Source organism: Centropristis striata, chromosome 12, assembly GCF_030273125.1.
Source record: "Centropristis striata isolate RG_2023a ecotype Rhode Island chromosome 12, C.striata_1.0, whole genome shotgun sequence".
Lineage (NCBI taxonomy): Eukaryota > Metazoa > Chordata > Actinopteri > Perciformes > Serranidae > Centropristis > Centropristis striata.
The window spans coordinates 26,314,961-26,365,745 of NC_081528.1; the positions used below are offsets into that span (position 1 = coordinate 26,314,961).

The window sequence follows — 50,785 nt, forward strand, 5'->3', positions numbered from 1 at the left end:
CATGAATCATATCTTTGTCCTGAGGTCAATCATCATTCCTTCACTCTGACCTCCTGATAAGGAAGAGAAAAGCTGAATATAATGTTCTGATGAGTGGGAAAGTTTGTCTGACAGGGTAATGAGTTACTGTGAACTTAGTTTCAAGTAAAAGACAACCCCAAAAATAGCCTCTATGACCGTTAATTAGCTGTTTCCTGACGGTAAAACGTGGCATTACTCCTTTCACTGGAGATTATGACACACGTCAGCACATAGTTCCTGAAAAGAAAAGGTGTCATGTTGCCATAGGTTAATAGATATCTTTGAATGGCCCACCACACCTGGATGACACAATAATTCAACAGAAGTGTATGTCACAGAGTCATTGGTTTTCCCCTTTAATTAAGCTTTTTTTAGCAGGTAAGATCACATATGATGTCATTTACGGATATGGATAAAATTTTGAAAAAGAAGTGGAGATTCCAGAAGGTGCTCTGTGCAGTATATAAACGTTGTCACAGAAGAGATCTCAGTGTCAGTATCCAGGGAGCAGACTCACAGAGAGGAGAAGAAGACTGAACAGCAGACAGGTATGGAGACAATGTAATACTTTATATATAAGGTAAAATAATACTAATACTGACAAGTGTAGTTGCAGGTACACAGGATCACAGATGCTAAAGCACAGTTTTCAGTTTTTGACTTTTTTCCTGAGTGTAATGTTCTATTCCTGAGCTGGTTTAGTCAGCAGTTACATTAAAAAACAAAGAGACCTTGAACATGGACACAGTTCACACGGAAACAGGTGTAGTCAGAAATGTTATATTGGTCTTACAGGACAAAGAATGAGCTCAGTGTGACCAAACTGAATGTGGTAAGATGTTTTTCCCAGCTGGGCGGGACATAGTTAATAGTATATTACTTTAGTCTAAAAACGTAGATGGTAAACACAATGTTATACAGCATACTAACTATATCTAAACTTTACTTTTCCTATCTGTTCCTCCGCCTAGCATCCACCTCAACTACAAACAGTCTCTGCCTTATAAATTTTGGAAGCAGAAGGCCCGAGGCATCAGCAGTGAAACTGTCCAACAGAGATGACTACGTCCACAGCTAAACTGCAGGAGATCTACAACCAGCAGGGCTTCCTCTCAGCGCTGCCTGTGTTGAATGAGACTGAGCTGAGGGAGGCCAAGCATGCCTTTTCTGAGCTGGAGAAGGAATTTGGTAAGTAGCACTGGAATATAAAGGAAGGAGGGATGACGAAGTAAAAAGTTGGTAAGGTAAAGGAGATAGGATGCACAAATAGGTGAAAAAAATTATTAAGACAACATTATCAGGATATCAGGAATGAGGTTTTGTGTATAACAAAGTCTGTAAGTCTACATATTTTTCAAATATAAACTGATAATGTATGTTTGATTTCCATTACTTGTTCAAGGTGTCTAAATCTCATACCGTCCATAAATGGATTACTAAATGAGTACAGGTCAAAGTGTCAGAGCAGGTGACATAATTCCATTATGTTTTTTGTATGTTTCCAGGTAAAGAGTACACCCAGTACAGCCTCCACAATGCTCACCAGCAGTATCCGTGGGTTAGTGGCTTGACCAAGCACCCTCAACTCATACAAGTGGTCAAAGCCATCCTGGGCCCCGACGTCATCCTGCTGGACTCACGCTTCATCTGTAAATATCCAACACTCAAACCTGACAGACAGGAGAATGAAGGAGGAGAAACAGAATCTGTCCTTCCCTACGTGGCCTGGCATCAGGATATGAGGTAGATTCACATACTGAAAATATTACGAGAGATTTTGTTTTCTTCTTTTTGTTTTGTCTAACTGTAATCATTTTGTTTACAGGTATTGGGGTATTGCTGGTGGCCCTGTTCTCTCTGTGTGGCTGGCTTTAGATGACTCACTGGAAGAGAACGGCGCCCTTCAGGTCATCCCAGGTACTCATTTAATTCATTTATGCCTTCAGCCACTCTCCTGGCTAAACAAAAGCAGTATAAACATTTTTCTGACATCAGTGTTGAATAAAACAATCAGCAAGGTATTTCACAGAGTGGAACTTTTTGTCTTTGTGCCCTGTAGGCAGCCACTGTGCTGGCATGCTGCCCCATCGCCAAGCCACCCGGCCTGGAAACATGCTGTCAGTCAACCAGGAGATCCCAGAGGAGCTGGTTCAGGCAGATGAAGCCGTGTTGTGCCCTCTGTTAGCTGGGCAGATGTCTGTGAGTATTTTCTGTCCGACAAGGATGACAGAGTTATGAATGAGATTATCAAAAAATACAAGGTGAATTAATTAGGGATTTGTTTCAATAGATTCATGATGGTCTCCTCGTCCATGCCAGTGATGCCAACATGTCCCAGAGGAGGCGCTGTGGGTTTGTGATCCGTTATGTTCCCACCTGTGCCTATCCAATTCAGGTAAAACAAACCTGAATATAGATTTATTAATATAGTCCAGGCAGATTATATTATATCAGACAGAGTTGCACTGTGTATTGATCCTGAATCTTTTTGTTGTGTTTGTTGCCATTAGGATCCAGATCGTCCCAGGAAATTTGCTGCTACCGAATTGGCTTGTGGGACTGATCAGTTTCATCACTTCAACAAAAGCACATGAATACTATTGTTCCTTCCAACGTGCATGAACAGTTACTTTTACACTTCACTGGAATATTTAATGCTTAGATCAAATGTCTAGAATTCATCATAAATAAGGGCAGATTCTTGTAGTAGGTTGTACTAAATTGCATGATATTAACTGTATATGTAAAATGAAATGTAAATTAATAAAATATTATTTAATATTCAAAATGTGTGGACATTGTATTGTGCCATATATATATATTTCACTTTTCAACTGGTTTAAAATGACGTTTAAGATACCTTAACACTGGTCAGTCAGTGAAACTAAAGGGGAGACACTAAAATAAAAAGAAGTTAGCGTCTGCCTTAAAGTTTTAAGTTGACTGAAGTTTAGAAGACAAATTAAGATAACTTTATTATGATTCAAAACAAATATCACATTTATATATTGTAATTCAAACAGGATAAATGGGGCAGACAAAACAAAAAAAACAACTGACAGTGCAGTCCAATCCAGGAGCCAAACAGTTAAAAGAGTCATAATGTTTGTTTTGATAAAACTGTGTAAGAGATGTGCTTATTTAAATCTGTGGTGAATCCATCTCAATACAGGAGAATTCTTTAAAGAGAACCCAGAAGTGTGTTGAACCCCATAAGCCATACGGTCAAACACACTCAACCTTTGCATGTATGTGTATGTATGTATGTATGTATGTATGTATGTATGTATGTATGTATGTATGTATGTATGTATGTATGTATGTATGTATGCATGTATGTATGTATGTATGTATGTATGTATGTATGTATGTATGTGTTATAACTGAGGCATTGTCTAATGCTAACTTTTGGTACATGTATGAGAAATTAACAGGCACAAATGAACAGAATGTTGTAAAGGAAACAGCTAAATGTATATTTTGGTTGTTTTTATCTACCAGCCCGACATGTTGGTGATAAAAAAGCCCCAAATCTCGAAATTGACCAGAACAAAAACATTTTTGTCCGTAGTGTCTAAATTCTTTGCACCTTTACTAAAGGTAGGGCAATGAAGTATTGATATATGATCCAAAATTTGAGGTATTTCTGTTATTTTGATTTATTACCACAACTTTTTAAAAATCCTCTTTACTTCAGCAATTCAGTCACGTCATGTTTTAGTGTGAAATCTGTAAAATATCTACCTATAAAATCAATAAATGATTCAAGAGTCAAGACTGGATTCAACTTACAAAGTGTCTTCTTACCCAATGCACTGTTCCACTTCAAGCTTGTTTTATTGCATATTTGCTACTTTTGTTTACTACAGCATACTCTTAACTTTAACACTTATCTGCTGTACTCTACTGCCCTTACTTTTTAACTACGCAATGTTTGAGTTGTGCTTTTTATTATTTTATCTATTTTCTTATCCTGCTGTATCTTATTTTTAATTTCTATATCTATTTCCCTGTTTTAATTGACTGTTTTTACTGTTTTCAATTGTGTCTTGCTGTTTTTAATGTTTATGTAAAGCACTTTGAATTACCTTGTGTTGAATTGTGCTATACAAATAAACTTGCCTTACCTTGCCTTGCCTGGCTGCAAATAGGTTGTCAAAAATATAAACACTTATAACACAAAGTTTTTTCTGTTATGTACAACAGTTATTCATTAGTTCTTGTGGATTACACTTCATACAAGAGATTTCCAGAAAGTCGGATATTAAGTCAGATATGTAAATAAGTCATGTAAGGGTTTGGTGGGTTAAAATGTTTATTGATCCTTCACATGCTGCTCACATGTGGGCTTAAAAACACACTCCTGTGTAATATATACCACTCAGTCTCATATGAGTATATGAGATTATTATCCCACACTTATTATGTTGTGTATTTCTTGTGATGTTCACTGTTTTACTCTAATAAGGGAAAAAAATGCAAAACTGTAATTTTTAGTAACTTTTATTGAAAATCTCAAAACAACCCATTGACAATGTAAAATTAATACATTCTCAGAGATAAGTGCTACAACTTTATATTAAACTCCATGCTTGTATAGGAAATCACAATTGGTTTTAAAGTAAATAAATACAAACATTCAGCATGTAATTGCAGACTTCTTAAGCCAGTTTCAGTGTCTCTTTAACCATGACTCCTATTCCATCAAAAATGTTATGAATGGGAGCATTGCACATGAATGCACAGGTGGTGACCAGCTTATTTTTCACATCAACATGAGCTTTCTCCACATCCGTGTTGACGTGTTTGCAGCCCATCTCCTTCACAGCGCCTGCTGTCTGAGCATACGGCCACCTAAAGATGAAAAGACAAAGAATGTTAGAACTGTAGATTGATATATTTTAATGTATTTAAAGATATCAGATGATGATATTTCACACACTTTTCACATTCTTTGTCCTGTCCCACTGTGAGCTCACAGCCGGGCAGGATTTTGGCAGCGAGGATGGGAGAGATGCAGCACATGCCCAGAGGCTTTCCGGCTTTGTGGAAAGCCTTGATGAGCTTCTCTAAATGTGGCTGGATGGTGCAGTCCTTGTTCTTCACGGCCCAGTCACTCAGGTTCTTCGCCACACCAAAGCCCCCTGAATAAGAACACACAGGATTGGTTTAGAATATCACAAAAGTGGAGGTGAAACAACAGAAAAAAACGGGAAAAATTGGTCTCAGCTGCGTTCACTCATGACTGGGTCAACCTTACCTGGGATGATGACAGCGTCAAACGCGGAAACGTCTAGCTTGGCCAGATCGGTCACGTCACCCCTGGCGATGCGAGCGCTTTCCTGCAGGATGTTTCTTTTCTCCTCTGTAGGTTTCCCCTCACAGTGATTTACAACATGCATCTGATCTGCATTTGGAGCAAACATCTGCACCTGAAATAAAGCATGTAAAACAGGTTCATGAGAAAGCTTTTTACTGCTAAATAAATGGACAGAAACTGAACATAAAAACTGTGAAGTCCCTCTTAATGGGACTGGATCCAGAAGTTTGACATAAAACAACATGTAAATAAGCTGTAATGAGTTTAGTTCCTTACTTTTGCTCCAGCCCGACTCAGATGGACGAGGACAGCGGAGGCCTCATGAATCTCTGTGCCATCATAAACTCCACAGCCTGAGAGAATAACTGCAACACGCTTTGCCATGGTTCCTGTAAAAAAACACACACACACATGAAGTACATACATCTGTCTAAGGTGTAAATCCTCTATTTGTTTCCTCCTGAGCCGCCTGCTGCACATGTTTACATAAAAAATTTACAGAGCCAGGTGACAGAGTCACAGGAGGGCTGCTGCTGCCAAGAAACACTGTTGACGCGGGTAAAGAGAAGTAACAGGAAGAGGTTGGAGTTAAAAGCCCTTACAAGTGTGTAAAAAATAGCAGTATTGTAAAATGAGTATGTATCGCATACTTTTTGAGCATCTAACCATTTCATATATGCATTTTGCATTTAATCATAACATTATCATCTGAAATCAACATTTGTGTGTGCCTCAAATATTAGGAGAAAGCATTGGTTCAGTTTAGAAAGCAGAAGTGTAAAAAGTGAAGACAGATCTCACCTTGTATACGTACAGCCGGTGGCCTAGCAGTGAGTGTTGAGCTGTTCAGCAAAAGTGTGCTGGCTGAACTCTGAAGCAGACTCTTTATAGCCATGCCTGCATCTCTGTCTCCTCCCACAACCTCCTGTAGAAAAGGCTGACATCATGCACCTGAAAGGTAACACAACACTGTCTTCAGGGTTAGCTTTGGAGATAAAACGCTGAATCATTCCTCCCAGTTATAAATAAACAAAAAAAGTGATGTCATGAGGAAACACTAAAATGAGCCTACATGAAATGAGTAACCTATCAAACACGTTAACAAAAAATATTTTCATAAATAAATACTAGGCTGTAAATTAATAACTAGACTATATTAATACTGAAAAAAATAATAGGAATAATATGAATGCCAGTCTTATCTAGAAACATATTGCATGAGCTCCATTGTTTTATGGCAAACGTGTTTGGTTGTATTTGTGAATGTTCACAAATAAGTATTAATGTATGGGTGCATTTATTTAGGCCTAACATAGATATTTTCATGATCTTCTTTTATTCAGTTGTTAACTGTGAGCATTAACGCTAATAAACTGAAACTCATGAATCACCAGATAAAAAAATGTACTGGTCAAAATACACATGAAAGTATCCTAGTTGTGTAATACAAAAACAATTTATGTTGTATTAAAGTTGCGTTTAAAACACTAGGTTTCTGCAGGCTACATGGGCGACTTTAATGCCTACATGATATCTCTGTAAGAATAATATATCATAATTTTAAAGTTCCCCATTACCTCACTTCGCAGTCAAACAACTTGCGGGGCTATTTTGGGACAACTTATTTTTCCTGTAATGTGACGTACCTGTCGGAGGTTTTTCCCGGGGAGGCGCAGCTCAGGTTTCTCCTGCGTGCTGACGTCACACGCAGCAGTATAAAGAGCAGCCTCCCGTCTGCAGAAATCACCTCCTGCTACAGTATGGCTCCGATCCGCTCACTGCATGTGTCCGTCGGCATACTGGGCATCTCTGGCGGTAAGCTTTTGTTTACATACGCCAGTGACGTTATTTTTTTATTTTTTTTAGTCATTTCTACAACTTTCTGCTCGTATTTTACCATTAAGCTAACCTATTACGATATAACTGTAAAGGCTGATGAACATTAGTTAGCAACTATTTTGATAACTATTAAGTCAGAAACGAACTTTTCATTGTTCCAACTGCGAAGATGTAAATATTTTCTGTTCAGTAGTTCTAATGCTTTGTTAGTAGTTTTAAGTTTTTGACTGTTGATTAGAGGAAAAAACAGCATTGTGGAGGTGTCACTTTGAGTAATAGATAAATGCACTTTTCATTATATTCATCAGTTTTACAAACCAAACAAGCAATCAATTAATGGAGTCAAAGGGCAGCAGATGAATCCATTGTGAAAATATGAAATACTCCTATACAGTTAAAAATGAGCTCCAGCTCAACCATCAACAGTAAAGTTGTAGTAAACTAAAATCATGCCTTGACATTAATGCATGCATTTATGCATTTAAACATTTAAAAGAAAAAAAAAAAGAAAAAAAAAAAAAAAAATACAAGTAAATATATATATATATTTATATATATATATAAAAAAAAAATATATATATATATATATATATCATCATTATAAATTATATATATATATATATATATGTGTGTGTGTGTGTGTGTGTGTGTGTGTGTGTGTGTGTGTGTGTGTATACATAGGCCATAGTATTACAGTCACAGGGGGCATTTATTCTGCATTGAGCACTCTGAATTATTAATTAACCAGCATGGTGCTTTAGATAATGTTTCTTTTTCTGACTTAAAGGTTCCCTCCTGCTTTTGGTGAACAACTATGCCAGCTCACCTGAAAAAGACTTCATCCCCCATACTGCACTGGGGATTCTGCTCCTCATTATTTCCATCATTTTAGCTTATGCAGGTTGGTTTTGATGAATCACAAGATGTTTTGTATTATTTGTTGATTTATATGTGTGTGTAAAACTCATATGGCTCTGCTGTGTTTACTTTTTGTCTCTCAGGTATCCTCCACAGCCTGTCCCATGCCCAGCTGTTTTCCTCTCTGTGTCTGACTGTCTCTGCTCTGTGGTGTGGTTCAGGTCTGGTGTACATCCTGGTGGGACAGGGGGTGCTGCAGCCCACAGAGCTGAGATCCTCTCTGGTCCCAGGCCTGGCAGCATTTACTTTGGCCCTGCTCATCATAGGCAGCGTAGCAGTCGTAGCAAAGAAAGCCGTTCTGTTTCTTATAGCTGTCGGCATTAGCTTAGCATGTGCACATCAAATCGCCGGTTTGTCAGCTGCAGGTTTTGGTCAGTCTGCCACAGCTGCTAACTACCTCCTGGTCTGTCTGGTGGGTGTTTATTTTGGGTTTGGACGTCTTCTGTCCATCATCACTCACAGTAAAGTGCAGCCTCCAGGAACAGGCCTGAAGAGAAAAACTGATCTGAAAACAGAACAGAACCAGCAGTGTAGTGATGCGGTTTCAGTAGGCGTGGTGATGAACTTGCTATCTGCCTCTGTGTTAGCATGTCCTCTTTTAGGTGTTGTCCCCCAGCTCTCTGTTGGTCACGTCCCCTGGCTGTGGACAGCTGGAGTCTTCCAGCTTGGCATGTGTGTCCTCTTCTACCGAGCCATGGACACACTAGCTGCCACTTTTTATGGCTTCACTGCTCTGCTGAAATTTGCAGAGGGCTACAGCGCTCTGCTATCATTCTACTCAATTCAGCCGGTCTCCCCTGTTCCCTTCCCTGTTGTCTTCTCTGTGCTTTTCTCCATCCTGGCTCTGTTCAGTTGTCAGAAAAGCTTGCTGGAGGGGCTCTACCACTTATTCTTTGCAGCTTATTGTATTGCCATTGCAGCCCAGCCTCAAGGCTTTTTCCAAGGAGGCACACAGGGTGTACAGGGAGCCATATTTGTATTCTCAGCTGGCATGCTTTTAATTACCACATTCAATATGGTCTCCACTACAATGATCCCCACAGGGCAGGGCTATTTCAAGGCCTTAGTAAGCAGAATGAAGGGTCTTACTCTCAGAGCCCATGATAAAGAGCTACATGCACCTCACCTGGGCTACTCCAAGTATGCTGATGCAGAGGTGTTAGGCCACGCCTGCAGTGTGCTGGCAGCTTTTGCCATCACAGCCACAGTTGGTGACAGAAATCCTCTCTCCGTGCTGGTTCTGCCCTGGGTGGTGGTGGCTGGAGGGGTAATCCAGCTGCTGTGCGGCTCAGTAGCTTTTGCTCGGGGTAAAACCTTTGAGAGCACAGTGTTTATCCTGTACGGGGTAATGTGGGCGGTGTGGGGGTTGACACGATACGGCGGCCTGTACGGTGAAACCAGAAGCTTTAATGTGGCTGTCGGGATTATTAGCTTCATGCTGTTTAACGGTTTAGTGACAGCTGCAGCACTGTTTCTAAACGTCGCCTGGTTCCTCTACGCCCTCACCTTCCAGCTCATCCTTATCAGCTTCCTGCTGGATGCAGTCGGTGCGCTGCCTTATGGTTATGACATCGGAGTCACCATCATCTTTGGTCTTGTAAGTTTTTATTGTTTCCTTGCGCACATTTTTAACAGCACCTTCCAGTCCCCCCAGATCCCCTTAGGAAAACCTTTAGTGAAGCTGAGTGGGGTTGGGGGAGGGGCTGATATCTGTCCACATGTACCAGCCCGCAAGGCCTCGTCTGTGCAGCAGATTGCAGGTGAGAATCTGTAAAAAGAAAAAAAAAAATGTTGATAAAAAAAATTTGTTTACATACTTAATGTTATTTCACCTCTTCTTCCATCTGCAGAAATCATGAAAAACGGTGGCATATGTGGAATGCCTACTGACACCGTCTATGTGCTGGTGGCAGCTTGCAACAGGCCCGACGCAGTCGTCAAAGCTTACAAGTCGGTTCCTGTTTTCAGTGTGCATTTATCTGCATTCATTTGTCGATTCGGCCTCATTACTCTGTAATTGTTTGACTTCAGGGTGAAGAAGCAGGCGCAGGACCGGCCCATGTCCCTGTGGATCTCCTCCATCAAGCAGCTGGAGCCGGTACGACACCTGCTGAACCCTCTGCTCCTCGACTTCATGGAGGCTGCGTGGCCCTCCTCTATCAGCATGGTTATACCCAGAGGTAGGTGTGCATAACATTGTGTGTGTGTGTGTGTGTGTGTGTGTGTGTGTGTGTGTGTGTGTGTGTGTGTGTGCCTGTGTGTGCCTCTGTGGGTGCCTCATGTTGCATTGTAGCGGTTTTATAAGCATCACATTGGTTTCTTGGCTCACACAGGTTCATGGATGGACACATTTGGTTTAGGAGATGCTGCCAAACACATCGGGACGCCGCAAAGTATTGCAATCAGAAACCCAGACTGTTCTGTGGCCACACACCTCATGAATCTGGTAAGAGCTGTGGGAAAGAATCACTGTAAGTCTTGAAGTGAGCAAAAGAGTCACCAGGCCCTTTAATAAATAGAACAATCTTTTTTCTTGCAGGTGGGGCCCATCGCTGTAACCTCAGCCAACCCTACAGGCGAGGCAGACACAACTCATCACAACCAAGTTTACGCCAAGCTGGGCAAAAAAGTAAGGACGATGCATCAGTGTTAGTGTAGTACAAGAGGCACTGGTGTTTTTATATTGTATTTGTTTATTAACGACATATGCATTTTGCTGTGTTAGGTGGATGGAGTGTTATGTGACGGAGCGTCCCCAGAAAACATTGCATCCACTGTGGTTGACTGCACTAAGATTGAAACAGGGCACATTGGTTTCTTCAGAGTCGGCCTCATTCCTAAATCTAAGGTAATTTTCTTCTTCCGTTCGTTCTAAACAGTTTCAGTTCATTGTGTGCTTGCACTAACACCTGCTGCTTTTGTTGTTGCACTTTGAAGGTTCTTCAAATCTTTGAGGAGGTGCAGAAGCGGCACAGACACGGGCAGATGAATCCGGCTTTTGAATATGACCAGATTCTGCCAGAAACACAAAGAGACAAAGATTCAGCAGAGGACGAAACAGCAGAGTCAGGGAGAGGAAGTGTAAACTCAACACCATCCACAGCTTCACCTGAACAAAGTCCAGTCCTCAGGAATTAGTCATAGTATCAATGCACAGCTTTAAAATGCTGCCAAATGTAACAAATTCAGATGTTCACAAATAGCTTTTAAAATGAAACAAATCTATGAACGGATAGAAATGTAATAGTTGCCACACTGTTGTTTACAAACTGTTCATGTCTTAGTGTTTTGTGGTGGCCAAACAGATGTTATTTATTTTGTTATGTTATTTTGAATTTGCTGATCAGAATTTTTTGTATTGATATAAAATATCTAAAATAAATTGTATGCACTGTATGTTTTGTTCTGAATGTAACATATTTTGATTTATATGACCTCTCCTTTTATCAGAGAATGATGGTATTTTAAATACAAGAATGCACTGTATGTAATTTTCCAGATAAAATATGCCTTAAGTTATGTTAAAAAGCTGCAATAATTCAAACATAATTTATGAAAGAATAATATATTATTGTCTCATGACTGTGTTTTACTGTGTTCTAATAAACATTTACAGATCATTGCACCATATGAAAGATATGTGATTGCACTATAACTTTACATTAAAAGTAATGTAATGTAAAACTGTTAGCCACATTCGTAGTAGGCTATCACAGGCTTTTATAATGTGTCCATTCTAAGCTCCATGTTGTCTGATGTCTGTAGTGTCGACTATTTATGTATTGACTATTTGTTGTGGGCCGAATGAACCACGACAACCTGCTGCTCAAAATAAATTGCCCCTTGTGGGATTAATAAAGTTGTTTGAATTTAATTTAATTAAGTGGTATATAAAATTATATATTACATAGTGAAACTGTTAATCAGAGATAAGAATAAATAAATACATTAAAAATATCTTGTTACAAATTACAAATACTTGCCCATTAGATGTATCACAATAAAATACAAAGTAATGGTATGTGGAAATGTGTTAATTTTCAATACATTTTTTTAAAGTTTGAAAAAACAGAAAAGAGATTATATGAAAACTTTTGGGCCTATTATTACATTTGAGGCATTTAGTAGCTTCAGTAATGGTCTCATCATTTAAAAGAATAGCTCTGCTAATTTCTCACATCAGAAAAGTGGCCAATCAGGAAATCTTGGAGGTGTTAGGCTGCAAATTTAGGGGTGCATGCTGACTGAGGGATGAGCCAATTAAAATGCAACTGCTGTTGTTTAGTTTTATGAAAACGCAGATGGTATCAACCAGTTTTTCCACAGAATTTCTCTGGTCACAAAATTGATGTTTAAAAACTGTGTATTTTTATTAAAAAACTGATCATTGTAAAGTTAGAATGTCAGTTGACCAGGGATTTTTTTTTCTGCCTGAAATTCACTTGCGCAGTTATTGTTAATATTAAATCAGAGTTCCAGATGGGGTCAAGATAGGGGTTATACAATCTGTGGACGTGACAAAAAAAACTGTACTGTACTTGGTCCTCTCCTGATGATCCCTTCGACCAATTTTCTCATCTACTGATGCCTAACTTTTAAGCAAACACCATTTCTTGATTTTATGTCAGTAAACCTGCTTATCTGTTTGTCTTTCAGTCATCCAGTAAAGGGCTTGAACCATATCTGATATGGGGACCTGAGTATTGTTTTAAATGCACCATATGCCATTTTCTGTTTCTACTATAACAATAGTTGGAGTCCGATATAGTTGTTCAGGTGGTTTTTAATGGAAGCCAAATAATCTGCAGAGGTCTCCACTGCTCCAAAACACATTGACCCTGGAATCAAAACTGCTAAAAACACTGAATACAGCAGTATATGTTTTTTTCTTACACAGTTTCGCAGACACAGGCTTGAAGGAGCTGTGAGCCGTGATCTGCTCATCTTTATTTTTACTATAATAACAAACATCCTCCATCAATAATTTCTCACATCAGAAAAGTGGCCAATCAGGAAATCTTGGAGGTGTGAACCTGCTTATTTAGGGGTGCATGCAGTCTGAGTGATGAGCCAATTAAAATGCAACTGGCGTAGAATAATTTCATGAAACCACAAACAGTATCAACCAGTTTTTCACAGAATTTCTCTGGTCACAAATTTAATGTTTAAATACTGTGTATATTTATTTAAAAACTGTGATCATTGTAAAGGTAAAATATCAGTTGACCAGGTATTTTTTGTCTGCTTGAAATTCAATTGTGCAATTATTATAATTCTTTATAGGTCAACATAGGGGTTATATAATCTGTGGACGTGACAAAAACAGATGGGTGTTGTCACATGATGGGTGATAATTAACATAATTCTGGCTGAGAAAGCATAACAAGGAGAAACACCAACAGTAATGAAACCTAAAACCACTTCTCATCTCCGATGCCGAACTCTTAAGCAAACACTTTTTATTGATTTTATGCCAGTAAACCTGCTTATCTGTACGTCTTTCAGTCATCCAGTAAAGGGCTTGAACCATATTTGATATGGTAACTTGAGTATTGTTTTAAATGCACCTAATGCCATTTCCTTTTCGTAATGTCATTCAGGAGGTTTTTACTGTAAGCCAAATATTCCACAGAGGTCTCCACCTCTCCAAAACACACAGACCCATTGATTAAAACAGCTAAAAACACTGAATACAGCAGTTTCACATTAAAAATAGCAGACACAGACGAAAAAAGAAAAAAGCTCAGCTCAGCTTTTTTTTAGTATAGTTTAAAAACAACCAGGATATAAAAACTGTATCATAAATGTGGTTTAAAACTAGATAAAAAGTCAAGTTATGACAGCTGCTGGAAGACAACCTCGATGCTGACACAAAAGGAGAATGGTGCCATTGTCAGGCTGTTGATTAGATTGTGTGATTGATCTGATTAAACATGCATTGAAAAATAATTTTATATGCATGTAAAAAACTTATTGTCTTCTGAAGCAGAAACCTTAAGCAAACACTGCTGTTTCCTGATTCCATTGTGTGTCGGTTAACACCCTTTGTGTACCTGTTTTTTTTACTGAAAATACTTCCTGAAAATACTTGATTCATCAATATGTTCTCTTTCATCTGATGATTAATAAACTATTACTAGAAACCAGAGTGGGGAACTCTCTGCAGTGGAGGGTTTGTCCTTCAGAAACTTGTTATGTCCTGTATTTGGGATTCATAGAGCAAACATATTTATTTTTGGAGTAAACAGGCTGTCTGGATTGAAGTGTATAGTGTGTAGTGTTCAGAGGACTTCCACACCCACGGTTCCTCAGAATGAAACCTCTTACAACAGTGATTCAGTCCGACAGGGTTTCATGATGACTGTTTATAATGTTGTTCATTCAAAGCCTAATGAGTCTGTGGAAAGGCTTAATAAATCACCTCATCTTAAAAGTGTGTCCTGATTTATGTCACATGGGCAAAGCCCCAGTTTCTGTTTTATCATGAGCATTTAAACAGGGATGATCCCAAGGACATGTTGTCAGTATTTCAGAGACTTTCCTGGCAACGTATGCGGGAAAAAACATCAAAGAATGATCCAAAGATATTCCCTGACAGTTTGAGGGTCACAACAATAATTAACTTCAAATAAACAGCAGTTTAAGCATTATCTCTGTACCTGGACAGTACCTTCTCAAGGAAGTGAGAAAAACAGTGATATTCTTTTAAACGTTTCCTGGTAATTCATTACTAAGTAAGAACAGTTCATTACTTAGAGAACAATTCATTTAGAGGAATTATGTTAAGAAACTGAACTTTGAATGAGTCACTCTCACTCATTTTCAGTTCCCCTTCATGCTTCTTTTGTTGGATAAGTATCCTTCCCACAGTTTACAGGTGTGCCTCATTTATGCCTTTCTCTCTTGGTGGTAAAGGGCTCTTCTGATGTTTTTCTTTCTTTCCACCCTTTCTGCTGCATGCACATATAAAATATCTTTCAGGTTCAGGAAAATAAATAACTTTAATGAGATGGTTTTAATCTTAAAGAGGAATTCATCATAACATATAATCCATCAATTTATTTAAAATTGATGTATAAGGAAAATAATATTTTGTCCCATAAGAATGTGTTTTTAATGCATTGAGAAATGATATGACTGAATGAAAAATATTTTGGGTTTTTCTATTCAGAATATTTACAGTAATTAGACATTTAGCCAATATCTTATTCAAAATGAGACTTTTTGATGGGGGAAAAATATGAAATAATTTAGTTATTTAAGAAAATAATGTAATGTATTCTAAATGGTCTTGTGATTGTTGCTGGTGTTATGACATAGTGCCATGCGTATGCCTTTTCACATAACTTTCTGAACATTTTCACATAATTTTATAAACATTTTCATTTTTTTAACCTTGAACACAAATCTTCTGGACAAAAGAATGACCATCTATGGGTTTTCTGCACTTGCATGATCACACCACTGTCTACTAATTCATCCAAAACACATCTTATCTGAACCCTGACTTCACACCATTGAAAATGTATTTATGTCAGCTCTCCTCAGGGTGTTGATATGACAGGGATAAAAAAATGTACAAACTAAAGTTTTTTTTAAAAACAGCACATGGTTTCTAAATGTATGTATTGTTTGAAGCTTTATTTGAACGAATAAGAGATGTTGCATGCTTACTTTCTCCAAGGAGATGTTCTTGTTAGAAATTAGATGCCTGGATGATCTTTGTTGTTGGCCCAATTTGTAACGTACAATGTTGATCAACATCAACAAGGATTGTCATTGTAAGCACGTTAGCATTTAGCTCAAAGCACCTTCATTTACAATGCCTATAATGTATTCACCCCCTTGGATGTTTCACCCTTTTGTTGCATTTACAAATTAAATCAAGGTCAATATAATTTGGCTTTTTTGACAAGACTAGCTGGAATTTTGTTGAATTAGGTCAGTTACTTTAAAGAGGGTGAATATTTATCCAATCATATATGTTTTCACTTTGATATAAAAGATGATTTTTTTTTTTTACAAATTCTTGTCAAAAAAGCCAAATTATATTGACCATGATTTCATGGGTTTGCTCATGTTTCTGTGTATCTAAGTGTGGTACGTTCAGAGCAGTCTGATCTGTTTAACAAAGGTCACAGGTGTTTTATTATGACAATTTCTGTGCTATGTAGTGTTGCATCATGTCATAAGGTGTCTTGTCTTGTCTTTTGTAATTAGCACAATTAGTGGGAAGCATGATTTTCCTCTGCCCATTGGAACAATGCAGCTGGTTGTGTGAATACTTCTATCACAGTCTGAATTGTGTATTTCTCTTTTTAACATGTATGATTGAAAAATACTTTCTTACAAATATTGAAGTTGTTTTTCAACTAAATGCCTCAGTTATATTACAAAATATTTCGACATTGTCAATTGTGAAAGACACATACCTTGTACTAATCACTATTTATCTGGTTTCATTTACACCCAGGGGCTTATTTTAATCCTGTCTTTCTCCAGTTTCATGTCACCTAATAATTGTCATGTACTCACTACATGAATAATTATTTAAAAAGAAAAATACACATTGTATATTGGTGAAATTATGATTTTTTTAATTTTTTTTTTATTGTGGGACACAAACATTTCACACCATTAGTCATTGTTTACACAGTAAGCTTAAATAACCTAATATTTACATGTTACCATAAAGTATATAATATATATAATAATTATTAAACATTAACAGCAGTCAGTTGATAAAGATATTGTGATATCATGTAACGTTTTGTACAGTTTTGTTCTTGCCACCGCTGAAAAACATTTTCATTAAGTTCTGGTACCTCAGCTGAAATTCTTCATGTGAAACATTCTTTGCTGAGAAGGTTAAGTGTCCATCAAGGGCACTGAGCTACAAATTGTTATGTTGTTGTTATATTTACCAAGAAATCCATAGTTACACAACCAAACACACACTTTCACTCAGTCTCTCACATGTTGTGTTCAGAGGACTTCCACACCCACGGTTCCTCAGAATGAAACCTCTTACAACAGTGATTCAGTCCGACAGGGTTTCATGATGACTGTTTATAATGTTGTTCATTCAAAGCCTAATGAGTCTGTGGAAAGGCTTAATAAATCACTTTCATCTTAAAAGTGTGTCCTGATTTATGTCACATAGGCAAAGCCCCAGTTTCTGTTTTATCATGAGCATTTAAACAGGGACGATCCCAAGGACATGTTGTCAGTATTTCAGATACTTTCCTGGCAACGTATGCGGGAAAAAACATCAAAGAATGATCCAAAGATATACCCTGACAGTTTGAGGGTCACAACAATAATTACCACATGTTGTTCATAACGTGGCCTTGAGAGTGTTCAGTTGAATGGGGAAGCTGAGGGAGCCGTTTTTGTAGGGAACCAGTCATGAAGAGGCTCTCTGAGAGAAATTAGGTACGAGGCATTTAAACAGTGGTGGAAAAGTATTCAGATGCCTTACTTAAGTAAAAGTACTAATACCACACTATGAAAACACTCCACTTCGAGTAAAAGTCTTGCATTCATATTTTACTTAAGTAAAACCACAAAAGTATCAACATCAAAATGTACTTAAAGCATCAAAGGTAAAAGTATTCCCTATGCAGAATGACCCCTCTCAGATTGTTTTATATATTCCAAATATATTATTAGATTATCAATATTGATACATTTACTAATGACGTCAAGGTCAAGCTCATTTAACTACTTAATACACTATTATGTGGTTTAATTTATAAACCTGTGTAATAATCTTAAATTGATATATTTCTTTATGTTAAATCTTGACCTGAAAAGTAACTAAAGCTGTCAGCTAAATGTAGTGGAGTAAAACCTACAATATTTGCCTCAAAATGTAGTGGAGTAGAAGTGTAAAGTTACATAAAATGGAAATACTCAAGTAAAGTACAAGTACCTCCGAATTGAACTTAAGTACAGTACTTGTAATTAGTTGCATTCCACCATTGCATTTAAACCATAGTGCTTTTCACTCTTTCGAAGATCTGTCGGACCTTTACTGCAGGGACACAGCCTTCCCTCACAATGTTGATGATACCTGTGGAAAGAGCGAAATAGGCGAGTTACAGAGTGCCTGTGAAAACACGAAAAAAGAGAGACATTAATGGGAGGATTTTTGCATTTTTACCTTCATCAATCTTGAGGCAGTTGACTACAGTAGAAGCAACAACTTCATTTGAGTCCCCGTCACACAGAACCCCTTGGATCTTATGTCCCAGCCGACTGTGGAAATAAAGATTAAGAAGTTTCCAAACATTAGAAATATACTGTGATGACACTGTATATAGTGTGTCAATGCAATAACCACAAACATGCACAAGTACTTGAGTACAGTCAAGTTCTGTGGCGAGACACTTACTTGATGACCATGCTGTGGTGGGTGCTGTCTGGCTCTCCGCTGGGATTGGCTGACGTTATAGCAAGGGGTCCAGTGATGTCACAAAGGTGACAGGTCACCGTGTGGTCAGGGACGCGGATCATGATGCTGTCCTTGGTGCCAACACGGTCGTAAGCTGCTCCTACTCCTACACAAGATAAGTTAAAAGGTCAGGAGAACAATGATAAGTGATATTAATGAACGGAAACATTTGTAAACGGAATGCAGTAACAACATTCAAACTGAACAGTTACCGAGTTTGAACAGCCAGTCTCCTTTGCTGACGATGCAGCTGATCCCTCCTGGATACACATTCCTCATGAACTCCCAGAGCAGCGGGCTGAAGGGAGGCTTGGCTGCCACCAGCTGCTCCACATTAGAGATGCAAATGCAGATGGGCTTCTCTGCTGGTCTGTCCTGGATGAGGTCACAGATAACAGGTTCATGAGTTTCACATCAAGTGTTGACAAAATGATATCAAGTACTCGGTTGGTTCTCGTTCTTACTTTAATATTGTATATTTTCTCTATAGCTTGGGGATTCTTGCAGGAGGCGGCCAGAGCGTACACAGTGTCTGTGGGAATACCACACACACCTCCTTCTTCTAGAAGTCCTGCGATCCTCAGGAGACCACTAGTGAGTCGAGAAGAAGTCACAGGGCAGGGTACCTCTGGAGCAGACTCCTGCTTCACTTCCTCCTGAGACCAGCAACAGAGGGAGAGACATTTTCATTAAATTCACAGGATAAAATATGACAGATCACTGAAGTATGAGCAAAAGAATGCAGAGGAGGGTTTTAACTGTTTACCTTAATTAAGGGAGGGCCCATCGGGAGCAGTCTTTGTGAAAAGATGCAGTTCACTAATGACGCCAGAGCTCCATATATACAAATTGTTGAAAGTAGTGCAAGCATGGCCACTGTAAAGAAATGTTGTCATAATGTTAAATTAACTATATGGATGTTTTTACATGATTTACACACTCATTTGAATTTCAGCATATGTCTATATTTAAAGACCTAAAACAATATATGTTAAGAATGAGGCTTTGTCTGTTCTCACTTTCTAGTTCATATGGCAGTCGCTGGAGAGTGGACAACAGGAAACAGACCAGAATAACCTCCATGACCGCTGTTAGAAACAGCAGAACCAGGTTCCTGTAGGCAGCTGACATAGACAACGGAAGAATAAATACAAGCTCAAACAAATTTACTAACCTCTTAAACCCCACCCACCTTTTGGTGTAACACTAACCCTAATTCCTCCCAGTAGGCAGGTGGGTTTTAAGATGTTAATTAATTCATGTTGGCCTTACCAATCAGCATAAGGAAAGCATTGATGACCAGGAGAGCAATGGCTCCTGCTGTAAAACCGTAAGCCGCCTCTGTGGAAAACTGAAGCAGGTTATCTAGAAAAGAAAAGTCTGTGATTAGAATTGTGTGTAATTCAGTCACAACAAGTCTCCATTTAAACACATTTATCCAGACATACCTGCAAACCTAAACCAGGTCCAAGTTGCCCATACTGCCACATAGATGGATGGAATGACTGACCCAAAACGGCCACTTCCTGTGACTTGCAGCCGGCTGACATAGGCCTGGATGACGGCTCCAGAGATGAGGACCCAGGGGACAGTCAGATGAAGAAAGGCAGGATTTGATCTGGATGAACTTGCATGAAGAGCTGAGAGAGCTGCGACCCCATTAGAAAGGTAGAACAGGGCGTCTGAAGCCTGGTCAGTTTGGGGCAGCGACTCCTGGTCTTCCTGCCCAGCCCTGCAGCATTTTAAAGCCTTCTTCATTTTGTCAGAGGATATGGGTTGTGGTCCCACAGGGATCAGAGACTTCTCTGCGATGGTGTTGATAAGACGTGAGAAGGTACCGTACAGGGAGGCTGCGGTGAACAGGGAGCAAGCTACACCAAAAAAGATGTAGTATCCCTGGAGAGGAATCTGGGGGATTGTTGAGAGTGTGAGCAGGACAAACAGCATGTTGTGGATCAGCTCCAGGACATCTGTGTTCAGGCTTCCTACGCAAAGCACCAGGCCTGCCATCACAAAGAACCAATTCCCCACCATTGGTTCCCTCCCTGAGACCACTTTACTGTCAACCACAACCAGAGCAGAAACCACAAACTCATCCCAAGCCTTGATCAGCCAATATGTCGCATGAAGACCAAACTTAGTGGTGTGGTAGCAGTCTTGGCGCAGATGGGCGTAGTAGCTTGAGAACAGCTGGGCAGCTGCGATGATTGAGACCCATGCAACTCCAACACCGAAGGACTTCATGTACCCAAAGCTGTAGAAAGCAAAGATGAAGGGGGCAACAGTGTCACAGAAGAAGCCCAGGGCCATTGGCTCTGCGTATTTTGTGTTTTTCTTCTTCTCTTGGCCAATGCTCTGAGCACTTGCTGAGTTGGTGGTCCCCAGCAGGAGAACATTAAAGAGGGGGGTGCCAAAGCCTTTGAGGACTAGACGCTGAGTCAGACCTTTGACAAGCAGGGCAGCTGAACCGTAGATGGCAAAAATCAGAATGAGCATCTCCAGGACCCCAGAGATCACAAGAGCCCAGGAGCTCGCTACGAGACCCACTGCTTCAAATACTAAGGTGGCTGTGATGGCCCCAAAAACAAACGGCATGATGTAGTTGACGGTTGCAGAGCAGAAGGCGAGGAGGAAGGACAGAAGGATGTAAGGGACCAGACCAGCGATCGCAGACTCTTTTATGGACAGGCAGAAATAGCAACCTGGGAACTCTGTGTTGCCGTTCAGAGACATGTTGGTCATCATGGTGGTGGACAGGGACATATTGTCCATCATCTCATATGGCATGGATGCTGTTGTAGTATTTTCAGCTAAGGCACCAAAGTAGATTCTGGTGGCACCATAACTGCCCCAAAGAGCAGCATAGCCAATGAAAGCAGTGCCGCTCAAATGATCATATTTTCTGAAGGAAAGCAGTCCGGCCACCAGTTGGCAAATACCACCAATCAGGATGAGATGGACACCTAAAAACACACAAAAAACAAACAAACATGGAATTGAAATGAGTTAGATTATTTTATAGCACTTTTTTTATATCATCAGATTTTCTTAGTTTACTTTACTCTAAGTTTACCTGCAAGTATATTCTCCACTCCAGCTGGTGCATTGCCTGTGTGTGCAGTGTTGAAGTTTTGTAGAAGTACAAGGAATGCACTGATCCCATTGGACAACATGCCTAACACTCCTGGTTCACCATAGAAACTGGCTGGAAACCCATCTGATGATGCCATATTGTCTTTGTTACTGAGCTGCAGTTTCACTGAAAAAATGAAATAAATGACACAGAAAGTGTATCCATGAATGTATGTACAGTTTACATAAGACGACACTACAAGCAAAAACGTATTCTTTTACTTTTTTAATTTTGCTTCAATTACATGTCTTATTTTAGCCCAGTGGAAAGAAGAATAAGAAACAAACAAAGAAGAAAAATACACATTCAGTTGTTAAGTTTATTTACATTTGTCTATGTGTGTACAGAAAAGTTCACCAATTTTAGTTAACTTGCAGTATGTTGGACAAAAACGATTAACTTCGTATAAATAGCAACTGGGGAAGTTTCATTGTGATATATTTTACCCTACCTGTACTGGGTCCCCTTTAGTAAGTATAATGAGTAATACCAAATGAAGAAATCACCCAAAAAATACTAATTGACAACATATTTTAATCTTGGTTGATTTATTATAACAATTTATTGCGTATAACAATATATTAAGTGGAATAATATCACTGTGTTGTTAAAATCTGAAGTCATATGGACAAAGAGAGAGATGTCACCATTGTTTGTGGTTGGAAAACAAAACTTGACTCTTAGAAAAGTTGCCCACACTGAGCAAAATCACATTTTTGTGTTTTATTTGCAGAGTACTGTGCAAACAGAAAATGAAACAACAAAAAACACAGACTAGATGTTAATTATTATGCCTTAAGGAGACATAAATACACTACAAAGCACAGGAAAAAAACTGTTCAAACTCAGTGAAGTCAAAGTGGAAAGCCCTGCTCTATCTTTTCTGTCTTATTTACTTTGACACATTCAGAAACCTGAGAGTCTCTGGCCCTGCCCTGTCCCAGTGGGCTGACCCACTCTAGAGCAGACAAGGAGTTGCTGTATTTAACTTTCCTCTAATGACCAGGAAACATCAGATGTGAGCATAAGTAAGCATTTTATCTGCAACAAACTGGCTGATATTTGCTGAATTGGCCCTAAAAAAAGTACTGGTTTAGATAATGTCAATTATAGTTGTAATTTTGGTATTTTCTGTTAATTTCATAATAACTCAATAAACATTTTTTTTTCTGTCATAGAAATGTCAATTGTACAATTTATAAACTTACAGTAGATAATGTTTACTGCATTAGAATGCATGTTATAACCATCAATTCATTATGTAGCATTTTAAAGGTAACATATTACAAAGATTTTTGTGTTATGTAGAAAATGCAACAAATGAAAAAAAAAGTCTTACCTGGTAAAGATGCTCAGACAGGTGGACTGTTGAGTTATGCTGAAGCAGGGATGAAAGTTTGTTATAAATAAGGCCTCCTTGTGTGTAGGAGGAGTTCAAGAAAATTCCCTCACTCTATCATATAATCTGCAACCTGAGAGGTGAGATCACTGCTCCTCATCTTAAACAATAAAGTACCACCTCCTTTTCCTTCTCCTCTTTTGAGGTGGCTGGTTATGACGATGATGACGATGTCTACTGTGGAAATTCCATTTTACCTGATGAATTTATGTCATGATATGCTGGCCCTTCCTTGTTCCTCCCAGTGCACTATCTGTAACTGTTGTTAGTCCTGGATTGTCCTGGGGTATATAAAGCAGGTGCCCTCTCAGTCTGAAAAGCATCAGCATCCTTCCTTCAACCTGTTGACTGCAAACCTACTGCAACTCCGAGAAAGAAAAAAGAAGAGAAATAACTGAAGCCATGATGTCCACATTGCAGGTAAGGAATCAGATTTTTTTTATTTTTATGATTGATGTGAATTTTTATTAAAACTTTTTCCTTCAGTCTTGTGTAGAATTTAATACAAATTCATAATGTAGCTTCCACTGTAGTTTTTTTTCTCTGAGAACACTTTAACAGAGCTCTCGTTGAATGTTGAGCAGATTACAGACACTGTACGACACCTGTTACACCAGCACAACAGCTCTTAGAAAAGAGACAGACAGGCTGAATATTATTCATTATACTGGTGCCAATATCCCATAAAATTATGATTTTATTAACAATTAATGTCACATTTAGTGGTTTAGGGGTGTCAGTAAAGATATACTGTACTCTGTGTCCTGCAGAAAACCATCAGACCAGTTTGGGCTGTGAGAGGACTGCATAAGTCTGCAGTGGAAGGTAATCTTAAAATAGAAATAAACTAACAAATAAACATTTGCCCTTCCTTTCCTCATGTATGCTCACTACATTCCTTGCTCTGTCCCCCTGCAGTCTTCCAAAAGTTCCCGGCCCCTGAGGACACAGTCACAGCCAGTTATGGGAAGTTCATCAGCGAAATAAAGCCCCAGCACTTGTCCTCTGTGGTGCGTCACCGCAGCAAAAGGATGGTGCTGGACAGCATTGGAGTCGGTATCATCGGCAGCACAACAGATGTGTTTGAGCTGGCCCTGCAGCACTGCCAGGTGAGCAATGAGGCTAAGATTTTATCTGATATGAGGCAATAAAACAGCTGAAAGCATTTGCTTGACCTTATGCAAACAGTCGTCAGAAGTCATGCCAGCAGCTGTGTGTGGACAGATAAGTGGAGTTTAAAAAAATGTTATTATTATAATGAACTTCTGTTGGTTTTTTTTTTTATGTCTGGTGACCTTTTTGTCCACATTTCTCTGTTTGACATACAAAGAAACTTATTCAGCTTTCAACTGGAGAGTGATATGCCAGAGCTTTTTAAAGCAAAGTTCATGTGTGATGACACATTCTGTTACTGTAAACTGTTGTATTAAAAGTGTCCCAGAGCCAGCCCTCTGTGTTTACCTGTCTGTGTCTTTTCCCTTTCAGCACATGTATGCTCCTGATGACATCAGCTCTGTGTACGGACGCAGGGGCACCAGACTGTCCCCGACACTGGCAGCTTTCGTCAATGGAGTGGCTGTGAGTATAAATAGGTGGAACAGATGGGTCACCATTGTCCCCAGTGCACCTCACATGCACATTAAATCCAAACTAGTTATTTTATCCTCAGCTATGGTAATGTCTGGGCAGCCAAGCGTAGGAGGGGGTGATGAAAATACTGAAGTCACCTCATTTTCCTTCTTCAGAAATTTCCAACATTATGTCTGCAAACACCGCTTGCAATCCATTCATAAAGAAGCCATCAGGATGACAAGCCAATTTCTGCAGTATGCCTTTTCCTCTAGTGGTTGGTCCCTGTTATGGCAATTAAAAAGATTTTCTAATTAAAATACATATTAGCCTAGAAAATAGATGGGTTAGATAATTTAGACACAGAGTTGACAGCTTGCTACTGTATTATTCCACAGGACAGTGACTCTATGTACTATTAATAATAATCATCTGGTTGTTGTTTTTGCTGCAGACTCACTCTATGGACTTTGATGATACATGGCACCCTGCCACTCATCCCTCAGGAGCAGTCCTTCCTGCTGTGTTAGCACTCAGTGACATGATGCCTGCTAACAGCAAACCTAGTGGCCTGGACTTCCTGCTGGCGTTCAACGTTGGCATTGAGATCCAGGGCAGACTGATGAGGTTCTCCAATGAGGCCTACAACATCCCCAAGAGGTGAGATATTGTAATTTATAGTCTAATAGCAACATTGCTGTAGATTCTGTACTTTACTGCACCATTACAGTGATGATTTAATTGATAAGAAAGCTCCCTGTTGAGGAGTTTTTATTTGTACTCTACATGGAGACCAAGTATCCACATGAGCCTAAAGAGATCCATATTTGACTCTTGCAGTGTGGGATACAAGGAGGCCTCTGCAGTGTAATGTGCAGCCTCTTAGTGGTGTCAATGAGCTGTGAAAGGCGTGTTATTATGTTCATCTCAAGGACAGCAGAGTCTCTGTGGGTAGTTTTAGCACAATTAGCCATGTGGAGGAGAGTATCACACAGGACTCCATTTGGCAAGTGTTTACACCAAGTCAAATGACCCACCACATAATTTGCTTGTTTATCAAACAGAAAAAGACTGAAAAACCTATTTCCTTTAACGCCCCTGAAATAAGCTGTCTCTGCATGTGGAGAGTCTCATGAAGCTGTTTGTACAAAGAGACGTCTTTAGGCACAGGAGCTTTAACCATAATGATGGAAAACACCCATTTGAAATGGCCCTTTAATCACAAGAGTAATTAGTTCCAAAATATATTTATTTCTGTCTTTCTCATCACCAGGTTTCACCCTCCCAGTGTGGTGGGGACTATGGGAAGTGCAGCCGCCTGTGCTCGCCTCTTGTCTCTGGATCACTCCCGGTGCAGTCATGCTCTGGCTATAGCTGCTTCTCTATCTGGAGCCCCGATGGCTAATGCTGCCACTCAGTCTAAACCCCTCCACATCGGTAATGCTGCACGTTTAGGGCTGGAGGCTGCTCTGCTGGCCTCCAGAGGCCTAGAGGCGAGTCCCCTGGTTCTGGATGCTGTTGCTGGTGTGGCTGGCTTCAATGCTTTTTATGAAGATTATGTGCCGCAGCCCTTGGAATCACCCAGTGATGATGGCCATATGTTCCTGCTAGAGGAGCAGGACATGGGCTTCAAGCGCTTCCCCGCCCATCTGGGGATGCACTGGGTGGCAGATGCTGCAGCCTCGGTCCATAAGCTTCTTGTTGGGTTCGGCCCTGGCACTGTCTCCCCAGCTCAGGTCCGAGACATCTTGCTCAGAGTCCCCAAATCAAAGTACATCAACAGGCCATTCCCTGACTCTGAGCATGAAGCACGCCACTCCTTCCAGTTCAATGCTTGCAGCGCTCTCCTGGATGGCGAGGTGACTGTGCAGTCCTTCACACCTTCTGCCTTAAAGCGCCCTGACCTGCTCGCTCTGCTGAGCCGTGTTCGTGTGGAGCATCCCCAAGACAACCCAGCTAACTTCAACAGCATGTATGGAGAAGTCCAGGTGACACTTGTCGGGGGAGACATTCTGAAGGGACGCTGTGACACCTTCTACGGGCACTGGCGCAACCCGCTGACCAATGAGAGCCTGAGAAAGAAGTTCAGAAACAACGCGGGGTCGGTGCTTGCTTCAGAGAAGGTCGAGGGGCTGATTGATGTGGTGGAGGAGCTGGACAGACTCGGAGACTGCAGGGCCCTTCTCTCTCAGCTGCAATGAACACTCACAGTCATAGACAAAGACAACTAGATAGAATTATTGTGCATAAATACGTAGATTAAAATATATTTAACCAAAAGTGACACATCTGTCCAAATCAATGCTGGAGAATATCACTTGTTTATCTATTTCACTTGGGAAAGGTGAAAATCAGCTTCACTGTACACTACAATTACATTTCCATATGCCTGTCTATTTTACCAGTACTGAAATATCTCTTGAACCATGTCAGAAAATATTTATCTTATATTTATTGTGCTGAATGATTTCATTGTATTGTCCCATATTTTATTAAGAAATGAATATGAGTTGTAAATGCAATCTACTAACATTTCATTTTATTCCTATTTATTGGATGTATTATATATTAATGATTTTAGATCAACATTTTACATATATTAAGTACTATATGTAACATACTGTACCTTGTTATTGTTCAAAATAATCGACTGTTAAATGTTTATTTATTCAATGCAAATTTCTGATGCTTTAAACATGTAAATACAAGACTTTCTTCTTTGACATTTCATGACGCAAATGTAGCATTTCTGTTTATGTATTAAGATTAAATAAAATTAGTAAAAACAAAAATGACTCTGAGGAAGTTAATTGATGACAGAAGAAAAACTATTTGCATGCGTTCTCTTTGGCCTAAGAAAACACGCACATCTCTTCATGTTAGTACCTAATTAAACCCACATTGAAAATTTAAGTAAAGGAGTACGTTGAAAGAGAAAACCTAACAAATTGAAGCCTATTTCCCTAATGAGGAAACAGCACATTTTACTGTAAATGAGTTAACTGCCAGGAACATTTTAGATACAAATGCATGTTTCAGTCCTCTTGTCGTAATTAGCATTCTTGTGTCCCTCAAATGGAAATGTGCAGAATAAGAAAAGTTAACAAGTAATGGCTCAGCAAACAAGAGTCCCAGTGTAAATTAAAAAGAATGACCATGTTTGTGGAGCACTGCTGGGAAAAGAGAGCTGTTTTCCTCATTCCAGTCTGTGGTCCTTAAGTTAATGTGTACAATAAGTCTGTACAGGAGGAAGTGGTCATGGAGAATGGGCTCTGTTTCATGCACCTGCCAAAGCTCACGTCCCAGCATGGGACAGAGAAACCAACAGGTGTTAGCCCTGTCTGGGCAGAGCTGAGTGTTTTGGCACAGCCAAATCCATAAGGAAGTGCTTTGCAATGTATTTATAAGGGTTAACAAATAACAAAAGAGGAAGGCCACATTAAGTTGATTATTAAAGTGGGATCTTCTAAAAATAGAAGAATGGTATAAAAAGGAGCCATGGCTACTGGTTAATCTTTGCAAGTACATATATACAAATATTTGACCATTGTTTTCTTCAATTTCTTTTTGATTTTAATACCTGGTGCAACTAAAGGTGCATTTGTTTGGACAAATATGAAAACAACAAAATAGCTCATAAGAGTTTCATTTAAGAGCTGATATCTAGCCATTCCCATGCTTTTATTGATAATAACCAAATTGATTATGAAAAAACATGGAAAATGGCTAGATATCAGCTTTTAGATTAAATTATTATTATCATTATTATATTCCATGACTGTATATATACTCTTGGAGGAGTTTGCATGTGTTAGTATTACAGTAACTTAAGTAAAATGGAATAAGATGTGAATTGGATGGTTGATCAATTATTTGTCTAATATGCAAAACCTGGCCTGTGTTCTTAATTTCCATAGTATTAAATGTACCTTTAGTTGTACCAGGCATTAAAATCAACAAGAAATTGAAAAAAACAATGGGTGGTCTGATATTTTTTTTCATGACTGTAGTTGAAGTAACTAATTAACCTTTGTCTTACAGAAATAGTTTTGTGTTTGCATTATTTTCTACACTTTTCTTTGTAATTCAACCTGATACATTCATGATGGTTGGAAATGTCAGGGATCCATAAAAAATGTGCAAAGACAGGGTGCATGGGAAGGCTGAGGCGGGTTGATTGAAGTGGCTAGCTGCCAGTGACGGCACCCACATGTCACTCAAAGCAGCCACCCCCTAAATGATGTATAACTGTAAGCCTTAACCCCTTAACGCCTGCTGTCGCAAATATGATTATATTATATGATATTATATGATGATAATATGATATATTATATGATTATATCATATATAAATATGATTATATATGATTTAAATGGGGGATTCATATAAAAAATCACCCCTGAACAGTTTTCATTAATTTTGTACCAGGCTGTAAACATGTTTATTTCTGCTGTAAAGTTGGGAATTTTAACATGGGGGTGTATGGGGATTTACTTGAGTTTGGAGCTATATACAGTCTATGGTTTGGAGCCAGCCTCAAGTGGCCATTTGAGGAACTGCTGCTTCTGGCACTTTTGCAGTGGCTTTGTTTTTCAGCTCCAAAGATTAATGCATGGTATTAAATAATGTGGGACACCTTTTGTCATTACAGTTGGGCTCTGTTTTAAAAGGGTTGATAGGTTTTGTGTAAAAACAGGAATGAATTGCTTGTATCCACTGCTTTCAACATTAAAAAAAAAAAAAGAGACTTTTAATTCTAAGTGAGAAAACAGAATAAAGTAGTCCACAGGTTAGGTTACAACTAAAATATGCCCTATAGAGTTCTTAATGACCAGAGCAGGGGGTTTCAACACAAAATGTTTAAGGTTCTTATTGCAAACAATTCTGGCCCAATTTGCATCCCCTATGGTTAAGCAGCACTGGATGAATACAAGTAATAACCAATGGAGCTACTGAGGGCAAAGTCTTCTGACAGGTACAAAGTTCGTAATGCCGTTACTGATTGATGTCATTCTGAAGAATAAGGAAATATAGAACAATAAGAACAGGTGATGGGGGCAGTTTTGAGTTATGTAATTTAGGATAAGAAATTGTTGTCACATTACCTCATGGAAATAAAAACATCTCCTATGAATACAGCAATAAAAACAACAGGAACTATGAAATACTGTGATAAGATCCTTAAAATATAAAATATTTAAGCACAACTGCAATGTGACTAATTACAATTAAGCAATAACACAATAAGGAAACACATCAAATAAAATAAGCACATAATACTCAGGCAATGGAAATGTTTATTAAGGGAGGATCATTTGGACATTTACAGTGATCAATGATTTGCTCTATTACCAGGAATTTCTGTCTGGTGGAAACTTCCTGCGTTCCTGTGCTTTATCGTAAAGGAAAGACTCCCATGCTAAAAATAGCAAGAAATACAAAAGCCCCTGGGCAGCTAAAAATGTCCATGTGTGTGTTTTATAAACAGAAGACTTTGGCACCAACCCAACAACAAGGGACCACGGTATGAATGAATGAATAGTGCACAGTTTCTTAATTTCTCCACCCAAATGTGACAGTACAATAGTGGTGCAACGTCAGAGGTGTGCAGAGCCTAAATACACCAATAGCTAGATGGAGTTTCCATACAACAATGGCTGAATAGGCTGCTTTTGATGGCTACCAGTAACCCCCAACCTCGTGTCAAGTTTTAAAGTCAGGAAAACTTTAAACCTCCTTTCTCTTTCCTCACGTATGACAGCTCATCTTTCATATGCAAACCATGCTGCTTCTCCTTACACGCAGGTTCAGAGCAGGTTTAGAACTATCAACTGGAATCTCAGTAACACTATCTTGTTGGTTGTACACAAACAAAGGTATAACTGTTATTTTATAGTGAGTGGGTGAGAATTTACTGTGTAGTGTAACTCTATAATGCATATTGAAGTATGAACTATAGGTGGGAATATTCAACACTGAGATAATCTATTTATTGACCCATATTTGATGTTTGGAAGTGGACATGCATGGAGCTCATTATCTCTTTGTACTGTTTTTGCATTCTATAGTATGTGTCCCAGCAGCAGGACATTTTAAGAAACATTTCATACTATGGAAATAAAGAATATATGGCAGATTTTGCATATTACACAAAAGACTTGATCAAACACTCCATTCACACCTTATCCCATTTTATTTAAGTTACTGTAATATTAACACATGGAAACTCTTCCAAGAGTGTATATATTTATATATGCACAAAGAAACATATTTAGCACATCTTATTTAATGTGATAAAGAAATGAAAGAATAAATATACTGTTTGTACTTGAAAAGGCACCTTAAAATGCTGGAAAAGTGGACTTTGGAAAAGGTGTAGGAGTTTTTTTATATATATCTATACAAAAATTCCTACGGCTTTTCCAAAGTCCAAGGTGTACTAAATATATTTCGTTGGTTAAACTGTTAAATGGTTTGTCTTTGGTGCACTGTACAGTAGATAGTATGTAGTACAAAAAATAATCTCAATGTTTTTATCACAAAACAACAAAAGGATAAGAAAGTTTGTTTTGCTGTCTATGTAACATACATTGTATTTATCTTAATTGTGTCTGTTACTTATTATTTATTTCACTGTTAACCTGAAGAGCAATTGCAATGAGTATTTTCTCTTTTCACATTGGCTAATTATTTGATATAAAAGGGCTGCACTGAAACTATACTAGTGCAACAATAAAAGTGTGTCCAATATGTCAACTATGCGAAATCATAATAACCAAAGGCTAATATATTCTCAAGAGTTATTTGCACTGTGTAAAAAAGCAGAAATAACAGGGCCTTTAATGTGCAGAAGAATCTTTTATTTTCAGCTGAAGCAGCAATTGTCCTTTTAAGAGTTCAGTTTCTCTTCACAAAATACTGTACATATTCAGGTGTTTTTTTAAACTTTTTATTCCAAATTAAGAATACTAAAGCATCCTTTCCAATGCATTATTGAAGAAAACAGCCACTGGTCAGCAGAGCTGCTCAGAAACAGTGTCTCTCCACAGCCAACTGATATTATCCAGGTTTAAAATGGTGCATGTGCCATTTAACTACCTTCATTTGGGTTTCAAATGTCATAGATAAATTCTGACAGTACACAAAAGGTCCAGAAAATGCTGGATTCATTCACAAAGAAGACAAAAGACGTCTCAAGATGATCCCTCTGGCATTGACTGGTTGTAGTTTGATACCTCAATAAGATTGTGATCTGGATCTCTGAAGTAAAGGGAGGTGATGGTCCCCACAGCTCCGGTCCTCTCCACTGGTCCCTCCTCTATCTCGATCCCACAGACCTGCAGAGAAGAAGAGACAACAGTCATTTTAGTGGCGTCTAAATGGTAATTAAGTGTGACATGCAAACCCAACTAGAGGTCAAGTGGTTTTAAAAGAGGAGCCACCTTGGAAGATTAAGGTTGACATTAGTAATTCAAGACAGTATGTAGGAAATGAATGAACGACCTTCAGGTGTGCAGCTACTGTAATCAGGGAGGTTTTGGTGATGAGGCACAGGTCTGCAGAGCCTGAGGTCGGATGCTTGGCTTTGGGCTCAAACTCCTGACCCAGCTGGTGGAGGTTAAACTTCTGCTGCCCAAAACCCAGGGCCTTACGGTTTCCCTAGAAAGAGAATGCATGAGAAGTGTTTGAAAACTGAAGGTCTCATGACTGACTGTGGAGATATGCTATCAGCTAACAAACAATCAAAGCCTGCCACCTAGTGATTGTTCTCTCAAACCAAAAGCAGGAGAATTTCACTTTTCCTGACCCCTGTGTAAATGATCCCTGACTTACTGACCATTTTAAATAATGACTTTACAATACTGTCCTGTAAACCCTGTATGCAGTACTGTCAGATTTTATTCCAGACTTTGGAACCACTGCCAAACATGTCTGTTTGCTAGACATTGAAATTTGTGGAAATCCTTGTATTTTTTTTTTTACTCTGCGTTGTACATCGGTTTATTCTTTTGCTGTATGTTGGGATATGGATCCCCCTGGGTCAGAAATAAAGGATTATTATTAATACTGAATCCTACTTTAACTATGAGTAAAAATAATAAAAGTAGCAATACGTTTTATGTATAAAGCCTTCATACCTTGAAAGTAATGACCTCCATGCCAAGGACTGAGGTGTAGAAGTTGACGGTGTCTGGTACACTTTTCACTGTTAGAACCAAATGATCCAGATGGCTCACTTCAACTGGACATGTTCTTTTGAATCTGACAAGTCCAAGTGTTTGTCTGGAGTAAATCTACAAGAGATAAGACAAATACATTCAAGATTTACTAAAAATTAAAAAAAAGTATTGTTGACGCCAGACAGGGAAGACAGGTGAATGAAGTAAATATGTTAACTTGTCTAATATCGCCATGAAATTATTTTTCGTTAAGAGTTTTTTTTACATGTTATGTTAAATGATGCAAATCATGCATTATCTTAAGAAATGTGCTAATTTGCATACATTTCCAGAACTGAAATCCTGGATAAAGCCAGGATGTTGACATACTGGCACAGAAGAAACACACACAAAAAAAACATTTTTGTTCCTCACATTAATATTTCTACAGTTGATTACACTGGCTGCATTAACAATTATTTTTTGTATTACAAGTGCTCACAAATGTTATCCTAAAATGTGCAAATGAGTCATTATCTAATGTAAACTTTTGGTGAATTTGAGAAATATACAAATAAAAATAGACACTTCCTATGTATGTTTTCTTTCCAATAGTTTGAAAAATATGTCTTGAAAGCAAAGTTGTCCAAAATATCAAAAGTAACCAGTGTAAGGTGTTTCTGCCTGAAGTTTTCTTTTATTCGTGACAAACAGCGCCGCTGTGTGGTGAATGTGTACGGCAACCTGAGAATTTATTATATATTATTATATGTCGATTGACAAAGCATAGATGTAAACTAGCGGCGAGTTAGCGTATATTTTCGTCATTTAATGTAAAATGAGTAGCTTTACCTTACAAACCATCTTTCAAGTCGGTAATTTAGCTTCCATAGCTTTTACAAGATGTCTCGAAAGGAGAACTTGAGTCAGTGCAAAGTGAGTAGCGAGTGGAAATAGTTTTTATGTACACGTAGTGTTAACGTTAGCAGTAAGTTAAAACAGCAGAAAATGACATAATTTACCTTCAAACAGTTCCTCTGAAAGGGCAACAAACGACTCCCAGCTGCCTGAAGCGCCATCTCCGACGTGCTGACACTTCCTTGTTTTTCACCACAGTGGACTGTGAACTTGCTGCAACACCACATTGACCATAACATCCAGTAATGACTCAATATAAACCCTTTCTAACCTAAAACTTTAGTGTACTAGGCTTCCCTTATTTCTAGCAAAGATCATATAACATACTTTTTTTAATTAATTTTTTTTAATCTGTTAGAGGTATTTTCACAAATCTTACCAGTAAGGGGTGCTAACAACACTTCCTCTCCAAGTGGAAGTGTTAGTGACCATAAGCATCATACTTTTTTTTTTTAAACATACATTTAGAATAATGTTATATAGAGGGTAATGGGCGTGATCTTTAATGCTATTAAGACTGAAAAGAACACCAGCCATCGTCTACTCGCACTTTACCATAATTCAAAGGTATGAGGTTCAACTTTCACAAATATATTTGAAAAAATATTAAACAGTAACACAATCAAGAATTTGAAGGCTGTTAAAAATATAATAACTAAAAATGTGTGAACCTGAACTCAGAATGAAATTACCCAACAACACAGTAGGCGTACAGAATGCATACCTGCAATGCATTTTGTAGCATAACAACTTGTTTAATTCAGCGGTTAGTTTCATTTAACACCCAGTTAACATACTGCACTGGGTGACACAGAACAAGGCCAAAACTAAAGAATGGCCTAAGAGGGAACATACATTTCATTTACATGTTTATGGTATTCAACAATGACAATGTCTTGCATTCAAACTTTTATGTCCCACAAAGGGAAGTAATAATTGTGGCAAAGACATCAAACAGTGGAACAAGAAACATGACAGGATGGCATTAATAGTGATGCCCTTTGTCTTACTTAGCCAGTGTCCCTGTTCAACAGTGCTACTAAAACCTACAGAACTTCTAAATAAAATAAAATAACTTCAACACATTTTAAAAAGGTAATAAGTCTTCATTTAAGATTTTAGCAATTACCAACTGTTTTTTAACAATAGCATACATTTATATCATGGTGTGTATTTCTCTACTTTCACTTTAGCATGTATTGCACACTGATATGGAGCGTCTGCTCATGGGGCAAGAGGAGGGCACAGTGATCGAGCATTTTGATTTTCTACTGGAGCCATAACTAAGACCAAAGACAATGATGTGATTTTCTTTCATACTTGTTAAATATCAGACACTCAAACCTTTAGTTTAATAAGTTTTCAGTTATACATTGAGGTGGACCTCTGGGTAAAAATATCTTTTCTTGCTAGAGCCGACATTTCATTTCATTCAAACTCTGCTCATTTCGATCTATGCCATAACAGATTAGAGAACTTCATCGGTCAATAATTAAACACTCCAAATATGTTAGTGGGAAAAATAAAGAATAAGACCTGCAGCTAATGAATGATCGGACAAAATGGTTGTGAACTCATTTGTACATTAAAAAGTAAACATCCTTTTACATTTGGGGAAGAAAAGTAAAAGCAAGTATATTTATAAATTTTTCTGACATCATGCCTGTTAGTATAGTATTTTTAAGGTGGGAAAAATTCACATGCCAACAACTTGATATCAACCCAATATCTATCACCATTATTTCTGGTATGAATAATACTCAATCATTTAAAATGATCAAGAAAATTAAGTTGCTATATGATTCCAAAATAAACTTACACTTTTCAAAAGTAGCCTAGTTGGATTTATCTTTCCCTTATGTCTGTACATCATTACATTTTTTTAAACAATTCCTCACATCACAGTTTTTCATGGTATATGCCACTCCAAAATAGCATTTTGTTTCTTTCAGGTTAACAAAAACGGGAGAGTACCAGTCACACTGTAAATGGAAAACCAATGTCCTGGATACTTTGGACACCACAATCTCTAAATAAGTATGCTGTGTACATTAATACCACCTATTTGTTTAACAGCAAATTTAGGGATGCTCCGATAGAGAGTAATTGCGGCCAACGCGGCCCTAATCTTCATACGAGATAATTTACAATTCAAAACCAATTCACTGATACAAAGTATGATTTAAAATTATTTTTACAAGCTTATTTACAGCTAATACTTTGAAATGGTGTATCTAAGAATTGTACCTATACCCAACTTCCGGTATATAAGGCGCCATTTAGGAGTTAATACAAAATAGCAGATGTGCCTGAACTACCTGCAGGTGTGCAGCATTTATAACCAGGGGATTCTTTAAGAGATACCGGCCTGCTTGTGTGCATGGCTTGATGCAACGCAACAAACTGCTTGGTCACTCCAGGTTGATTCAAACAGCATGCATTGCTTGTGCCTAACTTTGGACTGCAATTATAAGTGTCTTAGTGGAGACTGAATATGTCCCGATGTCACTGTATAGAGCTCCCCAAATCAAACCTGTGACTGCATTATGATCAAACTCACAAATGGTATGAGGGAAATACATTTCAACAGTGAGGACACATTTCCTCAAAGCCTTTCATGGACTTGGGATATTAGATTACTTAACTTGAGACAAAAAAATCTTGCAGTCTTTTAGAAGCTACACCACACTCTCTCGGTTGGCCGATACCAAGACAGCCCTGCGGCAGATGGGGCAGGTGGAGTTTTCGGATAGCCAGCGATCAATGCAGTGCACATGGTACTCATGAGAGCAGGGCAGCTTACGTAGCTTGTTACCCTCTGCATATTCTGTTATACAGACACTGCAAGTCTTCAAGGCATCACTCTCACCAAAGTTGCGCATTGAGAGGTTATCAATCTGCTCTTTGGTCAGTCCTTGGGGCTGGTCCTCGTCATCATCATTTAGGAGGAAGAAGTGGGCAAGCCGCAGGAAGGGCAGAGAGCTGGGCTCCTCTAGGCTGATAGGGGGTCTAGGTCGAGCTCTGCCACCAGAGGCAGGTGGTGCGGTGGCAAGACCTTCCTCAATATCAGTCTCTGCTGTCCTTGCTCTGACTCCCGCAGCCACAGGTGGTTCATCGACATCAGCAACAGGAGCGGCAGCAGGAGTAGCATCTGGGTTGTTTAGGGCTTCAGCCAGATCCCCAGGAGTGTTGGCTCCACGGTTTGAATCTGAAGAGTCAGAGTCCGAATCCATGAGGTAGCCCAGTTCACCAAAACCAGTCATAATCTGCCTAATCATAGATTGAAGAGCCATTGAGGTTGCCTCTCCCAAACCTGCATCAGAGATTCTTCGGATAGGGATGCGAATAGTGCTGACGTAGGTCCTCACACCAGCACGCTCAGAGCGTGAAAAAGTCCTACGAAATCCACCGCGCTCACTCTCATAAAGAAAGGTGTTGTTTGAGTTCTGGGAGCGCGAGCGGGTGCGGCTAGCAATGCTGTCTCTTTGGCGATATTCGCCTGGGCGCACACGACGCACCTGAAGATCTAGCATAATAGTAGGGGGACGGCGCCCTGCTGCACCCCCTTCCCCCCCAGCAGCTTCTCCTTCCTGTGAGGCCACATTTTGGACCTCTGGGACTGTTTCTGCACCAGCCCTAGATGGCTGAACATCACTGTCAGCAGTGCTTTGCCTAGAAAGAACATGTTGTCGAGTCCGTGAACTGCCCTCCACTTGAGGCACAGGGGGAACATTGGTGGTAGGGTTGAAACCTTGAGAACTGTGAGCATGACCTGAATTAGGGAGACCATCCAGCTGATCCAGGTTAAGAGGGGAGCGGCTCCTGGCTGTACGGGCCCTGGTCCTGCGTTGTTCTGGACTGCGGCTGCGGGCTCTCCTTTGTCCTCTGCGTGGAGAAGGAGGAAGTGGGGGATGTACTGGCAGGGGGGCAGGGGGGCTGGGAGGCTCTTCTAAAATCTCTTGTGAAACAACTTCTTCTAGTTCAGGCTCTGGCTGTGGCTCTGGTTCTGGTTCAGGCTCTGGCTCTGGCTCAACTATGACAGCCAGTTCTTCTACAACTGGTTCTTCTACCACTTCTGTCTCCATGGGCACTTGTGGTTCCTCATTTGCCACCTGTGATTCAGCAGTTGTCTCCACTTCTTGACCCTCTGAAAACTCTTGTGGAGTCTGCTGAGGAGTCACCTGAGAAGTCTCTTGAGAAGTCTCCAGAGAAGTTTCCTGTGGAGTCTCCTGTGGAGTTTCCTGTGGAGCCTCCTGAGAAGCCTCCTGAGGAGTCTCCTGAGGAGTCTCCTGAGAAGCCTCCTGAGAAGCCTCCTGAGAAACCTCCTGAGAACCCTCCTGAGAAACCTCCTGTGAAGCCGCCTGAGGAGCCTCCTGAGAAGCCTCCTGAGAAGCCTCCTGAGAAGCCTCCTGAGAAGCCTCCTGCTCCCCTTCAGCAGCAGCCTGCTGTTCAGCCAGGTTCCGATTCACACTGATTTCCAGGCTGAATCGAAAATCGCCACTGTTTGGGTTGGTCTGGCTTACGGCCCGCCATGACTGGTTTCCACGATGGCCAGTCCTTGTTGTGTTGCCTGTGCGCCTTACTGTGTTCAGCCAGTCTAAGAGACTATCCCCATTGGCAGGATCTTCAGAGTTTTCTGGTGGTTCTGAAAATCAAAAGAGCTAGCTGACAAATCATATCTGAATTTGACAGTAAAATCAACAAACGTAAAAAAAAAAATGCAAACATACCAACTGGATCGTCTCCACTTTCAGTACTGGGGGCACTGGTACTGTTATTCTGCTGTTCTGGACTATCCTTGATCTGCTGCAGTCTATTAAACAGCTCATCTTCTGTTACCTCTCCTGCAAGAGACATTACAAAACACAGCAACAGTCGTTATTAAAAGAGCTTTTTTGTTGTGTTTAATACGCTTTCTTCTCTCATCTGACCACCAATGTAAGCTGGAAGAAAGACATTGCAGGTGGCTGGCAGGAACAAAAAGATTAACTCCCTCATTAAGAACAAACATTGTCTGATTTGATGCGAATCAGCAGGGGGACATATTGCAAAAGCTACATCTGGTGCGAGTGTTCAACTAAAGTGAAAAAAATACTATCTAGTAGAAATGTTGTACATGTGTCAAATAGAAAACTGGTGTTCATTTTTTATACTGTATTGGCCATAGAACTACTTTGTTTTGACATATAGTGTAAATAAAAGTTTTGAGTAAGAAGAAAGGTATTGATCAAATAACATTGATGATGATTCACATTTGCCTGGATCTAAAGTAGCCAGTAGTCCACCAACAGTTTAAAAGAGAGGAATGGATTTCAATACAGCTCAGAGAAAGCATAGAATAGGAGAGAAGATAAAATGACAATAAGGATCCAATTGTTGAATGAAAAGCAAAAGGAAAGAAAACTCAAAACAAAGTCAAACTAAACTCGAAATGGCCAAAGCCTATATTACACACGTTAGGGAGATCTGTTTCAGGAAGTTTCTGGGAGGCAATCTGTGAGCCTTGGTTATGTTTTTAACTCAAAACCTGGATTGTACTGTATACTGATACCCCTCCATGTCTTCCAGTTGTTTTGTTCAAATATCAGCATTTCCACAGCCAGATTTTATTGTCACAGAACTAGTGGAATGGGATTAAAGGTTAATTACCTGGGGTGCCCAAAAGATTGTTGTCTCTCATAAGACGATAGTCCTCATCACTGAGATTGTTGACAAACTGGTAAAAGGCCTCCTCTCTGTCCAGGCGGTCCAGCTGCCTTCTGCGCTGCGACTCTGGCTGGTCACTGCCACTCTGCTCTGAACTGTCAGACCCTTCCATTGATTCAGAAGGGAGGGAGGATGAGGGATGCTCTCCAATCTTCAGCAAGATCCAGCTGCTGCAGATGAGACATTTAAAAAAATGGATTAAATGCATATTTTATTGACTCAAAATCTAGTAAGACTACTTAAGATTTACAATAGGATTACCACCAATTAAATGTAGTATTTCACACCATTATTTCCACTGTTTCCACTCTGTTAGCTAGAAACTGGTATTTTAATCCAATCCGGTGTATGACCTAGGCATTTAGATTTTATGCAAATTGCTGCACTAAATAAAATTTGTGTTGTAGAAGTCATAAGCAATATGACAATATAATTACATTGACAATGTTTATTTGTCGTTTACAAACAGCCTAAACGGAGCCACTAGTGCAACAAGATGTGCGCAATTTATTGACGATCAAATTTTACAAGAGCTGGAAGAGGGGAAGATACACAAGTTTGTTCATGTTGATCATTTCTCACAACTTGTGAGAAAAAAAAAACATGTTGTTTATGCCAAATTCTGCCCCCGCCATCTGAATGTCACAGCAGAAATCGAAACTCATAAGACCAGGCAACGTTTTTACAATATTCTATTGCCCAGTGGCACTCAATGTGATCTTCTGCTGCTGTAGCTTCAAGGTTAAACGTGCTGTGCTTTCGAAGATGCTTTTCTGCATACCTCCATCTTAACAAGCAGTTATTAGAGTTACTGTTGACTTTGTATTAGCGCAAACCAGTCTGACCCTTTTCCTCTCACCTCGACCATCAACAATGCACCCAGAGAACTGCTGCTCACTGGACATTTTTTTCCAGACCATTCTCTGCAAACACTAGAGATGAATGGGTGTAAAAATCCCCTTATGCTTGGTTTTAACTTCAGCAGACCATCTTGACTACATCAACATGCCTAAGCGCATTGATTACTATGTGATTGACTGATTTGACATTGTGTTAACGGGAAATATCTAATCAGTGGCTGGCGAGTGTAAAATACAAAATAATCGACACAGAGCAGAGGAAGATGGGAGAGATGGTTTATTCAGTGACACAAAAATGCAAAAATAAATCAGGTTCCCTGCACCAGCCAGACAGTAGGCCTCGTCTTTTATTTCCAGCAGTGCAGAATAAGTACATTTAAGAAAACTGCCTGTTTGTTACGTGTTGGTATCCAAAGACTGGTAAGTACACTACAGGTTGAGGTCGTAGGGCCAGCAGACAGGAGGCGCTCCATGACAAGGAAATATGGAAAGGCATATAAATGACAAAGCTTAGACATGTCTTGTTTATTCTTCATCGTGTTTAACGTCTAACATGATAAATGTTGGTTGTTTTTACAGAATAGATAAAAATGATTTACAGTGGGAGGGACAGAACTAAAGTTACTACTCTTAGAGACCACATCCAGCTGGCGACGTCGGAGGCTCTAAAAGGAAAAGAAGCATTATTACGATTAAAAAAACAAACAAACTCTTGACAATGTCTATGTAACCCTATAGTTCATACATTTTGATATTTAAGTTAATTGAAATGTATTAATTAGGCATGCTTTACCATCTGCTTGCCCACCAGGTGATGGGTGAAAATGGTCATTTCCCTGAGCAAACATGTTCATTGGGAATGGTTTGCAACTGGGGCATCACGGCAGGCACAAGAGGGGTTGGCGTGGATTGAGGGGGCAGCAATGGAAAAGCCTGAGCTTGTGGCAAGAGCAGCCCCAAGGGGAACTCTGCTGTACCTGGGGAGGGAGCTGCCAAGTAGACGCAGTGGTCACTGGTCTGGTGTCTTCAGCTCGATGCTGGTTCTCAATGACAGACATTTCCTCAGTTGTCAGTGTAGTGTTTTGGGTTATCCTGGCCAGGACTGCTGTTATCCGGTCTATTGTTACAAAGGATGGGAAAATGACTGGTGAAGTGGAGGGGGCAGGTGGATTCTGGGCTGGGGCAACTAGGGACAGGCAATGGTGGAAGAGGTATTAAAATCTTTTACTTAAGTAAAAGTACAAAGTGAGTTACGTTATATGTCCACAAAACCACATAAAGCGTTGAAAGTAAAAGTAGTCAGCATGCAAAGTGATCCCTGCTAGTGTTTTACTATTATATATAAATTTAATGATGTTTTTCTGATTCATATTACTGCTGCATTAATATACATTGCATTTATCTGATGTTTGCAGTTGCATCAATATAACCTCATTAAGTACTGTTTGATAGTTTAATTTTCAGCAGATCATCATACGTTTAAAGCATCGCTGTCCTGTAAGAACCATATGTGTCTTGTGACATGTGAGCTCTTCATTACTTCAGATAAACAGACATTTTCTGCTTTGTGACAATGTATTTTCCTGATTATTCAAGAGGGTTTTGAATGGCTTATTTAGCTTACATAATAGGAGGAACATTTAATCATCCAGGTTTAACACACATATTTCTTTTTTTTGTTGTTTTCAGTGGACAGGAAATGTATTAAACAGCTGTCAGACAAGCTGCATAAAAAAGGAAATACTCAAGAACAAACACCTGAATTTGTATTTAGTTACATGTCACCATAGGGAAAAGAGGATGTGGAAAGGGGTCAGCATGGTGTGTGTGGCACAGGAAGAGCCAGCCACCAACCTTTGATCCTTTAGCTTTTGGTAATAGTCTCTTTGGATCCTTGGAAACCAAGAAAGAGTGGCTCACTGCCGATATAAGATCAGAGAGAACTGTCTTCAGGGGTCCAAAGAAACTCCTATCCAGAATCTGCAGGATGTGAGCTGTGGGTGGTGGCAGGCGCACAAGAATGACCCCCTCCCTCTGTGCCACCTTGACTAGCTCTGGATTAAGGTGTGACTGATTTCCATCCATGACAGGCAGCAGCAAGTTCTTCAGCACAGCAAACTTCAGGAAGTGCCTGACAAACAGCTCTTGGAATTCCATCACATCAGTGATGTCTGGGGTCTGGACATTAAGGGGACAGCGGTGCCGTTCTTTGAAATTGATCCTCCACGAATGGCCAAGCATGGTGCTCAGTTTGTCTGGATTACTATAGCTGTAAATGGCCAGAGCGTCGGCTCCAACCTGAGACTTTATTAGCTGTGACTGGCAGGATATGAACAGGATTCAAGCAGGATTTCTGGGGTGAGAAGTTGCCTCTGACCATGAACCAAGAGAGAAACCACCGTTCAACTGACTCGGTCACTCAGGCTGGACTTAGGGATCCAAAACTGCTCAGCTGCCTGCGGCGCAGCAAGATCTGCATCCACCTCCTGGCCTCTTGCATCCACTTCCTCTTCTCGATTTGAAGAATGTTAGGTATCTGCAAATACATATTTTTCAAAGTCATAAATAAATTCAAAGTTAGGTTTAAAGACACATTTCATGTCTTGAATAAAGTTGAAACATTACATACATTGCCACATTACAATGTAAACTACATGTACCATATAATCAAATATTTTTACCTTAAAAAGATGGAGTCTGCGATTCTTGCTTTTTGTAAAATTCAGCACATATAGTCTCAGAGTCAACTAGCTGTCCGTTCTGTGTGTGAGCTGAAAAAGTATCCAGTGTTCATACACAGCCCTGGCTCTGTAAATGGGAAACAAAAAAAGTAGCTCGGACTGAGCCACACAACACTTTTTTGTGTGTGCTTGCGCACAGGACAGGTGAAAGGTCATGGATGTAGAAAGAGAAAGGCAGTGGGAGCGAGAGGGCAGTAAACCTGGCACAAGTGTTCTGAATGAGCACTGACAGGAGGGGTGTCTTTGTTTGGGTGATGATTTTAAATATTTTTTTTATCTCTTTTTTACAGAATCACAGACTCCATCTTTGAACTAAAGTAGCATTACAATTTCTATATACACCTTTTAACATTTTGATGCTCCTGTAACGGAAATTAAAAACAAAAGAAATCTCTCACACAGATACCTTACCTACCGTTCTTTCTAAAACTGACCTTTACATCTATTTTCTCCCTCTCTCTTTTTTAGTCTCTCTTCTTGTGTCTCCTTTTATCTGACTCACCTCCTCTCTCTGTTCTCATCATGATCTTTTCAACCAGATACATAAAAAACACAACTGCCAAAGACATTGACATTCGGTTAACCTTATGTATTACCTGCTCTATATTGGAAGGTAATCGATATACCCATTATTTGTCCGTCCTGTCACTCAACACATGTACACAGACACTCACTCACTCTCCCTCCCTCCCTCTCTCTCTCTCTCTCTCACACACACCAAAGTTATTTTAATAATTTATTAGATCATGGTGCATAAATATACATGATGTAGCCTCGCTTATGAACAAAAAAAACAAACCCATCTAAACAGATAATGTAAACATATTTTAGCATATAGTCTTTTTTTAAACTACTGCTCCTCCAACTTCACAATAGATTATGCCACACACAAAAATATTTTCAATGGCTAGACAAACCGTGTTAAAGCTAGCTACAAAATGCACTCATATGATTGCATAGTTTCAGCGGTGAAAACTAGGATAAACTTTTCAGAGGTAAAGATTGTCGCTTGACCATCGCCTAAGCATGACAAAAGCATTCTCACCGCTTTCTCTCATCGAAGTCACTTGCAGTTTGGTATGTAAACATTTAAACATGTATAAATTACTTACACTTCAGTTATGATCGTCAAATACATACCCCTTGGAAAAGTGCATCAGACCGGATGTCCGGTCCGCATGTGGCCAATCGAACAAACAATGTGGACACAGTTGGGTTAATGATTGCATGGTTTACGTCCACTGGCTACAGAGTAGGGCTTGGCGATTGTTACAATTTTTAAATTTGTATAATTGGGGATACTCGAGATCTACGATGGGCGAGTTGATCACCAAGGGGTGGTGGGAGGAGGAGAAGGTGGGGGGAGTTCATTTACAGCATGCCAGTAAAATTTGAGTGTAGACAACTTAACTCCTTTTTTAACATCAGGGACAAAATTTAAAAATACAAAATTAAAATACAGAATATTTGTTGATGATTTTTTGCATTCAAACATTTCACACCAAGGCCAACACGAATATTTCCGTGCTTTCAACCAAAAAATTAAAAGGTTTGTACGGTCACACAATCATCTTTGTTCCTACTATAATAAACCCACACTAAACACACTTTAGACAGGCTCATTAATCAGTTTATTGTACAGAAACTGTACAATAATTTAAATATCATCAGTCATCACATTTTATATGGGTAGCACCACAGAAGCCGTTATTGGGATACATGTAAATGCTTAGCTTCAATGCACTGGTTTTCACCACTGAACAGTCTAAATGTGAGTATCATATGAGTGTGTAACTGACTTAAATACAAGGCCTTATAGTAATGAATTATTAATTCATAATGGTCAGCTTATAGCCCTGTTGTAAGTTTCATAGCAGTAGTAGTAGATTTATTTGTTTTAGTAAACAATTTATTCGCCGTTTAGAATGTTAATTATTGACGTTTTAATTGAATTTGGATTTAATATTTTGAATAATTACCTTGAGTATCTGACAGAGCTTTGAAGTAATCAGACCTTTGAGTTTTCTGTAAGCAATACACTTTAAGTTAGATAAATAAGCATTTATAAAAGGCTATGAAATGTTAATTTAAAATGTTTGAACATTTAACCCACAAGAACCCATGGTGACACCCGTGTAACAAACACTTTAAATCTTCTAGAATCTCCCATATTCAGCTTTATGCTTGACCTAACTCATTAAGTCCCTAAGTGACATATACTCAACACCCTGGTGTGGTGGTCATGTGACTTTGACAAGAAGTGACTTAAAACTACAAAATATGTGCGTGACTGGAAACAGAAATGTGAAAAAGTAGCTAATTTCAAAAAGCTTATTTTGTGTTACGAGGCTAGGTTTAAACCCATCTAACAATTCTAATCCGTTAATAGGGTGTCCTGTATTGCATTTAACTTTTTCTGACCACATTTCCTGAAAAAATTTAAGTCACAATTTTGATATGTTATGGAGATGCAAACAAAAAGGCAAATGGTTATTTGTTTTTATTTATTATTGATTTATTCTTATTTCGGGAGCAGTAATGTGATGCCCACTGCTCCTTGCATGGTGTGTTCACTTGTGTGTAAAAAAGAATGGATTAAATGCAGAGGTTGAATTTCCCCATTGTGGGACTAATAAAGTAATTCATCTTAATCTTATTACTTAAAAACAAATCTGAAAAATAATGTATTGTTAAACAGCACTATTAATGTCAAATTTTGATATATGTTGTGGAGATGCAAAGAACAAGGCAAGTGTGTCTTTCTGTAAGCAGAAAATGTGTCTAGTTTTTTTCAAACTTTAAAATAAGAAAATATCCCAAACGCCCAATGTAACGTATATGTCACATCACAGATCTTTGACATTTAGGGGTAGATTTTTTTTTTTAAACATCATAAATGTGCTCTATATGGGTCACTTGGTTTGTGGTATATCCCCCATTATTTTCCTTTACGGATTACTGGGTCTGGGTTCTTATGGGTTAAAGGAAAGAAATGCATCCTCTACCCAAACAACGGCTCCCTTTAAATCTCTGTGAGTCTGGATTGGGAAGACAATAGCACTCAATCAAAACCCAATAATATCCATACAGTTAACTGCTCTTATAGAGAGTAGAGCAACGTTTTGGTGATCAGGAATAAGCAAAACACTGGGGAGACCCGATCGCAAATCGCAAAACATGCTAAGTTATTAACACAACACTAGCTAGCTAAACCACTGCGTTTATTGTCACGTACAACTTTACTTTGTTTGGACAACATTGAAAGTGTCGCTGTTTGATAGCTACGGTTATTGTGAATATTGTTGATGGTTTGTGTATTTCTAAATCCTGTTGGAAAGCAGTATGTTGGTCAAAGTCGAGATGAAAACAAAATGGCATCATCTAGCTTAGCTAGGTTAGCTAGCTAGCATTTTACACGGTTGCCAACACTGACAACTTTATCCATATAATATATATAAGAGGTCCCGCTGTGTTTGTAGTTATATGTGAGGCAAATGGTGAGCGCCTGGTGATGGGGTTAGTGTGATACCATGTGTATGGTCTGATCAAAACAAGCTTTCTTAGATGACCAAACAAGCCCAGCTGTGTTGATCTTTCACTAGGCTAAAGCTAGTTAGCTCCACTGTCTAACATTAGCTAACTTAGCCAGGAACTTGGCGAGAAGTGTCCTCAGTTACATTACTTTGATTTAACCTACGCTAGTCTAGCATAAAGTGCGGGTGTTAGGACACATGACGGGGACTTCATACTAGTCTTGTTTATTGTTAGTGGGGGGAGAAACACGAGGATTTCATTAAATAGACACTGACGCTGCTGTTAGCATCACCGCAAGCTAACCGAGACGTCAACCAATGACGTTCACACCAGAGCAAACAAGCTAAAATTAGCTAGCTAACGAAAGTAAAGGTGATCAGAGAGAATATACAGTCTGTCACCAAACCGCCGCTACATTACCTGTTCAATGATGTTGGCAGCAATGTAATCGTGCTTCCAAATTGTTCTTCTTTTATTCTCTCAAAAACGCTCGACTGTTTAGCTAAGTGCGATTTCAGGTTTCCATTTTCTTTCTTTTAGGCTACAATGATCTTCCGGAAACTGAAAGAGCAGGGAGTCTTTTCCCTGGGTTTAACCTCCCAGGTACGCACAGACTGCCACTGCAGTGACACAGGCTAAGTGCTCCGAGCCTGAGCAGTGCGGAGCAGCGTTGTTTACGGCTTAACGTCTGCCAATCGTAGCTACTGAGGCGGGGTGAGCTGTACGAAGGGCCGCCTGAAAGACTAAACTCAGGGCAATTAAACCTCGGTCGTTTGTTAGAAGAGCATTAGAAAAAGGATGTTTGTGTTGGACAGTGTGGCTCTGTTCAGCTGTAGCGTCGCGATGCGGTTGTAAATGCAAATACTCTTTTACCTTCTGCAGAATTCCAGCTAGAAGATTTGCCTCAGTGTGCTCTAATGGCCAGCATATATTTTCTCGCTATTTTATTTTACAATTTTTACACTCATCCATTATTTGTTTTCATATTTTTTAAATGTATTTACACTTACCCATGCTGCCATTTGTTACTTCTACTGTGTAACACTTATCCTGTTATTCCTTAATTCTACTGTTACACATACTTACATATTATCCCAGTTTTTGCACATTTTCTCTTGTCTTGTTGAATATTCTCCCATAATCTTGAATATAGCAATACATAGAGCTCTGTGTACTTGCAGCTATTGTAAAGGTACTAAATGAGGAGCAGCCCTCCAAATTTGTTGTATACTGGTATACAATGACAATAAAGGCTTACTATTGCTATTTCTATATCCACATTATTTGAAGGCGTTTAATGAAACCACTTGCCTTGTAATCATAATCATACAAGACAGTTACCCCCAAAACCATCAAGTGGCTTTAATGTCACATCATAACTTGAAGCAACTAATGCATTTTATAACTCCTAACACATTCTATCATTATAAAGTAATATTTAATCACATTATGACAATTTGTTGTCTTGTCTAACAGTTTTCTTTCTCTTGAACAAAGGCACAGGGTGGGGTCAGTTTACCTTAGACATTGCAGCCACAAACGTTAGAGTTCTTTAAACATTTCAAAACATTTCCTGTGCAAATAAAATGCATTGAGCATATTTAACATTTACAGTTGGCCACAGTTGGTGTACTGTGTGTATTCTTTAACATGTGGACCAATGTTTCTTTTGTGTAAATCAGCTTTGTTCTTGTAAGGCAAGATGACTTACTCAAAATGTTTATTTTTCATTTTCAGTCTGAATAAAAAGGAATAAAAACTCCATTATCCATAATTCATCATTGTTAAACAAAATTTAAGTCACCATTAACTAAAGTGACAATGTTTCAAAACTGCCATATTTTAATGACATAATCAAAAAATGGAATTAAGAAATTTTTGACAGTGTGAGTAAAATTGCACATTATTTCAAATGCAATATAGGCTGATTAGTTCCCTTTTTTGTAGCCTGTTTACATAATCCCAGTATGAAAGTGTCTATTAATACAGTACAGAACCCTGCAAAGGCAGTTACCTACAGTACAAATGGGCAATATTACAGAAACAGTGTCTGAAAATGATTTTTAAATGGCAATGCAAGAGTGCAATAACTATTTAACTGTTTTGCATAATCAATGCCTTTGGTGGTATAGTCCCTAGTGTCGAAGAGCCAGTGCAGTGCACTGTATAAAAAGCACACAGTAAGACATATCTATTATACTCAGTATTGCTGAAGGAAATTTTGTATATAGCCCACATACTTTGTGTCATATAAACTCACTCACATCTTCACTCCATGCCTCTTGTTCAGGCAGCAGTGAGAACTTATTATTTATAAGGTGCATTAACCATAACCACCAGTCTTTTCCACAAAAGTCTTAGAGGTTACTAGAATCTAGCTGAAAGAAGTAAGTAAAGAAGTAGCATTGATTAACTTGAAAAGTTTAGTTTCTTTACAAATATGAATGTTTCCTCGAAAATATTTTTAGATGTTCAGAAGGTCGGTGGTTCAATCCCTGGCCATGGCCGTCAACATGTTGAAGTAGCCACCAGTGTATGAAAAGGTGAATGACGGTCTGCAGTGTAAAAGCTCTTTGAGTGATTGCTTTAACTAGAAAGGTACCATACAAATGCAGTAAATGTTTACCATTTAATTTCCTCTCTGGTTTTAATACTAGAAATATTAGTTAATTAGCTAATTACAATTAGAATTTTTTTTGCTTCATCAGTTACTTAATGTACTAATAACTTGACACCATACCTCCAACCTGTTGTTGCTCAGTATTTTGACAATAACTTTTATATCCATCCATCCATCCATCCATCTATTCTCGTCCGCTTATCCGGAGGCCGGGTCGCGGGGGCAGCAGGCTAAGCAGGGCATTCCAGGTGGTCCTCTCCCCAGCCACAATGTCCAGCTCCTCCTGGGGGACCCCGAGGCGTTCCCAGGCCAGGCGAGAGATATAATCTCTCCACCGTGTTCTGGGTCTTCCCCGGGGCCTCCTACTCCTTTTATAATCATTAGTAACCCAATTAAATTAATTTGAGCACACAATTTACGGTATGAGAACAGAAACTTTGACATCTGTGGTAGTTTGCTGTATCTGAAAGACAATGACACAATATACAGTACATGTAAAATATACACTGTCATTCATAAAGTTGAAATAAAATATTTTTAGCTCTTGCCATGAAATGATCATGACAATGGGATTTATTTTTGACAGATATCAAAACTTTATTAATCAATCTCTTTGAAAGTGATTACTGGTGCATTGAAATAGGAATTAACAGAGGATTGTGTCTGAAAACAAAATTATTCCAACTTGATGGACAACAATAAACCATCCTATAAAAGTTTATTTTAGTTTTTTTATTTTCTTTACACATTAAAAAATGCAAGGCAGAAATCTTTATGATTGTAAAGCCACTGCAGCAACCAGTACTAAAATGCATCCAAGTGAAAAAGTAAAAAAACAACCAACAACATAAACAACATCATGGTGAATTGTATACATTTGTCTTTATTGTTGAAATCACCAAGCAAAAGAACTATAAGCACCCCAAGGTTAGAGCAGGCCCTGGACTTCAGTGTGGGTGGAGGAGGGACTGTGTTGATACAGCAGCATTTGATGGCATGTTGTTACAGACCATTTGTTAACCAATGTGTAAAGGACTAGCAAGCAAGCAAAACTGAAGCTTTCACTGACATATAACTGGGGAAATTGTGTTATTCTTTGTTTTTACCTTTCTTAAAACTGCCAAAAGTCTTTACAGTTACTGGCTATATGAGCCCATATTGCACCTGTTCTGAACTCACTATTCTTCTTCACTTTTCAGCCTGAGCACAGGCTATAGTACTAATGATTATAGGTAACTATTATTCACCACCTCATATTTAGGGCCCGAGCAGGCAACGACCTGCGAGGTCCCTATTGTATTTCAAATGATTTTTTTTCCTTACCAAATGATCGCATTTTTCACTGCCTGAACATACCCAAAAACTCATGAAACATTAAATATAGGTCACACCTGGCGAAATATTCTATAATCTATTGTCATCCTGAATTTCCACCACTAGGTGGCGCTATAATAAAAGAAAGTGCGTTTTGGCTAATAACTCCCACATACTTTATCGCACATTCAAAAACCTTATATCCACATGTTCACTGAGCTGTGCTGAAGCCCCTGAGGCTCTGTGCAAAATTTTGGCCGATGACCACTAGGTGGCAC

General features: G+C 39.1%; 7 protein-coding genes across 9 annotated transcripts; 3 read left to right on the plus strand and 4 right to left on the minus strand.

Annotated features, from left to right (window-relative positions):
• Window positions 1–527: 527 nt before the first annotated feature.
• On the plus strand, window positions 528–2,717 carry zgc:174917 (uncharacterized protein LOC565650 homolog). Its single transcript, XM_059346872.1, has 7 exons — window positions 528–569; window positions 993–1,209; window positions 1,527–1,764; window positions 1,847–1,938; window positions 2,081–2,220; window positions 2,312–2,416; window positions 2,532–2,717. Exons 2-7 carry the CDS (start codon window positions 1,080–1,082, stop codon window positions 2,613–2,615), a joined length of 789 nt encoding a protein of 262 aa, XP_059202855.1. The 5' UTR covers window positions 528–569; window positions 993–1,079; the 3' UTR covers window positions 2,616–2,717.
• Window positions 2,718–4,508: 1,791 nt separating this feature from the next.
• Window positions 4,509–6,207, minus strand: si:ch211-153b23.5 (uncharacterized protein LOC321177 homolog). Its single transcript, XM_059346555.1, has 5 exons — window positions 6,143–6,207; window positions 5,618–5,730; window positions 5,282–5,453; window positions 4,964–5,165; window positions 4,509–4,875 (listed from the first exon to the last, which is right to left on the minus strand). The coding sequence occupies exons 2-5, from the start codon at window positions 5,723–5,725 to the stop codon at window positions 4,683–4,685; spliced, it is 675 nt and encodes a 224-aa protein (XP_059202538.1). The 5' UTR covers window positions 5,726–5,730; window positions 6,143–6,207; the 3' UTR covers window positions 4,509–4,682.
• An 891-nt stretch (window positions 6,208–7,098) lies between these two features.
• On the plus strand, window positions 7,099–11,949 carry si:ch211-153b23.4 (uncharacterized protein LOC335392 homolog). The gene is made up of 9 exons (XM_059345509.1): window positions 7,099–7,156; window positions 7,968–8,081; window positions 8,182–9,858; window positions 9,949–10,048; window positions 10,130–10,278; window positions 10,432–10,544; window positions 10,638–10,727; window positions 10,824–10,946; window positions 11,036–11,949. The coding sequence occupies exons 1-9, from the start codon at window positions 7,102–7,104 to the stop codon at window positions 11,234–11,236; spliced, it is 2,622 nt and encodes an 873-aa protein (XP_059201492.1). The 5' UTR covers window positions 7,099–7,101; the 3' UTR covers window positions 11,237–11,949.
• A 4,718-nt stretch (window positions 11,950–16,667) lies between these two features.
• On the minus strand, window positions 16,668–23,135 carry si:ch211-153b23.3 (uncharacterized). 2 transcript variants are annotated; one of them, XM_059346468.1, is made up of 11 exons: window positions 23,027–23,135; window positions 21,628–21,813; window positions 20,003–21,517; window positions 19,827–19,919; window positions 19,574–19,678; window positions 19,321–19,430; window positions 19,019–19,210; window positions 18,767–18,929; window positions 18,495–18,660; window positions 18,264–18,358; window positions 16,668–18,173 (listed from the first exon to the last, which is right to left on the minus strand). In XM_059346468.1, exons 2-11 carry the CDS (start codon window positions 21,782–21,784, stop codon window positions 18,088–18,090), a joined length of 2,682 nt encoding a protein of 893 aa, XP_059202451.1. In that variant the 5' UTR covers window positions 21,785–21,813; window positions 23,027–23,135; the 3' UTR covers window positions 16,668–18,087. The 2 variants fall into 2 exon arrangements, with proteins under 2 accessions (XP_059202451.1, XP_059202452.1); XM_059346469.1 differs by lacking the exon at window positions 23,027–23,135 and having other exon boundaries at window positions 21,628–21,815.
• A 233-nt stretch (window positions 23,136–23,368) lies between these two features.
• irg1l (immunoresponsive gene 1, like) lies at window positions 23,369–27,436 on the plus strand. The gene is made up of 6 exons (XM_059346616.1): window positions 23,369–23,506; window positions 23,857–23,911; window positions 24,005–24,195; window positions 24,572–24,664; window positions 25,110–25,315; window positions 25,929–27,436. Exons 1-6 carry the CDS (start codon window positions 23,489–23,491, stop codon window positions 26,854–26,856), a joined length of 1,491 nt encoding a protein of 496 aa, XP_059202599.1. The 5' UTR covers window positions 23,369–23,488; the 3' UTR covers window positions 26,857–27,436.
• A 4,057-nt stretch (window positions 27,437–31,493) lies between these two features.
• glod5 (glyoxalase domain containing 5) lies at window positions 31,494–33,962 on the minus strand. Its single transcript, XM_059346397.1, has 4 exons — window positions 33,837–33,962; window positions 32,794–32,949; window positions 32,159–32,314; window positions 31,494–31,992 (listed from the first exon to the last, which is right to left on the minus strand). The coding sequence occupies exons 1-4, from the start codon at window positions 33,957–33,959 to the stop codon at window positions 31,849–31,851; spliced, it is 579 nt and encodes a 192-aa protein (XP_059202380.1). The 5' UTR covers window positions 33,960–33,962; the 3' UTR covers window positions 31,494–31,848.
• Window positions 33,963–34,466: 504 nt separating this feature from the next.
• Window positions 34,467–47,192, minus strand: rlim (ring finger protein, LIM domain interacting). Of its 2 annotated transcripts, none has more exons than XM_059346531.1 (4): window positions 46,994–47,192; window positions 39,382–39,605; window positions 38,463–38,576; window positions 34,467–38,377 (listed from the first exon to the last, which is right to left on the minus strand). In XM_059346531.1, exons 2-4 carry the CDS (start codon window positions 39,548–39,550, stop codon window positions 36,411–36,413), a joined length of 2,250 nt encoding a protein of 749 aa, XP_059202514.1. In that variant the 5' UTR covers window positions 39,551–39,605; window positions 46,994–47,192; the 3' UTR covers window positions 34,467–36,410. The 2 variants fall into 2 exon arrangements, with proteins under 2 accessions (XP_059202514.1, XP_059202513.1); XM_059346530.1 differs by having other exon boundaries at window positions 39,382–39,608; window positions 46,994–47,191.
• Window positions 47,193–50,785: the final 3,593 nt, after the last annotated feature.

Excerpts from the sequence above, each read along its gene's own strand:
- si:ch211-153b23.4 (XM_059345509.1), top strand. The coding sequence starts at position 7,102 with ATGGCTCCGATCCGCTCACTGCATGTGTCCGTCGGCATACTGGGCATC. Across the intron at positions 9,859-9,948 it reads GTCTGTGCAGCAGATTGCAG|AAATCATGAAAAACGGTGGC; the intron begins GTGAGAATCTGT and ends TTCCATCTGCAG. Across the intron at positions 10,947-11,035 it reads GCCTCATTCCTAAATCTAAG|GTTCTTCAAATCTTTGAGGA; the intron begins GTAATTTTCTTC and ends TGCACTTTGAAG.
- glod5 (XM_059346397.1), bottom strand. The coding sequence starts at position 33,959 with ATGTGGTGTTGCAGCAAGTTCACAGTCCACTGTGGTGAAAAACAAGGA. Across the intron at positions 32,950-33,836 it reads TTCAGAGGAACTGTTTGAAG|ATTTACTCCAGACAAACACT; the intron begins GTAAATTATGTC and ends TATCTCTTGTAG. Across the intron at positions 32,315-32,793 it reads TGGAGGTCATTACTTTCAAG|GGAAACCGTAAGGCCCTGGG; the intron begins GTATGAAGGCTT and ends TTCTCTTTCTAG.
- rlim (XM_059346531.1), bottom strand. The coding sequence starts at position 39,550 with ATGGAAGGGTCTGACAGTTCAGAGCAGAGTGGCAGTGACCAGCCAGAG. Across the intron at positions 38,577-39,381 it reads CAATCTTTTGGGCACCCCAG|GAGAGGTAACAGAAGATGAG; the intron begins GTAATTAACCTT and ends TGTCTCTTGCAG. Across the intron at positions 38,378-38,462 it reads AAGTGGAGACGATCCAGTTG|AACCACCAGAAAACTCTGAA; the intron begins GTATGTTTGCAT and ends TTTGATTTTCAG.
- si:ch211-153b23.3 (XM_059346468.1), bottom strand. The coding sequence starts at position 21,784 with ATGGCATCATCAGATGGGTTTCCAGCCAGTTTCTATGGTGAACCAGGA. Across the intron at positions 19,920-20,002 it reads GACCTGGTTTAGGTTTGCAG|ATAACCTGCTTCAGTTTTCC; the intron begins GTATGTCTGGAT and ends TTTCTTTTCTAG. Across the intron at positions 18,359-18,494 it reads CACCACAGCATGGTCATCAA|TCGGCTGGGACATAAGATCC; the intron begins GTAAGTGTCTCG and ends TTATTTCCACAG.
- si:ch211-153b23.5 (XM_059346555.1), bottom strand. The coding sequence starts at position 5,725 with ATGGCAAAGCGTGTTGCAGTTATTCTCTCAGGCTGTGGAGTTTATGAT. Across the intron at positions 5,454-5,617 it reads TGAGTCGGGCTGGAGCAAAA|GTGCAGATGTTTGCTCCAAA; the intron begins GTAAGGAACTAA and ends GCTTTATTTCAG. Across the intron at positions 4,876-4,963 it reads CAGGACAAAGAATGTGAAAA|GTGGCCGTATGCTCAGACAG; the intron begins GTGTGTGAAATA and ends TTTCATCTTTAG.
- irg1l (XM_059346616.1), top strand. Across the intron at positions 23,912-24,004 it reads GCATAAGTCTGCAGTGGAAG|TCTTCCAAAAGTTCCCGGCC; the intron begins GTAATCTTAAAA and ends GTCCCCCTGCAG. Across the intron at positions 24,665-25,109 it reads CTTTCGTCAATGGAGTGGCT|ACTCACTCTATGGACTTTGA; the intron begins GTGAGTATAAAT and ends TTTTTGCTGCAG.
- zgc:174917 (XM_059346872.1), top strand. The coding sequence starts at position 1,080 with ATGACTACGTCCACAGCTAAACTGCAGGAGATCTACAACCAGCAGGGC. Across the intron at positions 1,765-1,846 it reads GCCTGGCATCAGGATATGAG|GTATTGGGGTATTGCTGGTG; the intron begins GTAGATTCACAT and ends TTTTGTTTACAG. Across the intron at positions 2,417-2,531 it reads CCTGTGCCTATCCAATTCAG|GATCCAGATCGTCCCAGGAA; the intron begins GTAAAACAAACC and ends TGTTGCCATTAG.